This window comes from Ananas comosus, linkage group 17 (assembly GCF_001540865.1).
Source record: "Ananas comosus cultivar F153 linkage group 17, ASM154086v1, whole genome shotgun sequence".
NCBI lineage: Eukaryota > Viridiplantae > Streptophyta > Magnoliopsida > Poales > Bromeliaceae > Ananas > Ananas comosus.
In genome coordinates this window covers 3470226-3540735 of record NC_033637.1, presented here as the reverse complement: position 1 = coordinate 3540735, position 70510 = coordinate 3470226, and the positions used below count along the sequence as shown (strand labels likewise).

The following is a 70510-nucleotide window of genomic DNA, read 5'->3' as shown; positions in this document are numbered from 1 at the left end:
TAATAACAATAATAATAATTCAATCTGATAAAATGTGCGTTAAGGTTCGTGTTTTCCATCTGATCAATCTGCAAAATGTACCGCTGTTATATTATTTCGATTTTTCCATCTGATCACACCAATTCTTTAACAAAGAGGATTCCTACAACATGTTAGAACAGTGTAGAATTCAAATAATGGGCTAAGTACCGCCAAAAAGTGCTAATCAACATCTACGAAATTCGATACACTTCCATCAAATGAAGTGTTTCAGTCTGAATGTTCTGCCAGATTGTTTCAGAAAGCAGAATAACGGTAACATGCATATTATGAGTGCCGACTTCTAGTCCGCAAATGAATAGCTCTAGAGGCCATAGATCGGAGATTGGTGCTAGCAGCGTAGAGGGCACTCCGCTGCTCCTCGCGGCTGCTCCGGAAAGCTACCATGAACTCTTCCCTCTGCAGCCGATAAGCCAACGCGGCATCCTCCGATTGGCTCAGCGCCGCCCTTCTTCTGCCCACCCGATCCATTGTTTCAGAAACTTGGGTGTAGCTTCTCATGCTGCTGCTTCTGGTGCTGTTGCTGTTGCTTCGCTCTGAACTGTCGGAATAGGGTTTGGTGCTTCGATCAGAAGTGATTTTTGGGTCTGTGGAGCTCTTCCTCGCCGCGACTTCCTCAGGAAACAGGAGCTGAATTGTGTTCCAAAGAACTGTGTTCACTGTGCAAGATCTCCCATTGCTGTAAAACACACATAAAACGCGTACATTGACCTCGATTCTTACAAAACCCTTTCATATTGTTAACAAAGGAGCACTCTTTAAGGTGAGATTTTTTGTTTTTCTTTTGTACCTGATCAGTTGCCTACATTTAGGACACCTTTTTCCGCATTTAGCTGCAGCACACTTTAAGTACTTCATGCAGAAGCTGTTATTAAAAAGAAAAAAAGGAAAAAGGAATGTTTTTATTTCTCTAATACAGGCTTAAAACAGAACAAGTTGAAAACTTTGTGATTGAGCAAATAGTTGCAGTGACTATATCAAATCTTACTATCATTTTGTTAGATGTATGCCCTAGAAGCCAACCAGGCCAACATATGTATTCTTTGTAGGACATAAATTTGTATTGACTTTAAAATATTATGAATTAATTTGGTTTCTTATTTCCATTCATGTTGTGTATGTGTCCATGAGTCGTCCAAGAAATTAATAAGATGATGACATATATTCTCAAGAGTTGAGGATTTGAGACATGTGTCATTGGTGGTTAATTCCTAAATGCTCCCGATCAATGGATTATCACGGAGACGGTGATTGATCCGGTGAGATTGGTGCATAAGTCGCTTTCCTTTTTGGTATACGGGTCTCGAGTCGACAGTGTGGGAACACTGAAGCGAATATGCAGATGGTTGTTGGAGAACAAGGGTACCGAGCGTGACCAACACGAGAAGTCATTTGGATGTCTACTCACTCGTCAGTGACTTACTCAATGTTGCAGTAGTGCGACTGGTCCTTTGACCTGCGGTGCCTCGGCTATCTACAATGAGGTTACTGTAGTTTTACTATACATACACTTGGTCCCTAGCCATTCAGATCCTTGCGGTGCATGTTTGCTGTAGTAGGTTCATTGTAGGAATAGGGTGCGCACTTAGATGAAATCTATCTCCCTTGGTAGATAGGGGGTGTTAGTCTTATGTGATTTATGAGACCGAGTTTAGAAGACCTTGGCCAGGGCAGAATAAATAGCGGAAAAGGGTTTCCGATATTAGAAATTCGAGTCGAATAAATTTAACATATGACAGACGATGGGGTTTGACGAGTTATTCCATAACCTCCGTCTAGTCGGGACTCATAATAGAAGGACTGTATCACACGGTAACTGTACCAAGAGGTTCAGTATTCCATTCTACTGGAATCCCACTACATGCTGCTAGGCGTCACTGGTGGATTGTGAGACTCATGAGGATTATCTAGATGATCAATAATTCTTATTGGGCTGAGTTGGAATTGTTCCGATTCACTGAAAGGAGTTTCAATGATATTGTTGATAGTAATCAAAATATATCTCATTACCAGATAGAATAGAACCTATGGGGTCACACACATAAGAGGTTGTGATTGATCGGATAGCTAGATCGCATTGAATCGCTGGAGAACCTAATTGCCAATATGTTGATAATTTGACTAATTTGTAATTGTTACAAATTAGTGATATTAAAGAGTAAATGTTACAAGAGATGACTTACTAATAGTTAGTAAATTATAAGAGGACTTATATGCAAATGTTGCATTATTAATTTGATATGATCAAATTAATATAAAGTTCAAGTCGAATCAAATTAGAATTTGATCGATCTAACCAATTAAGGAAAGGATAAATTTAAATCTAGATTTGTATTTATCTTTAATAGTTATTATATTATTAAAAAGATGATTATATTACTCTATATAATAATACGGGAGTTTTTAGAAAACCCTAACTGTCATCTCTCTTCTCCTCTCTCTCCCATCTTCTAGCAAAAAAGACGTCCTTTGTAAGGGAGCTAGCACCCCGATGAGGAAATTGATCAAATTAAGAACCTCGTGTGGATACCTATAGAGGCTGGACACGTGTGCGGCTTCAAAGAACCCGATTCCACGATTATTAAATTGAGGTGAAGATTTATCCGCGAAAAAGGTAAAGATTCGATCATTTTTTTTTCCTTTAATCTTAAAGAACATGAGGGATCCTAATTGCGTGGTTTTTGAGATTGGATCTCGAGAGTTTTCAAAATCAAATTTGTTTGATTTTTTTTTCACTGCGTTTTTACCGTACGTAATTTTCTAACATATTTTACATCTGGTACTCATATACAAAATTTGCTATGGATTCGGAGGACTAAATTCAATAAAAATTGGTTTTTTACCTGTGCCCACAGGGAGTAGTGCTTGGTTCGAAGCAAATCTCCAAACAAATCTAGCAAACACTAAATTAAACTAGGACAAGGTCAATAAAACAATCCAAAATCGAGACAAGGAGAAACTAAAAAATGGCTTATTACGGCGCAAGAAAGCTCCTCTCTCAGCCGATCCATACACGGGAGCGCGTTGCTCGAGAGCTTCTCCGGTGAAGCCCCCTCTGCTAATGGCGGCTTCTTCTTCTTCTCCTCAGCAACAATAGTCCCCATTTCTTTTCTCGCATCGCCCGAGTCTGAATCAATCGAAACCCAAAAACCAAATTTGGAGAACCCAACGAGAATCAATTCAACATTTTTACATTTAGACAAGAACAAGATCGAACCTTTCTTATCACTCAGCTCGTCACCATCAAGAGAGAGAACCACGGGGGGGGGGGACCAAATTCGTGGACCGCCTTCGGGATCTTCATTTCCTGCGAGAACCGAAAGAGCCCATTAGAGATCCAAGGAGCACCGAGGAGGATGGATGGGACCAAATGGGTATTTGGAATTCGACGAGGACCGGTTGGAACTGGTGCTCGGAGGGGATTTGAGGTGGGGATTGGAGCGTCTCTTGTGCCAGAACTCTCGCACCGGGGTGTCCTCGACGACGAGGCTCGCGAGCAAGAGAGCTCCCTGTCTGCCACCACGAATGACGCACCTCGCACGGTTGATCTTATTTTGATTTTCCACCGTGGGATATTATTCATGATTCAGATTAGTATTTGAATATGTATGGGAATCAGGTATTGTGGATTCATGGCTTCCAATAAACGCAAGCGTCTATTGTTAATTACCCCTATAAAATGTTAGGGCACCTTCGATTAAGAGACCTTTGTAATGCTATAATTGAATAAAAGATGAATTTTATAACATAATTCGGTATGGCGATTGATTGAATTTGATTCTGAACCAAGATATCAGAGTATATGGTCGGATTGATTTGATTGGGCTTCATATGTTTATGGGCTCAATAATATTGTTCACCCTAAGGTGAAAGGTTGGTTAAATTCCCTATATATATATTGGAATTTAATCAGATTTGATTCGAATTAAACTCTAATTAAATGAATTAGAGTTTGATTTAGTTAATTGAACTTTGAATATATGTGATAAAGTCCAATGGGATTTGATTTAAGCTTTCATCCTAGATGTATATGTTAGGATTAGCTCAAATATTTTGGATTAGACTTTAATTTTATATCTTAAAGTCTAGTATAATTAAGCTCTATGCTTATATGTTCAAGCTTAATTAAGTTCACCATAAGGTCAAATATTAACTAAATCCTAATTATATATATTAGGATTAATCAAAATTTGATTTAAATTAAACTCTAAGTGTATGTATTAGAGTCTAATTTGGTTTCACATGAGGTGAATTTGGATTCACCATGAACTAATTATATATGTTAGGATTAGTCAAAATATAGCTTAAATTAAACTATATTAGAGTCCAATTTAATTTCATTTGGGTTCACTATAAGGCGAATTTATGTCCACCATGTGGCGAGATGCGGACCAAATCCTAATTATATGTGTTAGGATTAGCCGGAATTAAACTCTAAGTATATGTATTAGAGTTTAATCAATAGATGAATTTGGGTTTACCATAAGGTAAAATATCAACTGAATCCTAATTCTATAAGTTAGGATTAGTCAAGATTAAACTCTAAGTGTATGTATTAGAGTTTAATTTAATTTCATTTATCTGAACTCTAAGTAGATATATTAGAGTTCAATTGATTTGATTAGGTGAAACCTGGTATATGGTTTGATCAATTCTAATCAAACATTTTTAGAATTTGATCGAGTTTGACTGTATCAAAATTTGGCTCTAGTTATATATGCTAGAGAAGAGGTTTGATATGAGCTTGATTGGATTGGAATTAATTGGGTTGGGTTTAGGTTGGATTTGGTTTAGTTGTGTAGATTGGTTATTGGGTTCAGACTTGGGCTGAATTCATTTTGATGTGGATTCAGGCTCAATATGGGCCAAATCATTTTGGATATGGATTCGGGCTCAATATGGGCTCATTTTGGATTTGGACTGGGGCTTAATATAGGATTTGGATTTGGGTTTATTTTGGGTTTGGATTTAGGCTTTGGATTTGGGCTTGGGCCTAATATAGGATTATGTTGAGCTTGGGTTTTGAGGTGAGAACGGGCTTATTTCGTATGAGATTTAGAACTTGTTTCAGATAAAAAATACATCAATATATGGTTCAAAATCAAATTCATCAAAGATATGATGCGTTTTATTATTCGTCACATGCAATATCCAATGTAATTAAATCTCGATTCGATCTAATTCGACCAAATCGAAAGATTCAATCAAAGGGTTCGATTATTTTCGAACACTATTAAAAGAACAATCAAAAGAATATTAATCGGAAATCCGACCAATTTTCTTTCATTTCTTCATTGAAGGAGAATTAAGAGAATACACTTTTTTTTCTTTTTTTTTTTTAATCAGAGATGAATAAAATTTTTATCTCTTTTACAGTCGTGGGACAACTAAGGCGGGATAAAAAATCCCTTCCTTGCCTCCCTAACAATGGCAATGCTCTCTCATCTCTTTCTCTTTTGATAATATATTTTTTTTGCAAAGAGAAAAGCATCGCTCTTTCTCTCTTTTTTTTTATCATTGGAGAAGTAACATCTCTCTCTCTTTTTAGAAGAGAGCACCGCTCTCTCTCTTGATAATACTGCATTTTTATGAAGAGGAGAGCACCGCTCTTTCTCTTTTAATAACACATTTTTTTTTTAAAGAGAAGAGCACCGCTCTCTCTCTCTTTATGCAAATTGGACTCGCCGTTGAAGTATTTCGCCGAATGGTTGATGGGCGTGGCTTGAGCCACACAGTCTTTACGGTTGTGACGAGGTCGTCGGGCGTCAACTCCGGATAGATATCGCCGTCCCGCCAAGTTCACCGTAGATGCTCAAATAGCACCATCTTGCACAGGTGGATGGCGACGGTGTTCGGGGGGTTGACGATCGGTGCGGCTCGGCTTCGGAGCATGTCTCGGGGCGTTGGAACAAGATCGACGGCGGCGCAGCTAGACTGCTGAGCGGACCTCCCCGGGCTCGGCCTACGCTCGACGACGGTGCGGCCCGGCGGTGGCGCGATTCGGAGTAGACAAGGGAGGCCGAGCTCGACGATAATGAGACTCGGCCGAGGAGTGGGCCTCCTCAGGCTTGACATGAATGCGGCTCGGCTTACACTCAACACAGAGCGGACCTCCTCGGGCTTGGCAGCAGTGCGGCTCGGCCTTCGCTCGATGGTGGTGAGGCTCGGCCTGCGCTCGACGGCGGTGAGGCTCGATGAGGCATTTGGTCGAACAGGTGACAAGTGGAGGGAACGACGCAGTAATTTTGCTTCAGGATCTCCTTGTGATCGGAGAAGGCGACGTCGCGATCTCGGAGCAGACAGAGAAGGGGGAAGCAGCGATACATCGCCAAGTCCGACGGGAACTTGGGTAGCCTCGGGGCGGACAGCCTCGGAGCGGGCGGCTTCAACGTTGGCGGCTTTGGAGTGCGCGGCTTGGGAGCGATTGCGACAGCAGCTCTGGGTGGTGTTGGAGTCACCGCCGTCGCGGATAACTTCGGGACGAAGCGGACGGCCTCGGAGTCGAAGGTGAGCCAGCGCGCGGGGCGGTTTTGGAGTAATGCGGGCGGCCTCGAAGGTGACGCCTTGGGTTGTGGTCGACGAGGAGCGACGCGGGCGGCCTCGGAGTGCGCCTCGGTGCGGCGATTGGCGAGGAGCGACGCTTCGGGTCGTGGTCGGCGAGGAGCGATGAGGCGGTGCCGACGGCGCCGGATCTTGATGGGTGAAAACATACGCCCGCTGCGGCATATGTCGCTGAAGGCGCCCTGCCCGGCGTGGTGGGTGCCGGTTCTGGGATAGCTAGTCGTGGACGAAGCGCACCACGTCGGAGTGGATCGGAGTGCGGAGATGAGGGGGCACGCAACGGCCGCCATTGGAGAGGGAGTGAGAGCTCTAGGGCTTTCGGTTGCTGTTGCGCAAAGAGAAGGTAGAGAGGAGATAGAAGAGAGAGCTTATTTTTTTTTTTTTGATCGGGAAAGAGATGTTTTTTTTTTTTTACCTTTTCTTTTTTTTTTTCAATGGATCGAGTGGATCTTTTTCTTTTTTTTTGACTAGATTTTTTTTTTGAAATTCAAAAAGCTCTCCCTTCCCATTTTTTTGAGAGGTATTTATGGTGATTTGAGGGGGACGTGCTACGATTGTTTGAGGTGGTTGAGGAAACGTGCGTTATGGGTGCAGGTACGGATGGCTTCGGGGGTCGTGGGTATGAGGTTCGTGAGATGTAGGGTGGTTGTAACCGATTTGAGGGAAACGTGCGATGAGAATCCAGGATTGTGGAAGAGATTTTGTATGGTCACGATGGGATTGTGAAATAATGGATGGTTATGATGGAATCGTGGAGATATTGGGTGGTTACGATGGGATTGTGGGAATATTGCGGATTAGTCCTTTCCCTTTGCTCATATTACACCTTAGTCAATACAATAAAATATTATATGATTAAAGCGGAGCATTTTGTAAATACGTGAAAGGGAAAGGGCTAATATGCTATTTTTTAATACCCGTTCGTATCTACGAGAACGTCCCACTTTTCGTAATTTATACTCCCGGTGCATAAGATATTTTCAAAATTTAAATTTTATCCATGCACCTGATGCATGGATAATCTCATAAACCATCTCTATTTTTTATTTCTTTCTCTCTCCTTTTTTTTTCTTTTTTCCTCTTTTATTCCTCTCTCTTTTTTTTTATGCTTCAACACTCCCTCGTCCCACCCGGCCATGGCGGCTGCCGACCGGAACCCCGGGCTTAGGATGCTCTGCTTGATCATGGCGCAGGAGAGGTGGGAGGAGGAGGATGTTCTTGGCGAGGTGGTCTTGTTAGTGTTTTCCTTTGGTGCCACTGATCTCCTAAAAACATGTGAGGTTTAGGAAAGGAGATACTTTTGCTCTTTGGGGACGGGGAGAGTGTAACGGTCGAATTTTTTGAATTAGGGCCGTAGGTTTGTACATCCATAATTAGTCTTATGCTTAATATCTTAACCATCCACTTTCTTCACAAATCAAAAAATTAAAAATTAAAAATATATGACTTCATCTTGATTTGACTGTCCGATCGTTCAAAATTTTAAGAATAATAAATTACACGTTTGGTTCTCAAATTATGAGTCTGGTGATAATATAGTCTTTAAATTTTAATTTATTATAATTTTTATCTCTAACTTTCAAAATTATTATAATCATATCCCACAATTCAATTTATTTGACGCATCGTTGATGTAAAATGATGTGATATTTTAATTATTTGTGCACTATTAATTACCTTACTACTATATAACCTATATGATTTATCAGATTTGATTGCAACAATTCTAAAAGTTTGAATAAAAAATTACAACAAAAGTAAAGCGTGAGAACGAAAGTGTCGTTAGTCTTTTAGTTTGAGGACCAAACGTTCCAATGTGCCATTACCCTAAATAATTTTAGTATTTTATATTTGTTTGATTTAAATCGTCGGATCACTCGCTCAATACAATTTAAGCTAAATTATTTGTTTTAATAAAATTATAAGGCCAATTTGCATAAAAAATTCACTTATTTTGGACTTTTGCAAAATCGGGCCAGCTTTTTCGTTTTTGCAGATTCGGTCCGCTTTTTCAGCAAACTGACCAAAATATCCTTATACTTTTTTCTCTTTCCTCTTTCTCTCTACTCTTCGTTTCTCTCGTTCTTTTTTCTTTCTCTTCCCAGAGAGCGGCGGAGACGGAGCAGAAGCGCCTTTATACTTTTTTCTCTCTCCTCTTTTTTCTCTCGTTCTTTTTTTTTCTTTCTCTTCCCAGAGAGTTGCAGAAACAGAGCGGAGGCGGCCTGCTTCGATTTTGTCCGGCGTATTCTTACTCTCACCTGCACACCCCCATCTTCCTCGCCTCCGATCCCGCCGAGACCGTACCGCGACTCTTTTTTTTTTAATCTCTCCGACTCTTCTACACTGTCTCCGACGACGACGCCTCTCTTGCCCTTCTCTGCCCTTCTCGTTCTCTCCCTCTCCCTCCTCCTCTGTCGCCTCCGACAACGATGCATCTTCGCCGGCGCCGACGCGGACACCGTGGAGGTCATTGCGATGCTGCAGCCTCAGAGCAGGGGTCCTTAGTGATGTCGTCGCCGGCGTTGTGACCGTTGGCAGAGAGGGGTGACCAAAAAAATAATAAAAGAAGAAAGAAAAAAAAATAAAGTTAAAAATTTATGAAAAAAGAAGGATAAAGATGAAATTTCATCGTTAACTGCAAAAAAAAATTATAAGTTGTATTACTTAAAATATAAACTGCAGCTTTAAGATGAAAATTACACTCTTTAAACGAAAATTACATTTTTTGGGAGATATTTACACTGTTTTTTCTCTTATTGTACTCTTTCAGATATAAACTGCATCCATTAAGATGAAAGTTACACTCTTAAATGAAAGTTGCACTGTTTCTTCTCTTATTGCATCATTTCTCCTCTTGTTGTACTATTTCTCCTATTGTTAGAGGAGAAATAGTGCAATAAGAGAAAAAATAGTGTAACAAGAGGAGAAACAGTATAAATATCTTTTAAGGGGTGCAGTTTAAGATAAAAAATAGTGTAACAGGATGAGAAATGGTGCAACAAGAGGAGAAACAGTGCAACAAGAGGAGAAACAGTATAACTATCTCTTAAAGGGGTGCAGTTTAAGATAAAAAATAGTGTAACAAGAGGAGAAATGGTGCAACAACAGAAGAAACAGAGCAACTTTCGTTTAAAGAGTGTAACTTTCATCTTAATGGATGCAGTTTAATCTGAAAGAGTGCAATAAGAAGAGAAACAGTATAAATATCTCTCAAAGAGTGTAATTTTCGTTTAAAGAGTGTAATTTTCATCTTAAAGCTGCAGTTTACATCTTAAGTAGTGCAACTTATAATTTTTTTTGCAGTTAACGATGCAATTTAATCTTCATCATTCTTTTTATATAATTTTTTATCTTTATTTTTTTATGTTTTTTCTATAATTTTTTTTTTGTCACCCTCTCTGCCAACAGCCACAGCGCCGGCGACGACGCCGCTAAGGACCCCTCGCGCCGAAGCTGCAGCGCCGCAGTGACCTCCACGGTGTCGGCGTCGACGCCGGCGAAAATGCATCGTCGTCGGAGGCGACAGAGAATGAGGGAGAGGGAGAGATGAGAAGGGCGGGGAAGGGCGAGAGGCGTCGTCGTCGGAGACGGTGGAAAAGAGTCGGAAAAAGAAAAGAAAAGAAAAAAAAAAAAAAAAAAAAGTCGCGGCGCGGCTTTAACGGGGTCGGAGGCGAGGAAGGTTGGGGGTGCGTGGGGGAGGGCAAGGGCGAAGGCGAGAGCATGAGGGTGAGAGGCGAGGCGGACCGTTTCCGCCTCCTCCTCTGCCTTCGTTACTTTTTTTAGCGAGAAAAAAAAAAAGAACGAGAGAAACGAAGAGGAGAGAGAAAGAGGAAAAAGAAAAAGTAATAAGGGTATTTTGGTCAGTTTGCTGAAAAAACGGACCGAATCTGCAAAAACGAAAAAGGTGGCCCAATTTTGCAAAAGCCCAAAATAAGTGAATTTTTTATGCAAATTGGCCAAATTATAACTACATGAATTGTATAATATATACCAATTAAGCTTATAATGATAAACGACATATTCAAATGTTGAAGTTAAAAAAATTATAAACAGCTCAAATCAAATAAATTAAAAAATTATATAGCAAAATTAAAATTATTAAATATTAGATTGTCAGATTAAAATGTGTGATAGTTGAGATTAATTCTATGCATTTTTACCTTAAGAAGAATATTTTTCTAGTTGTTGGCGTTCTTCCTATCCCACTTATAATTGAAATTGGGTAAATTTTTAATATAGTTTTTCCTTTGACATAATTATAGGAGTTGATTTTAGGAATAAAATTTGAGAGCTTGAATTTGCAAGATGATGAACTTGAAAGTTTTTTTTTGAGAGAGAGAAAGGTAGGCTTGCTATCTACTTCATTCATAGCAACTATGAAGTGAGCTGCAGAAATGAGGCAACTGATTTCAAAAAAAAAAGAAAAAGAAAAAATAGATGGAAACCCCCACTACAACAGAATTAGGTTATAGGGACACATGTTTGGGACACTTTTGAGTAAGTGTCCCATTTATGCTAAAACTTAAAAAAACATCTACTTATGCCTAAATATAAAGCCCAATCCAACTAAAAATAAAAGATTACTCTACTCAACCAATCACATCCAGTCCATTTGACCCGATTACAAACAGAAAAGAAAAAAAAAAAGAAAAATCAATTACCATCTTTTCTTCTCTCTTCACTCAATCCACTAAAATTCTAGACGAAGAGCCTTTCCCGTCGTCCTCCTCCGCCACCGCAGCCAACGAGATAGAGTTTCGGCGGTTGCTAAATGCTTAAATAAGTGTTGGTAAATTAGCAACACTCTTTTAGGTTATAGCGACACTCTTTAACTGTCACTATATACCTAGCGACCCCACATATAGCAACATTTTTTAAAAGTGTCGGTAATTTTAGCTAGCAGCACTTTTTTGACATATACCTATATTTAAAAGTGTCGCTATACACCGTTTTTGTTGTAGTGCCCCAACAAAAAAAATCTGCCAGAATACAACAATCAATCAAAGATAAGTGATGGTTATCCACACAAAAATCCTCCAATTGCTTCGCCAGCAATCTGGCCCTATAGATCACTGCCAACAACTCAGTATTGATTCTTCCGAAAATTATTTATTCCTTTCTGTTCATGTAATCTACCAATAAGCTACAAGTAAAGGTGTGTTCGTCGCCCTTTTTCTGTTACGATCTCCACATGTTGCCCTCTCCCGAACTTCACCGACATCTTCACGAAGGGCCCATATTCCATATCCCCTTCGTCAACCATCACCATAAGATATCTTTTTTGGATGGATTGTTTGTTGTAGGGAATCTTTTCTTGGATAATACACTCCAAGGTTAAAAGCTCTAGTAATACAAATAGAGGAGTTGAATGTTATTGTGCTGATGCAGAATAACATTGCAATCAGCCACCAGGCCAGCAATTGTCCAACTCATTGCACCGAAGTAATCACACTAATAACTTCTTCTTCTTTTTTTGAATCACTGTTAATGGTAGTTTAACAACAGAAAAGAAAAGTGACAGTGCTTATAGCGTGTAGAATTGCATAGGTCTTCTCCTCAGCAATAAAATTTGTCCAAATAATCTCCACAGTATCAAACAAAATGCTTATATCGTATTTACCTGCAGCCCAATTAAATGGCATCTACCCAGTATGGAAAATCATTCTTTTTTTAAATTTTCTGCTTGTTTACTTTTAAGGAAACTAGTTTTTTTGAAAAATATTTTTTTATATTTTTTGTAAAAAAATTTTGAAAAATGAAAATATTACAATTTTATAAAATTTTAAGTTTTTTTAAAAAGCCCCTACTTAGAAGTACGTTCTTCCTCTCATGCACCTGGCAGAAATTTCCAACCCCTGACTTCTTCCGCATGCTTGTTTGCGTGACGATTAAGCATTTCCGTAGAACTAAGCCTTTTTGATGGTTTAATTTAATGACTTATAAAGCCAATGTTACGTACAGTTACATAGGACAAATAATTAAATTAATTAGAAAATAAAAGAATAAACTGGGTTTGGTTGGTTTTCAAGTGTGACAATTCTGGTAATTTTTTTTCCCCAAGGAGAAAAGTTCTATATGTGGAAATTGTAATTTAATTTGTTCGTCTTAGATAAGGATATATGTATATCTTTCCTCAAAAGAAAATTCCAAAGTTCTGTACATGTAATTACTATATATATTTGGACACGTTAGGTAATTTCTTCGTTTCAAAGGTTAACTAATTGGACTGGCAAACTAGTTATCGTAGAATATTTAAGTTTAAATTTCCATTCAATAGCATAAATTTTAGAGTTAATTTCATACAGTTTTTTATAAATATATTAAATAGTAAATATATTCCTACAAAGTTTAGATTTTAATATTTATTTTTACAAAAGCCTAGTAATATCCATATTCGTTCCTCTGTTTTATTACCGTTAAAGCACGTACTATTTATATTTTGATAAAAGATAAGTGAAATGACATTTTTTACTATAACAAATATGTCCTTTTAAAAGTCTAAACTATTAGAATTATACAATAATATCCTCCCAAAAATTTCTCATGGTCATTTTTTTCTTTTCTGCCATCACAAATAATTAAAAAAGGGTAAAAAGATCAATTTATCTCATTCACAAATCAAGATTAAGTATTTTATCTATGATTAACTATATACGGATCGTAACAGCATGAAGATGTTTAAAAACGTTAAGGTTTTTATAAAGAGAAATATAAAAAGTTGTACTTTATAGAAATATATCTGCTATTCAATATATTTATATGAAACTATACTCAATTAACCTTAAATTTTAATTCTGTGTTTCATTTTTTTTTCTGTCAATATGCGTGATATAATTCATCCGATTTATATCATGGTGCACGTGAATAGAAATTATTTTTGTAGATTAATTTTTTGGTACCCGTTTGCAGGTGGCGGAACCGCTACATAAGTTATATTATTATTACAAATTGAGGTGGAACACTGGAACCTTCTTACCCCTCTCTCTCTCTCTCTCTCTCTCTCTCTCTCTCTCTCATTTGTACGTAGCTCGATCACAGATGCTTCTTCATGTACCAGGCCTCTCTCTCTCTCTCCCATTTGTACGTAGCTCAATCATAGATGCTTCTTCATGTACCAGGCTTTGTTAGCTGTAACCTTCTCTCTCTCTCTCTCTCTCTCTCTCTCTCTCTCTCTCCCATTTGTACGTAGCTCAATCATGATGCTTCTTCATGTACCAGGCTTTGTTAGCTGTAACCTTCTCTCTCTCTCTCTCTCTCTCTCTCTCTCTCTCTCTCTCTCTCTCCCATTTGTACGTAGCTCAATCAAAGACGCTTCTTCATGTACCAGGCTTTGTTAGCTGTAACCTTTTCTCTCTCTCTCTCTCTCTCCCATTTGCACGTAGCTCAATCATAGACGCTTCTTTATGTACCAGGCTTTGTTAGCTGTAACCTTTGACAATATATTTTGAAGGAAACTATGCATACGTTACTGGGAGCCAATAATAATAATCTAGCTAGTACACTAATGTTGTATTTTGGTTACACGGCACCATTTTCTTAGTTGTGTATTGGTATTGTTTTCATTTCAACAATAACCCTATAATCTCCTGGTTATAAAAGAACTCTCACCTCATACCAAAACCCCAGTAACCAAAACAAGTATCATCTCCTCTTCTACCTCTGCAAGGAAATGGCTGCAACTACTGGAAGTTCTTCTCTCGCTGTTCGCACCGCGGTGCTCTTCATGGCGGTACTGCTGATGAGCACGTCTGTTTGTGGCGGAGGTGGCGGACATAATGGAGGTGGCGGAGGTGGCGGACAAGGTGGAGGTGGCGGAGGTGGCGGAGGTGCCGGACAAGGTGGAAATGGCGGAGGTGGCGGAGGTGGCGCAGGTGGAAACGGTGGCTCCTCCGCCTTCTGTGAGATCCCGTCAACCGCTTCCGCCCTCTTCGTGGGGCTCGCGCTCGTAATTTCACTCTTCTACTAGGTTGAAGAGAACAGGCCTACTGTTAGTTACCTTCCTGTTGTTGTTTGCTTATTGTTTCCATTCCATGTATTTCTCCGGCTTGTTTTGGATTACTGTTTCATTGGTTGGTTGGTGATTATCTTTATTGGTAATTCTTATAGTTAGCATGTGAGATCGATGTTATTTCTCTTTCTTCTTATATATACAGTTGTACGTGTATTAAAATGAACTCTTTTGGGTATCTTCAAAGCTGATATCTAAGCAGCACATAGAGTAGAACTAGATAATTTTACTGCCTTAGAAGAGATGGAGATGAAAAGAGCAAGAAGAAAACAAGAAGAAAAGGCAAAGTGACATCAACGGGCATGATTTTGAAAGCAAGCATATTAGGTTTACTAAATTAGGTCAAATTTATTTAATTTTGATAAATCTAGTTATCAATATCAAAATAGATTATCAAAACTAAATCTGTTAATATCATCATTTAAAGAAAAAGAGAACTTGGATTATCATGGATATTTATATAGAATGGTTCGTGCATTTAATGGCACAACATGTGCCAAAGAACTTGACTGTCATTAACACAAGTTAAAGCAGATCAATACATCCTCTCCCTGTATCTCCCTCCCTCTCGCTCTCTCTCTCTCTCTTACTGCGTCAAACACAGCTCTGCGCTCTCTCTTACTGCGTCAAATGTAGCTCTGCGCAGTTGAACGTACCAATGATCAGTAACCGTAGCCTTCGTCGTGCAATAACTTAACTTCAGGGAGGAAGGTTCCAGCTCTTTTCCCAATGCCTAAAATGGTTTGAAAAAACCGGTACCGTCTAATCTACAATATCTAATACGAGAACTCATGTCCGCGAGAAGATATATACTTCTTGACCCATATAGCAATATCCTCGGCACAGGCCTGAGCTTGCGGCGTCTTGAGCAGGATATCAAGTGTTGCAAACTCATGGACTGCGTCCTTGTATTCAAGGACCGGTGCATCAACATTCACCTTCCGGAGCTCCTCGGAGTAAGCGATTGCGCGGTCCTTCATCCAGTCGTGCTCCGCGACCACAGTCAAAGTCGGGGGCATACAATTCAATGGCGGGCCCCTTCCAGGTACTAAAGGGTTTGCGGCAGGATGGTCTAAGCTGAACTCTTCCTCAGGTAAGAAGAGTTTCCAGGCAAGCAGGCACGTCGGCTTGTCGTAGAAGTAGGAGTTTGCTTGCTGTATTTCGGATTGAGTTGGGACATTGCCAATGAAGAATGGGTACATTAGAACCTGCGCGACCACTTTGACGGGGTCTAATAGCTTCCCAGCCTCGACTGCCTTTCGGGCCACATAATCTGCGATGTTTGCTCCACAACTTGCGCCGAGGAGAACACACCTGTTACAGCATAGTAGGAAGGAAATTTAGAATAGGGAGCACTTCGTAGGAGGGAAAATAATAACCAGTGAATTAATCAACTTCATGAAATTTGAAGAGCAACATTGAAGGATCAATTTCAAAACATGCCAGATTATAGCAAAAGAATGACCAACAGCATGAATAGTTATTACAAGAAGAGGTAAGAAAAGCATTTGCACAGGGGTTAAAAAAACGATATTTTCTTCAGGAAGAAGTTAATTACCATTGGCACAGCATAAAAAGGATAATGTATAACATGAGTACCAAAATTAAGTTAGCCATGTAGTGTTAAGTGTCTAACATATCAATCATCTAATGTGCCATCTATTAGCAATTGGTTTGATATTCGTACACTTATTATAGTGCTTAGAAAGATTTTTCAAAAAATTTCGATAATACAGAAATGTTCACGCTCTTCTCTGGTTCTTCTAGGACTGCATAGTAATACCTTGTTTTAATGTTTAGAGTTTATCTATTCACTGCATGGATTAGACCTCACTTGTGTGTTGCTTTAAAACAAAGATTCAAGCAGAGAATATTTAGTCAAAAGATATAAATCTTCAATCACGTTAAAGAACTAGATATAAGTTTGTGTATTGTCTTTAAAATTGCCAGTGCATGTTAGTTGGCATGCTATTTGGCATATATGGCACAGAAGCAACTTAAAGGTATATATCAAAGTGCATACCAGTGAAAAAGTTGCCTCATCCGTGTCTATCAAGTTATATCAACCTAAACTCGATCACTGTCTATGCTCTAGTATTAAGGAGGCCACTAGCTAAATTATCTCTCCTGATGAATCTAAGATGTTCACCATGTCATACTTGAAATCAAATGATGCTTTATGATAATAGCACAAGAAGAATGAAATCAATGTGCATATCAGTGAAAAAGTTGACTTAGTCCATGCAGTGCTATCTATCTCTAAATATATATATATATATATATATATATATATATTATATCTAAAGTTGTGTGTATAATCCAACGAAAAACCAACACATTATAATATCAAAACATAAACAGTGGAAAAACTAGAGCAATGGGGGCCCTACAATCCAAATGGGATTGTAATCCAAGTGTCAATTTTCATTCACTAGTCTTGTCAAGTTTTATTATTTTAATACTAATACTATAAATAAATAAATAAATAAATATTAAGAAAAATAGCGTTTGAATGAAAATTGGATTGTTCCCGAGGATAAGAAAAATATTAAGAAGTTTTATATAGAAAATGGAGGTGTTGATGGGGATAACCGAGAACTACTGTTCTCGGGTAAAAAATTAGCGTTTGGGTATAAAGGAGGGGATAAGGGCCTATTCCTATCCCTATTCCCTAACCAAACGGTGCCTAAAGGAAGCATAGGATTCTTGAATTAAGAGCTGTAATCGTACAAACCTTTTTTAAGTCTCTCATAAAAATAATAATAAAAATGTATAAGACTTGTCGTAGTAAGTCGCCGTCCGTTTTTGATCTAACTACTTAGAAATTTTAATTTTACTATCTAAACTTTTAATTTTTTGATTTGCGTCAATTACAAATTCTTTTACTTTAAAATATAAATTTATTATTTATCTTTACCAATTTAGTTAGCTATTTTATACAATTACATAACTATAAATTTATTTTTTTACCAACCGTCCCTAAAACAAGTGACAAAGGGTTTGATGGTTGGTACTCGAGGTCCCAAGTTCGAATCCCAGTTGATTCACAATTCCAGCTAAGTTTATTTCTAAATAAAATAAATGAAGCGGATAGCGTGCTATCTATCTTTCAAAAAAAAAATCATCAAATTATTTAAATAAAATAAATTGAAAGATTAGATATTAAAATTTTTATTTTAAAAATTTTCCTAGTAGAATCAAAATAATATATAATTTTGATAAATTTTATACAGTCTTATCTAAATAACATTTTAAAAAATTTGTAGGAAAAATCGGCCCTCTCAGTATAATTAGCTAAGAACTTTTAATGGTTGACATTCGAGATTTTTAAGTTGAAAATATAGTTACTTTATATTTTTATCTGAGTTTATTTTTAGTAATCACCCATCGGTGCTCTTAAAAAGAAGGATAAACTTCAAATACTCCCACGTGGTTTCACACTTTCTCACTTTAGTACCATGTGGTTTAAAGTGTATTAAATTAGCTCTTATAGTTTCGCACTTTCTTACTTTAGTACTTTATAGTTCAAAATGTATCAAGTTAATTAGTGCCATGTGGTTTCATTTTTCTCTTTTTATTATTTATTTCACTGATTTTTCGTTAAATCAGTGACAAAATTAAAATTAAAGAATACTAAAGTAAATATTCGATAAACCTACGTAGGATATCTGAAGTTTTTTTGTATATAATTTAACGAAATATTAACGAAGGAAAAAAAAATCAGTGACAAAATTAAAACTAAAAGGTACTAAAGTAAAGGATAAATTGCATTATTACCCCCTGAACTTTTGGCGAAGTTTCACTTTACCCCTTGAACTTCTAAAATGAACATCTAACCCCCTAAATTCTAATATTTCGTTTATATTACCCCTTCCGTCAGTTTTCCATCAAGCTCCGTTAACCGGAAACTGACGGAAGGGGTAAAACGAATAAAATATTAAAGTTTAGGGTGTTAGATGTCTATGTTAGGAGTCTGGGGGGTTAAGTGAAACTTGCAAAAAGTTCAGGAAGTAACAATACAATTTACCCCAATTTTTACTATAAATTATTTTTATATTTTTATATTAAAAATTTCTAATTGACTGAAATGAAGTATAAAAATTTTATTTAAGTGTATTTTATAGAATAATGCTTCTAAAGATAAAAGGGACAAACGAGTACTACAGAAAATTAACTGAGAATTAAATTATCTATATCCGAGTGAGGACACCTATTGTAAATTAACCATATTAGCGAGTATACCAAAATAGTAGAGTGTTCGAGTATCGTAGATAGTTAGTATCTATCTTTTTTTATCTTTAAGTCATTCTAATTCATTTCTTTCACTTTTATTTTATTACAATAAAATGTAGGATAAATTATGGTATGATTTATTTTAGGATAAAAAATATATATGAATTTAAAATCAAGTATGATCACTAACTTGAGGATTAGTAGTCAATCCATAAGTAACATATTATAATAAAATAATTTATAGTCAAGAGTCCCCTACGGAGTAAAGTGCACTACTACTTCTTGAACTTTTGGCGAGTTTCACTTAACCCCCAAACTCCTAAAATAGATATCTAATACGTTAAACTCTAATATTTCATTCGTTTTATACCTTTCGTTAATTTCCGATTAACGGAGTTTGACGGAAAACTGACGGAAGGGGTAATATGAACGAAATATTAGAGTTTAGGGGGTTAGATGTCCATTTTAGGAGTTCGAGGGATAAAGTGAAATTTCGCCAAAAGTTCAGAGGGTAATAGTGCAATTTACCCACATGTGGTTTCAAGTTTAAAATGTATTAAGTTAGTGCCATGTGGTTTTATTTTTTTCTTTTTATTATTTATTTCACTAATTTTTCGTTAAATCAGTGACAAAGTTAAAATTAAAGGGTACTAAAGTAAATATTCGATAAACCTACGTAGGATATCTAAAGTTTTTTGTATATAATTTAACGAAATATTAACGAAGGAAAAAAAAATCAGTGACAAAATTAAAACTAAAAGATACTAAAATAAATATTCGATAAATCTAGTTAGGTAGGGTGCGTATCTGAAGTTTTTTGTATATAATTTAACGAAATATTAAGAGAGGAGCCGAATAAAAGAGAAAAATGAAACTACAGGGTATCTGAAGTTTTTGTATATAATTTAACGAAATATTAACAAAGGAGCTGGAGAAAAGAGAAAAATGAAACTACAGTGTACTGAATTGATGCACTTTAAATCACAGGATACTAAAGTAAAAAAATATAAAATCATAAGTTATTAATTTAATACACTTTAAATTATAAAATAATAAAATAAAAAAGTACGAAATCACGTGATGATATTTTGGAGTTTCTCCCATCCTGAAAAAAAAAAAAAAATCTACACTAGTATTCATTTCCGAAAGACGTACGTACATGCACATCATACAGTGCTCGCACTTCCCAGTTAATCAACGCTTTCGCGGCGCTGCTGCATACGCGAATCAGAGGAGCCCGTGTCGACACGCCCACCACTTCCATTGCTGCTTCTTCTCACTCCCTTTCCAAGGAAAAAGAGAGAGCGAAAGAGCTCGCTCTCTCTCTCGTTTCCTCTCTCTCTCTCACTAGAGCCTTTCCTTCTTTGTTTCCAATCTCTTATCCGGTCCGAATTTATTCCATGCACCGCGGTCTATGCACCAGGGCTCAATCCAGACTATTTTATACCATATAAGAGATGAACTGTAAAAATATGTTCAGATTTTTTTTTGGGCCCTTTAAACAGGAAGGCTTCGTTTTGTTCGGATATAAGCAAGAACTAGCTATTATAGGGATAGATATAAGAAAAATAATGAGTAGTTATATATAAAAAATGAAGGTTTTGACGAGGATAATTATACCAGCTTATTTCAGATAGTCGAAAACTACTATTTCAGATAAAAAATTTGCGTTTGGGTATAAAAGGGATAAGGAGAGGGATATCCTCTTATTCCTAATCCAAACAGTGCCGAAGTGTTTGGCTGCCGAGGTTTCAAAACAGATTTTATTACGAAATCATCGTCTAATTGTGAGTAGTTTAATATAATTTTTAATAAGTACATATATGAATGTCGTGGATAGTACAGAAAAGCTAAATTTGTATATTAGAATTAAAAAAAAATTAATAGTGTTGTATATAATGAAACAGCAATGCTACCTATATATTCTAAAAAGATTGTAAATTTTATATTAATTCTCCATCTAAAAATCAATATTTTGCTTTTATCTTTTTAACTATTTTTTTTTATAAACTATTAAAAAATTTAAAAAATCACGAATCTTGGGACAAAGTGGTGTAGGATATACACCACTTTTTAGAACATATAGCTAGCATTTCTCAATTTTATGTAGTGCACGAATACGAAGGTGTGCATAAACCGATAAACACCTTTTTTTTCTTTAGTAAAAAAGAAAAAGAGATAGTGATTCATAATGGACCAGGGCCGGACAGTAGTTTCTAATATGTCCTGCAACACTAAAATGATAATAACAATAATAATGATAATTCAATTCGATAAAATGTGTGTTTAGATTCGTGTTTTCCATCTGATCAATCTGCAAAATGTACCGCTGTAATATTATTTCGATTTTTCCATCTGATCACACCAATGCTTTAACAAAGAGGATTCCTACAACATGTTAGAACAGTGAAGAATTCAAATATTGGGCTAAGTACCGCCAAAAAGTGCTAATCAACATCTACGAAATTCGATACAATTCCATCAAATGAAGTGTTTTAGTCTGAATGTTCTGCCAAATTGTTTCAGAAAGCGGAATAACGGTAACATGCATATTATGAGTGCCGACTTCTAGTCCGCAAATGAATAGCTCTAGAGGCCATAGATCGGAGATTGGCGCTAGCAGCGTAGAGGGCACTCCGCTGCTCCTCGCGGCTGCTCCGGAAAGCTACCATGAACTCTTCCCTCTGCAACCGATAAGCCAACGCGGCATCCTCCGATTGGCGGCTCGGCGCCGCCCTTCTTCTGCCCACCCGATCCATTGTTTCAGAAACTTGGGTGTAGCTTCTCATGCTGCTGCTTCTGGTGATGTCGCTGTTGCTTCGCTCTGAACCTTCGGAAGAGGGTTCGGTGCTTTGATCAGAAGTGATTTTTGGGTCTGTGGAGCTCTTCCTCGCCCCGACTTCCTCCGGAAACAGGAGCTGAATTGTGTTCCAAAGAACTGTGTTCACTGTGCAAGATCTCCCATTGCTGTAAAACACACATAAAATGAATACATTGAACTCGATTCTTACAAAACCCTTTCATATTGTTAACAAAGGAGCACTCTTTAAGGTGAGATTTTTTGTTTTTCTTTTTACCTGATCAGTTGCCTGCATTTAGGACACCTTTTTCCGCATTTAGCTGCAGCACACTTTAAGCACTTCATGCAGAAGCTGTTATTAAAAAGAAAAAAGGAAAAAGGATGTTTTCAATTCGCTAATAGAGGCTAAAACAGAACAAGTTGAAAACTTTGCGATTGAGCAAATAGTTGCAGTGATTATATCAAATCTTACTATCATTTTACATCCAGTAATCATATACAAAATNTGTTTGGAGATTTGCTTCGAACCAAGCACTACTCCCTGTGGGCACAGGTAAAAAACCAATTTTTATTGAATTTAGTCCTTCAAATCCATAGAAAACTTTGCGATTGAGCAAATAGTTGCAGTGATTATATCAAATCTTACTATCATTTTACATCCAGTAATCATATACAAAATTTTCTATGGATTTGAAGGACTAAATTCAATAAAAATTGGTTTTTTACCTGTGCCCACAGGGAGTAGTGCTTGGTTCGAAGCAAATCTCCAAACAAATCTAGCAAACACTAAATTAAATTAGGACAAGGTCAATAGAACAATCCAAAATCGAGACAAGGAGAAACTAAAAAATGGCTTATTACGGCGCAAGAAAGCTCCTCTCTCAGCCGATCCATACACGGGAGCGCGTTGCTCGAGAGCTTCTCCGGTGAAGCCCCCTCTGCTAATGGCGGCTTCTTCTTCTTCTCCTCAGCAGCAATAGTCCCCATTTCTTTTCTCGCATCACCCGAGTCTGAATCAATCGAAACCCAAAAATCAAATTTGGAGAACCCAACGAGAATCAATTCAACATTTTTACATTTAGACAAGAACAAGATCGAACCTTTCTTATCACTTAGCTCGTCATCATCAAGAGAGAGAACCACGGGGGGGACCAAATTCGTGGACCGCCTTCGGGATCTTCGTTTCCTGCGAGAACCGAAAGAGCCCATTAGAGATCGAAGGAGCACCGAGGAGGATGGATGGGACGAAATGGGTATTTGGAAGTCGACGAGGACCGGTTGGAACTGGTGCTCGGAGGGGATTTGAGGTGGGGATTGGAGCGTCTCTTGTGACGGGACTCTCGCACCGGGGTGTCCTCGACGACGAGGCTCGCGAGCAAGAGAGCTTCCTCGTCCCACCCGGCCATGGCGGCCACCGACCGGAACCCCGGGCTTAGGACGCTCTGCTTGATCATGGCGCCGGAGAGGTGGGAGGAGGAGGAGGAGGAGGAGGATGTTCTTGGTGAGGTGGTCTTGTTAGTGTTTTCCTTCGGTGCCATTGATCTCCTAAAAACATGTGAGGTTTAGGAAAGGAGATACTTTTGCTCTTTGGGGACGGGGAGAGTGTAACGGTCGAATTTTTTGAATTGGGGGCGTAGGTTTGTACAGCCATAATTAGTTTTAGGTTAAATTATAGAAAACCTCCCTGTAATAACCCGCTTTTTCACTTTTCTTCCCTGACATTTCAAAACCTACATTTTGCCCCCCTGTAAAATGAAAAATGTTTACAGGAGGTTACGGTGTGTAAAATGACCATTTTGCCCCTCGCCATTGTTGTCTTCTTCCCTATCCTCCTCAGCCGCCCCTTCATTCTGCCGTGATTCCCACCTCAATCGGTCGCGATTTCTCTCCATTTTCTTCTCCACCTGCTCCCCTTCTCCTCCTGCACCCTCGCCATCCTCGATTTCGGCGACAGTAGGAAAAATCGAGGTGGGTGACAGTAGAAGAAGGGGAAAGAAGGCGAAGGCGAGGCGGCGGAGGACGACGAAGGGGATGTGGGTGAGGGCGTGGCAGTGGAGGACGGCGAGGCAGCTAGGCGGCGAGGCGGCAAGGAGGCGGCGAGGTGGCGAGCCGGAGGGAGGCGAAGCAACATGGAGATGGCGGAGGGGTATTTTCGGCATAAAAATATATTTTTTAACGGAACCCTAACGGTAGGGGGTGAAGTGAACATTTTTTATTTTACAGGAGGGCAAAGTGTAGGTTTTTAAATGTCAGGGAGGGAAAGTGAAAAAGCGGGTTATTATAAGGGGGTTTTCTGTAATTTAGCCTTAGTTTTATGCTAAATATCTTAACCATCCACTTTCTTAACAAATCAAAAAATTTAAAAAAAAAATTGTATGACTTTTTCTTGATTTGACTATCCAATCGTTCAAAATTTTAAGAATGATAAATTGCAAGTTTGATTCTCAAATTATGAGTTAGGTGATACTATAGTCTTTAAATTTTAATTTATTATAATTTTTACCTCTAACTTTCAGAGTTATTATAACCATATTTCATATCCCACAATTTAATTTATTTGACACATCGTTGATGTAAAAATGACGTGGTGTTTTAATTATTATTATTTGTGCACCATTAATTACTGTACTGCTATATAACCTAAATAGTTTATCAGATTTGATTGCTACGGAAATGAGGCAACTAATTTCGAAAAAAAGAAAAAGAAAAAGAAAAAATAGTTGGAAACCGTCTACAAAAAAATCTGCCAGATTATAACAATCAATCTAAGATAAGTGATGATTGTCCACACAAATATCCTCCTATTGCTTCGCCAGCAATCTACCCTTATTGACCACTGCCAGCGGCTTACCATTGATCCCTCCGAAAATTATATTGTTCCTTTCTGCCCATGTAATCCATAAGCAAGCTACAACTAAAGATGTGTTCGTCACCCTTTTTCTATTACGATCTCCACGCGTTGCCCTCTCCCAAACTTCACCAACATCTTCACCAAGGGCCCATTCCATATCCCCTTCGTCAACCATCACCATAAGATATCTTTTTTGGATGGATTGTTCGTTGTAAGGGATCTTTTCTTAGATAATACGCTCGAAGGTTAAAAGCTCTTGTAATACAAATAGAGGAGGTGAATGTTATTGTGCTGATGCAGAATAACATTGCAATCAGCCACCAGGCCAGCAATTGTCCAACTCATTGCACCCAAGTAATCACAATAATAACTGTTTTTTTTTGTTTTTTTTTTTGAATCACTGTTAATGGTAGTTCAACAACAGAAAAGGAAAGTGACAATGTTTATAGCGTGTAGAATTGCATAGATCTTCTCCTCAGCAATAAAATTTGTCCAAATAATCTCTGCAGTATCAAACACAATGCTAATATCATATTTACCTGCAGCTCAAATGTCATCTACGCAGCATCGAAAATCATTCCCTTTTTTTTTTTTTTTTTTTTTTTTNCTTGTTTACTTTTAAAGAAACTAACTTTTTGAAAAATATTTTTTTATATTTTTTGTAAAAGAAAAATTGAAAAATAAAAATACTAGATTTCTATAAAATTTTAAATTTTTTTAAATTTCCAACCTTTGACTTCTTCCGCATGCTTGTTTGCGTGACGATTAAGCATTTCCGTAGAACTAAGCCTTTTTGATGGTTTAATTTAATGACTTACAAAAGTCAATGTTACAGTTACATAGGACAAATAATTAAATTAATTAGAAAATGAAAGAATAAACTGGGTTTGATTGGTTGACAAGTGTAACAATTCTGGTATTTTTTTTTTTACCCAAGGAGAAAAGTTCTATATGTGGAAATTGTAATTTAATTTGTTCGTCTATGATAAGGATGTATATCTTTCCTCAAAAGAAAATTCCAAAGTTCTGTACATGTAATTAGATATATATTTGGACACGTTACGTAAATTTCCCCGTTTTAAAGGTTAACTAATTGGACTAGCAAACCAGCTAGTTAGTTATCGTAGAATATTTAAGTTTAAATTTCTTAGAATCCTTAAGTTTAAATTTCCGTATTCGTCATTCAATAGCACAAATTTTAGAGTTAATTTCATACAATTTTTTGTAAATATATCAAATAGTAAATATATTTCTACAAAGTTTAATTTTTTATATTTATTTTTACAAAAGTCTAGTAATATCCGCATTCGCTTCTCTGATTTGTTACCGTTAAAGCATTATTTATATTTCGATAAAAGATAAGTGCAATGGCACTTTTACTATCACAAATATGTCCTTTCAGAAACGTAATTTACTGCTAGAATTATATAGTAATATCCTCCCAAAAATCTCCGGTGGTCATTTTTTTTTTCTACCTTCACAAATAATTAAAAAAAGAATAAAAATGTTAATTTATCTCATTAACTAATCAAAATTAAGTATTTTATTTATGGTTAACTGTATAAAGATCGTAACAGCATGAAGATATTTAAAATCGTTAAGACTTTTGTAGGAATAAATATAAAAAGTTAAATTTTATAGAAACATATCTGCTATTTAATATATTTACAGAAAACAATATACAATTAACCTTAAATTAAAATTCTGTGTTTCATCTTCTTTTGATATAATTCATCCGATTTATATTGTGCACGTGAATAAAAATTATTTTGTATTAGATTTATTTTTTGGTACCAGTTTGCAGGTGGCGGAACCGCCACGTAAGTTATATTATTATTACAAATTGAGGTGGAACCTTCTAACCTCTCTCTCTCTCTCTCTCCCATTTGTAGCTCAATCATAGAAGCTTCTTTATATACCAGGCTTTGTTAGGTGTAACCTTTGACAATATATTTTGAAGGGAACTATGCATACGTTACGTACTGGGCGGCTACCTCGTTGTTTTCTTCTGGTCGTCGCCTATTTCGTGTTGAATAAAGCCAATAATAATAATCTAGCACACTAATGTTGTATTTTGGTTACATGGCACCATTTTCTTAGTTGTGTATTGGTATTGTTTTCTTCTTCTTCTTTTTTTTTTTTTTGGGTTTTTGAATAAGACATTTCAACAATAACCCTATACCTTGACCAATTCAATCATCTCCAGGTTATAAACTGCAGAGCAGAGAACTCTCACCTCATACCAAAACCCCAGTAACCAAAGCAAGTATCATCTCCTCTGCTACCTCTTCAAGGAAATGGCTGCAACTACTGCAAGTTCTTCTCTCGCCGTTCGCACCGCGGTGCTCTTCATGGCGGTATTGCTGATGAGCGCGTCTGCAATGGCTGCGGACGGCCCCACACCCCCGCCAACTGCTGGTGGCGGAGGTGGCGGAGGTGGCGGAGGTAGCTCCTCCGCCTTCCGCGAGATCCCGTCAACCGCTTCCGCCCTCTTCGCCGGGCTCGCGTTCCTAATTTCACTCTTCTACTAGGTTGAAGAGAAGAGGCCTACTGTTAGTTACCTTCCTGTTGTTGTTTGCTTATATATTGTTTCCCTTCCATGTATTTCTCCGGCTTGTTTCAGATTACTGTTTCATTGGTTGGTTGGTGATTATCTTTATTGGTAATTCTTATAGTTAGCAAGTGAGATGTTATTTCTTTCTCTTCTTATATATATAGTTGTGTATTAAAATGAACTCTTTTGGGTATCTTCAAAGCTGATATCTAAGCAGCACATAGAGTAGAACTAGATAATTTTACTGCCTTAGAAGAGACGGAGATGAAAAGAGCAAGAGGAAAACAAGAAGAAAGGGCAAAGTGATATCAACGGGCATGATTTTGAAAGCAAGCATATTAGGTTTACTAAATTAGGTCAAATTTATTTAATTTTGATAAATCCGCTTGTCAATATCAAAATAGATTATCAAAACCAAATCTGTTGATATCATCATTTAAAGAAAAAGAGAATTTGGATTATCATGGATATTTATTTATATAGAATGGTTCGTGCATTTAATGGCATAACACGTGCCAAAGAACTTGACTGTCATTAACACAAGTTAAAGCAGATCAATACATCCTCTCCCTGTATCTCCCTTCCTCTCGCTCTCTCTCTCTTACTGCATCAAATGCAGCTCTGCGCTCTCTCTTACTGCGTCAAATGTAGCTCTGCGTGGTTGAACGTACTAATGATCAGTAGCCGTAGCCTTCGTCGTGCAATAACTTAACTTCAGGGAGGAAGGTTCCAGCTCTTTTCCCAATACCTAAAATGGTTTGAAAAAACCCGTACCGTCTAATCTACAATATCTAATACGAGAACTCATGTCCGCGAGAAGATATATACTTCTTGACCCATATAGCAATATCCTCGGCACAGGCCTGAGCTTGCGGCGTCTTGAGCAGGATATCAAGTGTTGCAAACTCATGGACTGCGTCCTTGTATTCAAGGACCGGCGCATCAACATTCACCTTCCGGAGCTCCTCGGAGTAAGCGATTGCGCGGTCCTTCATCCAGTCGTGCTCCGCGACCACAGTCAAAGTCGGGGGCATACACTTCAATGGCGGGCCCCTTCCAGGTACTAAAGGGTTTGCGGCAGGATGGTCTAAGCTGAACTCTTCCTCAGGTAAGAAGAGTTTCCAGGCAAGCAGGCACGTCGGCTTGTCGTAGAAGTAGGAGTTTGCTAGCTTTATTTCCGATTGAGTTGGGACATTGCCAATGAAGAATGGGTACATTAGAACCTGCGCGACCACTTTGACGGGGTCTAATAGCTTCCCAGCCTCGACTGCCTTTCGGGCCACATAATCTGCGATGTTTGCTCCGCAACTTGCGCCGAGGAGAACACACCTGTTACAGCATAGTAGGAAGGAAATTTAGAATAGGGAGCACTTCGTAAGAGGGAAAATAATAACCAGTGAATTAATCAACTTCATGAAATTTGAAAAGCAACATTGAAGGATCAATTTCAAAACATGCCAGATTATAGCAAAAGAATAACCAACAGCATGAATAGGTTATTACAAAAAGAGGTAAGAAAAGCATTTGCACAGGGGTTAAAAAAACGATATTTTCTTCAGGAAGAAGTTACCATTGGTACAGCATAAAAAGGATAATGCATAACATGAGTACCAAAATTAAGCTAGCCATGTAGTGTTAGTGTCTAACATATCAATCATCTAATGTGCCATCTATTAGCAATTGGTTGATATTAGTACACTTAATATAGTGCTTCGAAAGATTTTTTTTTAAAATTTTTTGATAATACAGAAATGTTCACATTCTTCTCTGTTTCTTCTATGACGGCAGAGTTTAGTAATACCTTGTTTTAATGTTTAGAGTTTATCTACTCACTGCATGGATTAGACCTCACTTGTGTGTCGCTTTTAAACAAAGATTCAAGCAGAGAATATTTAGTCAAAAGTTATAAATCTTCAATCACATTAAAGAACTAGATATAAGCTTGTGTATTGCCTTTAGAATTGCCAGTGCATGTTAGTTGGCATGCTATTTGGCATATATGGCACAGAAGCAACTTAAGGTATATCAATGTGCATACCAGTGAAAAAGTTGCCTAATCGGTGTCTATCAAGTTACATCAACCTAAACTCGATCAGTGTCTATGCTCTAGTATTAAGGGGGCCACTAGCTGAATTATCTCTCCTAATGAATCTAAGATGTTCACCATGTCATACTTGAAATCAAATGATGCTTTATGATAATAGCACAAGAAGAATGAAATCAAAACGACTTTTCCTTAATGCAACCTGGCAAAATCCAAGAAGACATAAATTGAAGAGAAAGCTCAAACAAAGCATGATATTAGTTGAAGCAAGGTTAACACCATCATAAATTTGTTTTGCTTAAGGTGTTATATTCATTAAATTTCATTAGATATTGATGAAATGGTTTTAGTATATCATAGACGGTCATTGGCTAGATATTCCGAACAGAAGGAAAAGGAGGAGGTAGCAAAAATGTGTTTCTTTCTCCAAAATTGCACCATTGCCCGTTTCTTCTCATATTCCATGAGTTGATGATAGACCTCAAATATCATTTCTTTCTTGTACAAGCAAGGCCAAGTAGCTGACAGCATATTGAAGCGCGCGCGCGCTCTCTCTCTCTCTCTCTAGCTTCTGATCCAGTCAAAGTCAGGCGCGAGGCGCGGAGAGGCACAAGACTCTCCTGGAGCCTAGGCGCGAGGTGCACTGCGAGGCGCGTGCCTCAAGAAGGCGAGGCTCACATTTACTAAGTTTAGTTTAATTTGATGTTCTACATTAATAAATTCCAAATAACCATCAAAGAGTAAAGAAAACACATGCATATAGTTTAATTTGATGTTTTTGCTTATGCTGCAGCTGCTTCTTATTTTCTACTACCATTGCTGCTAGTTGCTTGTTCTGGCCACCGCTGGTTTGCTGCCGCTGCTAACACAGCTACTGTTGGATGCTCGACAGAGAGAGGATGTGGGAGAACAAGAGATGGAGAGGAGGGGGCGAGCGGCTGGTTTTTTAAGAGTTTTGTGGGTTTCTTTCAAGATTTTTTAAGTATCTTATCGGGTTTAAAGTATAAGATACAAATTCAAAATCCGACAACCCGAAAACTTACATTTTTTAAAAATTTCTTTTAAGATTTTTTAAATATCTTATCAGGTTAAAGTATAAGATGTAAATTCAAAATCCGACAACTTAAAAACTTGAATAAAAAATCCCTATAAACTTAAATATTGCAAGGCGCGCGCCTCAGGCACGCCTCGCGCCTCTTGAGGCACGCACCTCAGGCCGGAGGCGCGCGCCTCAGCAATAGTGCTGCTCCTCACTATTGCTGAGGCGCTGAGGCCTGCGCCTCGCGCCTAGGCGCGCGCCTCAGGCGCGCATTTTCAAACAGTGCTCAATGAGAAAATAAAACAAGAAAACAAAGAGGGCAACTCCACTTTATTTTCCTGGTTCTTCATGATGCTTCGTTTGGAAACATGCACAGATTAAATCAATAGATCGCCCAATCGATCAAACAAGCTAGCCTGGGAAATCGGCCAATGGAACAAAAGATTGTTCTTCTAACTCAATTTGATTTAGCAGTAATTTTGTGCTCCTTAATCCAAATTCTGACTTTCAGTTATTCATATTTCTATGCTTATTATCCTCATGATCATTAACATGATACAAATTGGCAACCTCCTAAATCTATGTATGCAGTTAATCCTTCAAAAAAACTTCATTGACTGCAATACTCGTCATTCGTACATGAAATCCCTATTTATAGTTTAATAATCCTACACAATATTCAATTTCAAGCAACTTTCAAAAGCACATACATACAAGATCACAGATATCTCACAAGACCATCATATTCAACACAGCTAAAACTCCATAGGATTATATTCTGCAAGTAGCAATAACTGGTTATACCTTTGAACCTGCGCAATCAACTAGCCACATATTTAAGTACAAAATGAACATAAGAAGACAATGAGAAGGCGTATTCTTAGCCCTCTTTCTTCAGCTATCCTTAAGCTATTAAAACTTACAGTACTAGACATTGTTCGGCGTGTCATAAGCATTCAGAGCTAATTTAACCAATTGCATCACCTAGTCCGGTACCAATGGGCATAAAATTTTGAGCACAAGCTTCCACCCCTTAATTCTCACCATAATCCTACAACATCACCATTTTTTTGTTTTTTTAGTTTGCAGTATTATTTTGCAATTCAAACAAACTACACATCTTTATCCTACGATGCAATAAAATGAAAGTGACCATGAATATTCTACAGATCAAACCACAATTGCGCGAGCAATGCTAAAGAACAGCAGGAGGGCAGAAAGGAACCTGGAGACATCGGCATGAGCCGCGAGCCACGGCTCCACCAACGAGGCCCCGAAGGCATCGACAATGTAGCGTTGCACACCGGCCTTCGCGGTCACGGCCCCAGCGCCGCCCCCGGCCCCGAGCCTGATGCTCCCCATCGACTTGCTGCATTCCGCCAGATTCGCCTGCTTCGCGAGCCAATTGAGCACCTTGAGCCCGTCCTCGAAAGCCGCGGGGTACCGGCACTCCGGCGCGAGCCGGTACCCGACCGCGATCACGATCGCCTCGCAATGCCGCGCGATCCGGCGGCAGAAGAGATCGTTCGCGGCCGAATCGGCGCTCCCGGAGACGAACGCGCCCCCGTGGAACTGGACCACCACGGGGAGCCGCCGCGCCGCCGCAGCGCGGCCCCGGCCCCCGCCCCCATCGAGGGCGGGGAGGTACCCGCGGTACGCGGCGGCGCCGAAGCTGGCGCGGCGTGACAGATCGGGGGCCGCAGCGGAGGGCGGCGGAGCGGGAAAGCTGTTGCGGCGGAGAGGGGGGTGCTGGTGGGGGGAGGGGGCGAAGAGGGAGGGATCGGGGAGGAAGATGCGGACGGAGAGGGAGGTGAGGGGGTCGATGTGGATGTCCTTGGTGGCGACGCCATCGGCGTCGGGGCGTGATGATACCCCGAAAGGGTTTCCTCCGGCGGCGGCGGCGCCTCCTCCTCCGCCGCCGCCGGAGGAGGAGCCGGAGCCGGGGAGGTGGTGGAGGCGGTGGCGGAGGAGGAGCTTGAAGAGGACGCTGTAGAGCTTGATCCCTACGCTGGGCATGGCGTCGTCGTCGTCGTCGTCGTCGTCGTCGGAAGAGGAGGGGGAGATAGGGTGGGAATCTGGGTGGAGTGAGGGAGGGGGAAAAGGGGTGGGGCCATGGGAGAGGGGAGGGGGAAGCACGGGATTGGGGGGGGGGGGGATGGGGAAGGCGCTTCTTTTTGTTGCTGTTGTTGGCGGTGGCGATGCTGATGGTGAGTGTGAGGGTGGTGGTGAGCGCGGTGTGCCAGCTTGTCCCTGCAGCGCTTTCTTATCTTCTTAATTTAATCTTTAATGATCTAATCTTCCTAATCTAATCTGACTAATAATGGTACCCTGCGAATTGATTAGTAGAATTTTTTTTTTCTCATTTTCTGGTAAAAGATTAGAAGTTTAAAGCTTAATTTCGTTGGGATTGCGGGGGAGAATATATCACATACATATTTTTGTTTAGTTTAAAATTAAAATATTATTGGGATTGTAATAATCTAATTTTATCATATTAGTTTTATAATTTTTTTTAAAAAATAAAAAAGTAACTCTTACATTAGATAAATTTCAATGTCCCGTCAATACCAAATATTATTTCGGCCCTTTTTGGAATGTTTTTGATGAGATGACTAGATGAGAGAGCATGTCCGTGATGGTACGAGATCCTATAAAAAAATATATATAAAAAAGCTAAGCATTGGTTTATTATTTTGCGATTCAAAACGTTGTGTCCTATTTTTTTTTATATATATATACTTTTTACAAGATTTGTCGCTAAAAATTAAATAAAATTTTATAATATTATAAATTACATGATTTTTGTTTAAATAAAATTTGTTTCTAAATTTTTATTAAGCTTGTAAAACCATTACAACAATGAAAGTAAATTATGACCTGTACAAGCAGAGAAGAGGAGGAAATAAGATTAAACACTATAGAGATCACTTCATATATAACATAAATTTTAAATTCAAAGTTTAGTTATTTTATATTTTCAATAAAATTTATTTTTTAAAAAATTAAACGAATAGCATGCTATCTTTCTCTCAAAATAAAAAAAAATATTGACGCGAAGCATTAAAAACCAAATAAAAATATAATATTTTAATATTTTTAATAATAATTTAAAAATAAAATAAATAAGAAAATACGATGAGGTATATCGATCATCTAGTCCGTAAAATAATAAGCTGTAAAAAAAATATTTTAAATCTTATTCCAAAAAAAGTAACTTCTATTATTACCATCCATATCCAAAATGAACCAAAATGTTATCGGTTAATCAATGTTTTCGAGCCCTTAAAATTAATGTAACTTTTAAACTTCAAATTTTTATCGGATTAAAATTTCAAATCATTCAAAAAGCCGTAGTATTCTGGGGTACATTCTAAGGTACACGTAGCAGTATAGCCCAGGTGCTTTAAAAAGTGTGGGTTGTTTGGTTTTTATTAATGATGATTAGTTGAATTAAGCAGCGCATTGAGTAGATCGATGGCGCATGTCGGTCAGATTGTGGGCCCCTATTCGCTGGTCGTACTGAGAGATTGTTGCACGAACCCTGTGCATCCGTACATCATATGTACCACACTAAATATTGGATTATTAATATTATCTAATTAATGGACGTGACGAGCAATATCTAAAAAACTTAAATAATATTTGAAATTTATTATTTGTTCATAGTCTTAAAAACTATATATCAGGAGTTAGCATTTTAAAATTTATTGTGTAATGTTATAGTATATTTTGAGATCATAGTACTGTAGGTTATGAAACCAATTTCACAGTAAGATGTTAGGTCGGATCAAAAGTGGGGAAAAAAAGAACTAAAAAAAAATCGATGCCAAAAATTTTTGAAAGAAAAAAAGATTGGTTCTTTCCCCTTTGGCCTCGTAGAGGAGTACCAAAGGAACACTAGCGGAAATTCTCCTAAACTCAGAGAAAACTCCATCGTTATTCTAATTTTATCAACTCAAACTGTGATAAGAAAATAGAATGCTCTGGATAAGATCTTACTCTCGAAAATTAGATCCGCCATGCAGAAGTAGAAGGAAAGAGAATCGCTATTTATATGTCGATTAAATAGCCGAGATGCTCCTAGTAATGCATTCACCGATTTGATCTACCTAGATCAATCCACCAGCTTGTACAGTTTGCCGGTGAATACATAAAAATAGGGGTTAATTTTATTTGTACCCTCACAAAATTATGAAATATCATAACTACCCTTTTAATTTTTTAAATTTCACAAATACCCCTCTAAATACAATATTTCTTTCATAAATATCCTCGCCATTACTTTTTGCTAACTTCTGTCGGCATAGCATTTTTTTATTTGATTTCAAAATATGAAATTACCATTTTACCCTTAATTTGTTCACTTTTTGTTTAAAAATCAAATTTTTTTCACTTATTTTTTTGATATTTATACTAAAACTATCAACTATAGGTCATTTAAATAAATCCTTGAAGTTTTTATTAATTTTCTTTTTTGAACAGAAACTTATTTAATTTTATATACTACGAAGTTATTAAAATTATTAAATTTGTTTGAATCATTAATGGATTAGATGAAATCTCTAATTTTATAATAAAAAATCATTCAATTTAAAGACTTTAATTAAAAAGTTAAATTTAGAAGGCTATTTCACAATGGGTTGTAATTGAGGGGGTCTCCATATATTCAAAAAAAAATTTGTGAGAGTGGTGATTAAATTAAAATAGAGGGTACAATTGGTATTTTGAAACTAATATAACAGATTGCTAGCAGTGAGGGTATTTTTGAAACTTTTCCATACTTTTGAAGGGCAAATATGAAATTTTAAAATTTTGAAGGGTATTCATGAAATTAGAGCTGCTTGGAAGGGTATTGAAGAAATTTTTCCTAAAAATAGGAGTATGATTACTATACTCTTACGAGTATAGAGCCCTTCATACTCATCGTTTACGATGATGGAGATTTTGAATCGACGATTCACTCCGTCAAATATGATATAGAGTATTTAAAATTTTTAAAAAATAAATTTCGTAATTTTTCAAAGTCACGATAAAATCCATCGATGGGTATAAATAAACAGTCGAAATAGAATGATATCCTAAACATAGATGATTGAATTCTTCAATTTAAGATCGGAGTTATTGATCTTTTATCTAAATAGTGAATAAAATTTCTATCAAAAATTTAACCGATTCTGATTGTTTTATATCGTTAAACTAGCAACTATTTTATACCGGTCGTTAAAAATTATCAATTTTGCGAGCTTTTGATCGTAAGATAAATAATGTCAAAAAATTATAAAATTTGATTTCTAAAAATTTTAAATGATCTAGATAACGTTTAACAGTATGGATCGTCGATTCAAAAACTCTATCATCGAAAATAATTTATGAGTACGAAGATGAACGTCGTCACAAGAGTATAGCAGCGGGACTCTAAAAATAGTTCACTAATAAATAGATGTACAAGTCATCAGGTGACAAAGTGAGAGAAGCATATCATCTACCAAAAGCCTTTGCTCCCTGTCTGGCTGTCTCCATTTGCAAGTCCCCAGTTGAAAAATAAAATATTTGTTCCAGTTAGACAGTGTTGGTCAATTCCTACTTGTATTTGTTGATTAATTGATAGGATGGAATCACCAACTACTTAATATCCATCTTATGTGAATGGAAAGTTAGTTGCTACAACTTCTTGCCATATCACTTATCCTGGAAAAATCTCTAAAAATATTTGTATTTAATTTTTTACTCTCGCTGAACTAATAAAATATATCTAATAAGAAACTATTTGGTTATATATAATTAAAACTAGGCTAAATTACAGAAAACTCCTCTGTCAAAACCTGCTTTTTCACTTTCCCTCCTTGTCATTTAAAAATCTACACCTTGCCTCCTTGTAAAATAAAAAATGTGCACTTCACCTCCTACCGTTAGGGTTCTGTTAGGTTTCCGTTATAATATTTATTTTTATGCCAAAAATACCCCTCCGCCCCTCTTTCTTGTTGCTTCGATGGCTTCCGGGACGGCGCCCTCGCCGGCCTCGCCCTCCTCCACGAGCTCAACCTCCTCTTCGACTGCCCCTCGACGCCATCTTCCTCAACTCCAACCGCCTCCGCCGCCGCCGGCCCATCCCCTCCAACCTCGGCGACTCCCCGGCCTCCATTGTCGTCATCGCCCACAACAAACTCGGCAGCTGCATCCCGCCCTCCATCGGCCGCATGGCCGACACCCTCAACGAGATCGTCCTCCTCGACGACGGCGTCGTCGCCTGCGTCCCGCCCGAGGTCGGCCTCCTCCGCCGCGGATGAGGAGGATGAGGGAGAAGACGAAAATGGCGAAGGACAAAATGGTCATTTTGTCACACCATACCCCCTTGTGAACATTTTTTATTTTATAAGGGAGCAAAGTATAGATTTTTAAATGACAGGAGGGGAAAGTGAAAAAGCAAGTTTTGACAGGAGGGTTTTCCGTAATTTAGCCACTGGAATTATAACTGCATATTGATGTAAGTATATTGTTTAGTTTGATATACTCGAATCAAACTGCTACAATTCGAATTGCAAATAGAGTGTAACTGTATCAATTGATACGGTAGACTTTTTTATGATAGAATTTTGACGGTGCGGTGTATTAATTGTACTTAAACAACGAGTAAACTGGTATGTTTCTGGAAACACGGAGCTTTCTTGCTTCCAAATCGTTTTCGATATTGGGATATTCGAATTGATGATCGGCTCCGTTAAACTTGATCTAAAGTATTTGAAGTACGTAAAAAATAAATTTTGTGATTTTTCGATATCATTTGCCTAGTGATTAAAGAGGCTCAAAATCAATAATTTTAATGGCCATGGTGTGCCATTTGCAAGTTTAGCGGTGTAGAAATATTCAAATCACATAAAATTTTGATAGAAAATTCTTTATACTATAGAAAACAAGATCAATATTTTTGATCTAAAATTTTAATGTCATATCATCATATTTTGTAAGATTTTTATTTTCAGTCGTTAATTTTAAGCCACTTCGATCACTAGGCAAATGATATCAAAAAATTGCAAAATTTATTCTCTAAATACTTAAAATACTGTAGATCAAATCTAACGGAGCTGATCGTCAATTCGAAAGTCCCAACATCGAAAACAACTTGGAAGCACGGAGCGCTCCGTGCTTCTAGAAGTATACCAGACGTACTCCTTAAACAACAGGTGCAGGCAATAACTTCTCTTTGAACATCTAGATTGATAGTTTGAACATCTAGCAAGCGTGATGGTGATGGCGTTACGGGGAGTACGCTACTGTGGATGAACATTTTTTTTTTTTTTAACTAATTAATTAATGAGGACACCTTACCAATAGACCAGGTTAAAAATAGACTTATTAGTAAATGCTTTTTAACATTTTTTTAGTTGGAATTTTGAGAATTAATTGAGGATTTTAAAATTAACATTGTTATTAGCTGCTAGCCTTAACAGTTAACGAAATCTGTATTTAGAATTTATGGTTAGATCTAACAAAATAATAGTTGAATTTATCTAAATCTTTAATAACCAATAAACTAACCTATGTTCAAAAAAATTAAAGTTTATTTGAAATAATCATAAATTAAAATTCGCCAGTAGTCTAGAACTACAGACCAAAATCCGAAACTCTTGTCTTTTTTCTTTTCTTTTTTTTTCGTTTACTAAGCATCTTCCTCTACGCGGAAAAGATGTTGCACGAGCCGAGCTAAACAAGCGCTTTGTCACGGACTTAGTAATTTTGCTCACAAAAATCCGTACTACGGATTTGGGTGGAACCGAAATTTTTCTAAGTTCCTGACGACTTAGACCAATTAGTAATAACCAAGCAATTGGCCTTTTGGGTTTACTAGGATTGGGCCTCAACAAGGCATAAAAACCCAAGCCCATCGATATTGGGCCGTTATTGGATCGGGCCCAAAGTGGGTATCGCATGAGCCCGGGCTAAAAAGCAAGTTTTTCTGGGCTGGACAAGCATGGGGAGGGAGAAGATAATGAGAATTTAATCATTTTAAAGATTAATAATCAATGATCGGAATATATATATATATATATATATATATATATATATATATATATATATATATATATATAATGAGGTTGAGGACGTAAAAATATATATTTTTTGGAGTAACCGTAATTAATATATCCATTGCGATATGTCCATCATAGTATCACTTAACAAAACAAACGAAAAACTTATCGTACAGTGATAAAAATTTTCCCATTCCCTAGAGTCCTCCAAAATATTGTTTATATAGGTTCTTAATATTTTTTTTTTTTTGAAAAAATTACACATTATGTTTTGAGTTGAATCTATAAATCAATCGGAATGCTCTATATTATGAGTACTAACAATATTTAACAACAAAATAATTAACCAATTATATTGTAGTGACCGGAAAGGATGATAGTTAAGATAATCCAAAGCATTTACTATTTTTTTACTTAGAGCAATACAACAATAAGCTCTCCAGAATATTATCTTTGTATATTATTAATTAATATGTTAATGCTCGTACTAAAAGAAAATTTTCTTTTTTGTAAACATGTTTTGAAAATGTTGTATAGATTTTTTTTTTTTACTGCAGTTCATGTTGTTAATTCAATTACTCAATTTTTAACTAAAAAACGACAACATATCGGCTGCTAGAGATAGAAAAATCAAATAAAACAAATAATCAATAAAAATGCAGCATTAGAATGTACTAGTACACCAAGTGTACACAATAGTTTCTCATAATTACAAAACATAAAATCAAGTAAATGAATATTTCTGTAGTAATCAAAATAAGAAGTATTTTTTTTTGAGAATAGGTAGCACGCTACCTGCTTCATTTATTGAATAGATAAATTTGACTACAGAGGTGAGGCAACAAGAACCTCAAGAAAAACAACACCCCAAAAAAAAAAAAAAAATTCATAGCAGATCTTTCCACGAAGTTAGGAGTGCCTTGAGCCTTTGAACGGCTAAATCAGGGTCAAACAGTAGGTTACAAAAAACATGATTGTTCCGGGCCTTCCAAATCGTCCATCAGTATGCGACCAATTCTGAAAGTCCATTCCTCCTAGCGCGCACCGTAGCTCCACCCATCTACTTATCCCAAACTACAAGCACGCCGTCACCTACTTCCTCCGCCCGAACGTCCTCGAGTCCCATCACTATGGTGTACTTGGTAAAAACGCATTGAGTGAATAGATGGTCCACTGACTCATCGTGGGCCCTGTAGAGCACACAGACTGTGTCTCTGGTCCACCCTCGCTTAACGAGGTTATCGGTAGTAAGTGCAAGTTAAATAGTTATTTCTGCATGATCTTTACTAACATTTTTACCGATCAATAATTAGTACAGATAATATCTTTGTACCAAAGCATTTTTCACCAGGCAAAACTTTCAATGTGAGACAAAAAATGAAGGAAATGCCAATGTCTGGGCAACAATCTTGCAGTGCCTGTCACTTTCATTAACTATTTGAGGAATCAACCAAAATTTCTGCTATTCTAGTGCTAACTCAGTGCAGCACAACTTCTTGTTATTAATTATGCATTTTGGGCCATCCTCATTCCTCAATAATAGAATCTTAAAAAGCTCGTAAATACTCATAATTAGAACTAGACTGAAATACTATCAATAGCACCAAGCTATTGGTGCTATTAATTTTTTATCCTTTGGATTGAAAAATGTGTGGTTAGGATGATGTAGACACTCTAGGGTTGAGTGAGTGGTTGATTGAATAATATAATTTAACGGATAAAAATAATCAAATGATTAAATCTAACGGTAGAAAACTCGATAGCATCAAATCCTTAATATAATCGATAGTATCCCAGGCGGACTCCTTATAATTATTCTAATCACAAAAAGAAGCTTCCTTTTCGTGAAGGGAGAAGAAGTTGGAGAGCTCATTTGGCTCTTCGGCTAGCTACGGAGTGAATAGTATGGTTCTTGTCTCTCGATGATAGAATCGCAACTAAGTTGGCAAAATCAAACGCTCGCGACAATCTTACTAGTTCGGATCTACTGTATACTTACAGAAATGGAATATAATATTTTTTTGAGATCGGGGCTTAGCGAAGAAGTAAGACTCCTTATCATTGCGAACAAAGACTCATGATTTATTGTTTTTAGAGAATCTAAAAAGCTAAGTGACTTTTAGTCTCTTGCCTATGGCTACTCGGTTTACTGATTATATTTATTCTTAGAAAATCTTTAAACTTTGGTTTTCACACGTTGTGATGTTTCCGGCTTCCACAGTAGTTCTTGAAAGGATCCAAAATTATGTCTTTATAAGTTTGTATCACTGTTAAAGACGGACAGGTGATGAATTTTATGATGCGCGTGAGATCGTGCTGTACTAATTCTGAATGTGGTTGAAACTCTCCGATCTAAGCTCTTTTCAGTTGAATGTTTTGTAGTCTAATTGCTTAATTTTCACTCAAAAAACAAATAACCAAGTTATTGAACGTGCTCTATGATCTAATGGCGCTCGAATTCGAAACACCAAAAATGAAACGCCCTCCGATCGTCGCATTCCATCGAGGCTAATAAACTTTTCTTGCATCATTCAATATCGGTGATCCGAAATTTAGACGCATTCACTTTTTCGTAGCCACATATATATATATATATATATATATATATATATATATATATATATATATATATAGAATTGAGCTTCTATNTTCATTCAACGGCCGAAAACTCAATAGTACCAAGAACTTGGTACTATTGATAGTATAGTAGCATAATTCTATATATATATTGAGAGAGAGAGAGAGAGAGAGAGTAGGACTAGTGTACGATTAGGATTATGGAGGTTTCAGTGCTTCAAATCTATTTTCGATGATAGAAATTTTAAATCGACGATCGGCTCCGTTAGTTTTGATCTAGCAAATTTGAAGTATGTAGAAAATAAATTTTGTAGATTTTCGATATTATTTACCTAGTGATCGAAATAACTAAATATGGATGGCTAAAAATAAAAATCTTATAAAAAATCATAATATAGTACTAAAAATTTCGATCAAAGATTTTGATCATGCTGTAGTTAGTACAAAATTTTTCTATCAAAATTTTATCCGATAGAAATAGCATACACATCAACCATTAAAAATAAATTGATTTTTAATTAACCCTTTTGATCAATAAATAAATTATATCAAAAAATCATAACATTTATTTTTTTGGTACTTCAAATACGTTAGATCAAATCTAGCGAAACCGATCGTCAATTCGAAAGTTCCATAATTAAAAATAGCACAAAATTAAGCACGAAAGCCACCGTACTCCTAATAGCACACTAACGCTACTCCATATATGATAAAAATCAAGTGAATGACATTATCCGAATTTCAATAACATAGTCACAAAAAATAATAATATTTGAATACCTATTTCTTGTGTTCTAAAATGATATTAATTAGCAAAATTTGTCAAGTGACTAAATCCAATATCTTAAACGTTTATATAAAATTAGTCGGATCAATTAAATTAAACTCGATCAGAAGGATTCAATATATATACATACATGTTTTCCAAATTAATTTGAAAAGATATCTAGCTATTATCTTTTTCAGGCACAAAGATGAAACTTTTTTTTTAGGTTATTATATTCATTTTCTATTTAGACTATTCCTTTGCACGTGATTCCTATTGATTCTGAGCACAATATTTATTCTAAAGCACAGTTGGGATAAGATATTATTTGCTGTGGACAGATCAATCAATGACCACTCGCCAATGTTCCTTGCACTGCACTCAGTGCTTTTTTTTTTTTTTTTTTTTTTTTAAGATATCACGTAACTCGCGTTATCTGTTTTGTTTATTTTATTTAAAAATAAACTTAGATAATAATTGAATCAACTAGAATTCGAACTTGAAACCTCGGGTACCAACCGTCAAACTCTTTGTCACTTTATTCTAGGGACAGTCGATCTCCGCGTTTAATGTTAGTGCAGTAACTGTATGGTCATATTTACGAGGCTATATTAAATGTTAGTGCAAGACTAGAGGATGATCAACATTTAAAAGGGTATTAAAAGCTAAAAGTTAATAATCCAAAGATAAGATAAAGGCTAAATTATTGAAACCTTATAGGTAAACTTTTTTTTTTTCCACTTTTTACTATAACTTTTAAAAATTATATTTTTTTTCCTCCAACATTTCAAATTATTCAATTTAACCTCCCTCCATCAAGTTTCATCATTGTTCCGTCTATTTCTTCTAATTTATACAGAAAATATTCTTCAAAATAACATATATATATTAAAAAATTATTTTTTTTATAAAGAAGTAATGATAATATGTCATTTTACTCTCTCTATTAACACCATACCTTTTTAAAAATATTTCTCAAATCTTAAAGGGCCAAAATGTATATTTTTAAAAATTAAAAAGAAAAGGTAAAAAGGTAACTATTTAGAGAAAAATTTTCTGTAATTTGGCCTAAGATAAAATTTAACGAGAAATGGTTTGGGTTTCCTATTTTTGAGTACATATAATTTTATCGATAAGTTTACATGCATATATGGAGGGATTAAAAAGTTTAGAATTGCACATGGGGTCTATTAATAATATTTGAAGTTTAGTAATTAATAATTAGTGTGTAATAATAATATTGTCACATAATCAATAGTATTATAAGATACACTTCAATACTTCATTGGGGAATGGGGGTACATGTAAGAGCGCTTAAATTTAATAACTTAAAATTTAAAATTTAAAATTTGAAGTAAATATTTGAGTTGCATTAAATTATTTTATTGTTATATGTTTAAATAAAAGGGTTTAAGTAAATTAGGTTATGAATCTTGATTGTAACCAATTTTAAAAAATTGAGCTAAAAATATAAAAGATTAAACTTTGAGAACCAAAATATATATTATACGTCTTATAGTTTGGGAATTTAGCCAAATAAAAAATAAATACGGAGACATCGTGCTCCTGAGTAGTAGGGACACAGATGGATCCGGGTTGGTGGAGCGCTCCTGCCTCGATTTGTCTCGAATGAGAGGATAAGTAGGAACAAAAAATATAAAAAAATATAATTCGTCATGAATTCGTTTCGATCTGTCAAGTAAATAAAATGAGAAACAAAATTTTTATTTTTTTAATCTGTGTTGAATGTTGATTCGTCAAAAATTCGCTAAAAATTCTCAATCCAAATAAGAATGTAAGTAAGAGCAAAAAAAAAATAAAATAAAAAATAATTCGTAAAAAATAAAATAAAAAATAGTCCGCACTCTCCCATCCTGATCCTGATCCGCACCCTTTGCGTCCCTGCCGAATATCACATCGGGAGGTGTTTTTTTTNTTTTTTTTTTTTTTTTTTAGTGACTTCCCGTGTCCCCGGCGTCCTCCCTCTCTGTCTCTCTCTCCATCGATCTGTGTACTCGCGCGAGCACGAAACAATGGACGAAAGTTTGGAGTTTGAGGCTGAGGTAGTGTCCATGGAGACTATCAAGCCGTCCACGCCCACCCCGCCGGAGCTCCGGAGCTACACGCTGGGGTGGGCCGACCAGCTCGCCCGCGTCTACCACCTCCCCGTCGCCTTCTTCTACCGGGGCTCCCCCCAAACACCTGCCGCCGAGCGCATCCGGGCCATGAAGTCCTCCTTGCCCCGCGCGCTCTCCCGCTTCTACCCGCTCGCGGGCGAGCTCGTCCTCAACACCCACGTCCGCTGCTGCGACGCGGGCGCCCGCTTCCTCGAGGCCCGCGCCGACGCCGACCTCGCCGACTTCCTCCGCGGCCTCCGCGGCCTCCACCACGTCGAGAAGCTCCTCCCCTGCGCGCGCTCCTGCTCCGCCGCCGGCGCCGAGGGCGCCCCCCTCCTCTCCGTCCAAGCCACCGCCTTCCGCTGCGGCGGCCTCGCCCTCGGCGTCTGCGCCTGCCACAAGATCCTCGACGGCCGCTCCCTCTTCCTCTTCCTCCAGTCCTGGGCCTCCGCCGCACCCGACCCCGTCTTCGACGGCGCCGCGCTCTTCCCGCCGAGCGAGGACGTCGTCCCGGAGGAGGACCAGGCGCGGCCCCCCGGCGCGCCGCCGCTCGTGCGCAAGGGCTTCGTGATCGCCGGGCCCGAGGTCGCGGCGCTCCGCTCGGGGCTCCCGAGCTCGACCACGCGAGTCCAGGCCGTGTGCGCGCTGCTGTGGCGCTGCGCGCTGCGCGCGCGCCCTCCGCCCGCGCGGGCCTCGGTGGCGTCGCTCCTGGTCGACACGCGCCCGCGCATGGCGCCCCCCGCGCCCAACGCCTCCTTCGGCAACCGCTGCTTCTCCGCGGGAGCCGCGGCCGCGAAGGCCACGGTGGAGCTCGTCCTGGCCCGGAGCGGCGCCGCGAGGGGCGTTCTCGAGGAGGAGCTCGGCCGGTCGGCGAAGATGATGAACGCCGACCACACCCGGAAGCTGCGCGCGCCGGACGGGCATTCGTCGGCCTACGCGCTGATCGTGGACGGGGTGATACGCAGCCGGGGGTTCGAGGGCTTCGACCATTACTTCTTCAGCTCCTGGCTGAGCCTCCCCTTGTACGAGGTCGACTTCGGGTGGGGGAGGCCGGCCTGGGTTGGGACCACCGCGCGGGTTCGAAACCTGTCGGTGCTCATGCCGCGGTCGCCGGAGGTGGACCCGAGAGGCGTGGAAGTGTGGGTGACGATGGAGGAGAGCGAGATGGCCGAGTTCGAGAAAGACGAGGAGCTCCTCCAGTTCGCGGCTCCCTTCAGAGTCGTCACTCCTCCTCCGGGACGAGCTTAGATGTATTGCTGAGTCTAAATTAATCTTTTGATTCCTGATCTGACGAAACATGTCTTGGTCGTTTTGGCGATTATGCATGTTTTGGTGATTGGCTGCTGCATGCATGTTGTTGCTGTTGAATAAGATTACGGTCTCCGTTCTTTATTCTTAATGCAATCGTTTAATCCGTTTTTTGTTTTTTCAAATAAGAGATCTACGTCTCGATTATTTGCTAGCTGTTCTACTTTGGGCACAAGAAACAACAGTACGTACAGTTGCCTTTGGTTCTGTATTATTTTCGCACTTACTTTAATTAACGCTGCAGTGAAAATTGATGCTGAAAAAGTAAAGGTCATTATTCACTTTTAAATTTTAAATATGACTGACGTGGTTTCACATTTTTTTCACTTTAGCACTATATAATTTAAAATATATCAAGTTAATATTCTGTATTTTTATTTTTATTTTTTCGTTAGTTTTTCTATTAATATTTCGATAAATTATGTACAAAAAATTTCAGGTATCCTATTTAAATTTATCGAACTTTGTCACTACTTTAACGAAAAAAATTAGAAAAATCAATAATAAAAAGATAAAAATAAAACTACGGGACATTAAATTAATACACTTTAAGTCAGTACTAAAGTGAGAAAATATAAAACCACATGAGTGGTATTTGAAAATTTTCTTTTAATTTATAATTTCTACAATCTGTTCAAAGATTGTAAGGTTTACGGATCTTTTTTTAGTTCTTTTAGTAAAAAGAAAATTAAAAATAAGGCAAGGTGGCAATTAAGCCGGGAAAACAAAAAGTTATTCAATGAGAAAAATTGTAAACTTACAATCCAAAATGATATTGCACCCATATGTGTTTTAAGCCTCCGAGAGGTACGGAATCCGCAATTTCAACTTAGATTACTGTTCAAGCCGGCCGGACAGAGGAGTTCCCTTGACAGCCAAACCTCCGAACTAATTCAGCTACGAGCGCACGAAATACATTCTTTAAATCTTTACATTTAGGACATGTTTGGTTCACCTATTTTAGACTATGAAATCGAAATGAAATTTATAAATTCTGATTGTTGCCGTTTGTTTTGTAGGAATCGGATTCCGATTTTCATTCCACTCCGGAATGAAAATGGCCAAATCCATTTATGATCCAATCTGACTTTAAATTTCAGATTGGTTCATTCCAAAATAAACTATTCAAAATTCTCTTTCATCAACACCTACCTCCTTTTCCTTCATCACTTTTTTTTTTTCTTAATCAAAACTCTCTTTAAAAAATTTTAAAATTTCATTTTGATTTCCATTCCAATAATGAATCAAGTATTTTTGGATGATTCGTCATTCTATTTACCATTTCAAAGCAATCCAATTTTAATTTTCATTTCTAATTCAATCATGAACCAAACATGCCCCTAAATTAATCAAACTTACCCAACACGCACAATATACGAGACACTCATAACTACTGCTACTGCTACTGCTACTGATACTGCTACTGCATCTGCTGCTGCTACGTACTTAAGAGTCAGCTAGCTAATAAAACCCGATTATGTATGGCCGCTTCGTCGATCTCATCACGCCTCCCGAACCGGAAGGGGCTCGGAGGAGGCGGCGACGAGGAACGAGGCGAGCTCCTCGTCGCGCTCGAACTCCTCCAGCTCCTTCTCCTCGAGCGCCACCCACGCCTCCACCGCCGTCGGATCCCCGACCGACGGCGCCGCGGGCATGAGCAGCATCAGGTTCTTCGCCTTCGTCCGCGAGTACCCGACCCACGCGGGCGTCCCCCACCCGAAGTCCACGTCGTACGCCGGGAGGTCGAGCCAGTCGCTGAGGAAGTAGAGGTCGAACCCAGTCGCTGCGCCCCCGCTCCCGCGCACCGCCTCCCCCACCAGCTGGTAGGCCGCGGCGTGACCCTCGGGCCCCTGCAGCCGCCGCACGAACTCCCCGCCCACCTTCTTCTCCGCCCTCCGGAGCTCCTCCTCCAACGCCCCGCTCGCGGACGCGTCGCCGCCCACCACCTTCGACACCTCCTCCGCCGTCGCGGCCGCGCCCGACATTACGCAGTGGTTGCCGAAGGCGTGGTGGGGCGCCGGGGGGTCCAGGCGCCCGCGCAGGTCCACCTGGGGCGAGCACACCGAGGCGCGCGCCGGCGCCCCCAGCCGCGCGCGCGCCCGGAGCGCGCAGCGCCACAGCAGCGCCCCCACGGCCTCGGCGCGCTCGGACGCGGGGGAGTCGCGCCGCGCCGCCGCGAGGATCTTGGACCCGTCGAGCAGGAACCTCTTCCGCGCGTTCCGAGGCGCGTGGGGGCCCTCCTCCCCGGCTTTCATCGGCGCGGCGCTCTCGTTCGGGGGGAGCCGCGCGGCGGCGCGGAAGTCGGGGGCCGGCGCGGCCCCGGAGCCGCTGGCCTCGGCGGCCCAGGCTCGGAAGAAGGCGAAGAGCGAGCGCGCGTCGGCGTGCGAGAGGCACGCGGCGACGGCGAGGCCGCCGCAGGCGAAGGCCGTGGCCTTGACCTTGAGGAGGCTCCCGCGGCCGTCGGCGCGGGTGAGGCACCCCGCGGTGCTGCAGGGGAGGAGGTCGAACATGAAGTCGAGGTCGGGGGTCGGCCGCGCGAGGAGCTCGGCGAGGCGGGCCTCGACCCGGGCCTCGAAGAAGTCGACGCCCTGGTCGGCGCAGTCGACGTGCGTGTCGCCGATCTGGCGCCCCGCGAGCGGGTAGAAGCGGGACAAGGTGTTCGAGAGGGAGCTCCTGAGGGTTTGAACGGCGTCGGAGGGGGGGAAGAGGAAGAAGAAGGTGACGGGGATGTGGTGGATGTAGGTGACCTGGTCGAGCCACGAGAGCTTGTAGGTGCGAAGGTCGGGAGGGGTCCGGGACGAGGGCTTCACGGTCTCCTCGGAGAGAACTCGGACGCTCCACATGGCGCAGCTGGTCACGCAATCAAGATTCAAGAAGTTGCAACAACACGCTAAGTTTAATTTGGGCACTCCTCGTCCTTTCCCTCCTCCTCCGTATAGATTTATATATATAATATATATATATATATATAACTCAAAACGCGAGAACTTCTTGTCGCATTGTAGCATTATCAAAGCTAATACGGAGACCTGCAGTTTTGAAATCTGAGGCGCAAACTGAGTCAGCGACTGGCACCATTACTATATGAATTTATTTTTTGATTTGGTACTCACTACTCTTAATCAACATCTAGGGTCCTTACCAAATGTACTAAACATTGAAGATATATAAAAACACCATCTTCTAACTGGAGTATTTGTGACAGGTCACTCCTAACATTTTATTTTATAATAATACAATTGATTATGATTAAATTCGTGATAATAATATAGTGTGAATTTGTCGCTTCTTACATTTCGTTTGGTACGAATATAATAATTGAGATAAGAGGTTATCCCGCCCTTTATATTCAAATGGAAAAAAAGATGAAATAGCTATTCTATACTTTTGTACTCAAAACCAATTTTCTTCTATCCTCGTGTTCTTCGCACCAGCATAATATAACTATCTTTTTTAGTTATGTACTTCCTGTTTCTCTTAAATATATTAATAAAAGACATTTTACAAAGCACTGGTAACCATCTCGTTTTTATAAATTAATTGATAATTAAGATAAAATATAAAAGATAAAATTTAAGTTGCCAGCCGAGATTGAACTCACAAGGTAATATAATAATTTAGTAAAAAAAAATTAAAATGAACCTGCAGGAAATGTGTTAGGCCCAAGACACATATTTATACTAAATAAGAAGAAATTAAATAAAATTATGAGTCTAATAAAAACTCGAAATCAGGATTTTTTATTCTGATATGATGTTAAATTATATAAAATAATTAGTTGTTATCAATAATTTAAGTATTTTTAATATTTATAATATTCAAGCATAAGCAAATATTAATAATAATTATCATTTCTCTCTATTTTAATTTTAATTTTAATTTTTTATCTTGACAATCTCTTCGTTTTTTTTGGGTTAATTTCATCCCACCCCTCTAAATTTCGTAAATATCATAAATACCCTATAAATTTTCTTATATTTCTAGTCAGATGGTGGCCTAACATAGGTTAAAATTTAAAATGTCGGTTTTACCCATAAGTTGACAAGCTTTCGAAAGTTATATTTATTACATAATTTTACTATTTAATCCCTAAATTTGTTCATTATTATTTGACATCAAAGCCAACATTGTTCACTGGTATCCTTTAATACTATTTAGCTCCTAAGTTTTGTTCATTAATTATTTTAGTTAGTTGTATTTAAAATTTTATTTAACTTAAATTGCGCTGTTAGCTGTTACTCATTATTTTTTTTTTTTAGTTTTAACATCTATAAAGTAATTAAAATTATTAAATTTATTGGAATCACCAATGGATTGATAAAATTTGTAATTTAATTGACAAAAATTAATCGAATTTCAAGGGACTAAATATTAAAATGACTTTGATAAAAAAAAAAATCAAATTCAGAGGGCTATTTCGCAATATATAATGGTTAAGAAAATCTCCATATATTAATTAACTTTAGATAATTTGTGAGGGCATTGTTGAAAGTGAATTGAAGGATGAATTTAGTACTTTGAATTTGTTATACTTAAACATAACAGAGTAATAGTTACGAAGGCATTTTTAAAATTTTCATGCTTTTTTAGGGCAAATATAATATTTTAAAATTTTAAGAGATATTTATAATACTAGAGCTAATTGGACGGTCAAATATAATATTTTAAAATTTAAAGGAATATTTATAATATTAGAGCTATTTCGACGGGCAAATATAATTTTTTTTTTAATTTCATATCTCTTCTTAACTATGTATATCATACACTTTTCTAAGTCTCGCGCATTCGTGTTGGATACGTGCGTGCGTGTCCGTATTGGACACGTGTCTGCTATGGACATTTCTTAAACGTGCGTTCGATGTTGATCCATAGCGCATACAACTAAAAAATATATATACATATTTTTATTTTATTTTTTCTTTGTATATATAGTGTAAGATGAAAATTATTTTATCTTTTTGATGATTACATATAATTATTTTTGACAATATAAATAAAATATATATAGTTGGTAATTTATTTTTTAAAAATATATAAACTATCAATAAAAATTTTACTAACTTCTATTAGTACAAGTAATATAATAATATTTTATTAAAAATAATATTTTATGTATAATAAAAATACATTAATATATTAATAATATTATATTTTATTTAATAATATTTATATCATGTTTATATTCTAATTTTTTAAAAGTCAACAAAGCACGATGTTCGAGTTGTGTCGTATTTAACGTGCTGATCTACACAGAGATCCGAGCTCGTTGCACGAATCTCATGCATGGGCATTTTTTAACGTTTTACGTCCTTCCCTATGGACAATGCCATGTGCTTCTTAAAAGTCATGGTCCCTATTTGCCTATTTGGTAGGGGTGGAAACGAGCCGAGCTCGAGCGAGCTTATCTCGGCTCAAGTTCGGCTTGAAATTAATTTCGAGCCGAAATTTAATAATGCAGGACGGGTCAAGTCTATCCTACATGTAAAATTTCTTAGATGTGGTAGACAAAAATTTTGCTAAGATAAAATTAAACGAGCAAAAATAATTTTTTTTTTTTTTTTTAAAGAAATGAACGTTCGGAAAGAAAATTAATAAAGTAAGAAAAGTTGATCAGATAGGCGATTGTACCATACGACATCCAGCGAATGCATGATTAAACTATTACGATTAGTCCAGATCATCCACAATCTATTTGCAACATCATCCTAATCATGCTTGTAAATACCGCGTAATCGAATTTCGCTCAACAAAAATAATCAAGTATCTTGCCAGATCAAAGAGACTAAAATTTTTCTGAAATTTAGGATAATAAAAAAAACAAGTCTACGAATTTTCCCGAGAGAAAAAAAAAGAAATCAAAACATGATATANAAATACTTATTTTGCCCGTAACTTAGGAGCTTTTGGAGGGCCGTATGTCTTAACAAAGATGGTTTTTGTATTAATTAGATATGAATGTTGAGATCAATATTACACTTCACATCAATATTAGATAGGTCAATTTCTTTTATGCCCCTGCAAAACTTACAAATATCATAAATACCCTTATAAATTTGATAACATCATAATTACCCCTTTAAATGTCTATTTTCTTTCAAAAATGTCCAAACCGTTTGTTCTCACTCACTCTATTACTTTTGCTTCAGGTAGGTTAAAATTAAATATAAGTTAAAGATTGAAATGTCTATTTTATCATTGATTATTATAAATGGGTTTCAAAATAAAAAAAATTTCAAAATCATCGATCCCTCACGTTTTAAATCTTCTTTGTTTACATAAAAATAAATATTTAATAATAGTATGAATAAATGTACTAACATTTAACTCATATCAGTTAAATATTTAACTGTAATACATTTTATTAATATTTTTTTATGACATGTATTGGATAAGTTAGTTTAGATAATTATGTTAGTTTAAATAGTCAAATTTGTTTTACGCAAAATTTGAATCATTTTTGAATTACAAACTGTTCAAGCTAATTATTTTAGATTATTTAAATATTATAGAATCTTTAACTCAATATTTTCAGATTAGTCTTAGATTTTCAGGTTTCTTTTACTTCAATTTATTTTAGAATATAAATAAAAGCTTGTTTACATGCTAGTTTATATCACTATTCTAATTGATTTTCTTAACTTGCATTATTTTTATAGTTGTATCAAATTTTTTTTGTTGCTTCTATCTAATCTTGTACATAATATTAGATCATTTTATTATTACTTCAAATTTGATAAGTAATTTAATACTACATAATTGATGATAAAGTTTTATAATTTTTCAATCAATTAATTCTTCACTCTCTCCCTTTATCAAGATTTAATAAGATAAAATACTAACTTTTTAGATTAGATTATACAAATTTTAAAGAAATCAGTATGAGAATCCAACTAAATGACTTACACAGATTTCATAAATAGGTCTAAATAAGTATATTAAAGATATTTTTTTAACTAAATATCTTTAACAATAAGTATGCATGTAGCTAGATCCTAATTATGAATTTTAAATTCAATGGGTATTTACAAAAGTTATAACTTATTAGTGAGAATTGGAACATTTGAAGGGGCAATTATGAAAAAGGCTAAAACTGGTATTTGCTTTGCCGTTGGTATATATTTTAACGGAAGTTACTTTAAATGGTAGTTTTAAAAGTTTGTTATATCTAGAGGAGCATTTAGGATATTTTAATTTTTATAGGGGCGTCTATGAAAATATATGCTTTTTGGCGGGCACACAGGAATTTTTTCCTATTTTATATTAATGCATAAGACGATAAAAAAAGAGTTACATCAGTTAAATCTTTTTATTCTTTTCTTTTTTACAATTGATTACACCATCACTAAGGACAAATTCAATTATTGAGTTTTGAAATTATTTGTAGTAAACAAAAAATTCAAAACAAATATTTATGACCGTAATAAATATCATCTTCTATTCATTTTGTATGAAACAAGCGTATTTTTAGGGACCAAGTATATACTTTATCAATATTTTTTAGTCCCTATCGACCGTCCTTAGCGCAAGTGGTAAAGAACTTAGTAGAACTTAGTAGAACCTAGTTGATTCACATTTCCAGCTAAGTTTATTTTTAAATAAAATAAATGAAATGAATAGCGTGCTATTTATGTCTCAAAAAATATTTTTTGGCCCTGAGAAATCAAGGGTTTGATTTCTTACTATATAAACATATAATTGGGATCTGAACCTTTGACTTTTCGATCGATTTTTTGCACAAAAACCACTGCCATTTTCTCGTTAATCACCATTTCGAAAGATGTATACAGACGAGGCTTCAAAGAGTTCAATGCCCATCTAGCAGGGTTAGGCAATTTTCCCCGCCTAGTTTAGCTCATTTTATCTCTACCACCCTATAACTCAAAAATTATATATAATTTTCATATAATTTTATTTTTGATTGTATCGAAAAAATTTACTATCAAATTGAATAATAAAGTAAAATTTTTTGATAACTAAAGAATAGTAAAGTGTAATTTTTTAAACCACACAATAACAAAAAAAAAAAGAGCTAAACTGTAAAATATTTAAGTATAAAATTTTTAAATTATAAAATAACAAAATAGAAATAAACTAAATGAGACAAATTAAAGTTTACTCTTAAATTTATACTTTCAAAAGCTAAACTTTTAAATTCCTCTCCTCTATTATATGTAAAAATGGCCTAGGTACAGCATTCAAAGCGCCAGCATTTTTCATCTTCTAATCGGTCTTATTTTCAACAAACCAATTTTTTAAAAAATATGGTATTATAATCTATTCTAAATCTCTTTATTTTGTAAAGTCGTGAATTTAATTCTCACCTTTAATATTTAATGAGTTTAAAAATTTTCATAATTAAATTGTGAGTTAGGTACTTAAATCTTCATCTTCTAGTTTATCTATTAATTTTAGGGGGTATGCTATCATGCACGTGAGCAAGGGTGTGTAGCACATTTATGTACTTACTAGTTAGGCTCTTACGGGAAGGGAAGTTTGAGTGGTCATCTCCCATTTTGAAGCAGCAACCACGCTAGCTCCCTACTGCTGCGGCTCTAGTACCAAAAATGAAGATCCCCACCGTCCAGATCGTGTCGCACGAGACCATCAAGCCCTCGTCCCCCACCCCTCCCCACCTCCGCTCCTACAAGCTCTGCTGGATCGACCAGCAGACCCCAGTCAAGCACCTCCCCGTCACCCTCTTCTACAGCTGCACTCGTCGGCCTCAAACCGCCACCGTCGAAGCCAAGATCGCCGCTCTGAAGGCCTCCTTGTCGGGAGCCTTGTCCCGGTACTACCCGCTCGCCGGCCGGCAGAAAGGCAGCTCCCTCGTCGACTGCGCCGACGACGGCGTCGACTTCTACGAAGCCCGCGCTGACGTCGAGCTCTCCGATGTGCTCGGCCGCGACGGCGCACCCGATGAAGAATCTGAGAGCAAGATCATGCCCTGCGCCAGGAGCTGCTGCGGATCCGACACCGGAGTTCTACTCTCCGTGCAGGTTTTAGTTAAAAACGTCAACAACGTACCCATACATGCATTATTAATTCTTAAGAAGAAGAAGAAGAAGAAGAAGAAGAAGAAAAGGTTAGTGCATGCGGGTTTTAATTATTATATATCTTATATGCATGTAATGTAACGCGCAGGTCACGGGATTCGAGTGCGGGGGGGTGGCGATCGGGGTGTGCCTGTCGCACAAGATCGCCGACGGGCGGTCGATGGGGTCGTTCCTTCGCTCCTGGGCGGCCGCGGCGACGAGCCCGACCCTTTGTTCGACGCCGCCGACGCCTTCCCGCCGAGCGACGACGCCGTGCCGCCGACGGAGCCCGAGGCTGGCCCCGGCGAGAAGAAGCCGCAGGTGGTGAAGCGGTTCCCTCTCGACCCGCGGAAGATCGCGGCTCTCCGCCCGGCCCCGGCCCCTGCCCCGGCCCCTGCCCCGACGCGCGTCCAGGCCGTGACCGCGCTGCTGTGGCGCGGCCTCATCCGCGCGCGCGCCCGGGCCGCCCGGGGCGGCGCGCCGCCGAAGGCGTCGGTGGCGTCGCTCATCGTCGACACGCGCGCGCGGACGGACCCGCCGGCGCCCGACCACGCCTTCGGCAACCGCTGCGTGCTGGCGGCGGCGGCGCTGGCGGCGGAGACGGCGGCGGGCGTGGCCGTGGGCGAGGGCGAGGGCTGCGGAGGCGCCGCGCTGGAGGAGGAGATCGGGAGCTCCGTGAAGAAGGTGGGAGGGGAGCACGCGAAGCGGCTGCAGGGGCCGAGCGGGCACACCTCGGCGTTCGCGCTGGTGGGGGAGGCGGTGCGGGGGTGCGGCGGCTTCAGGGGCTTCGACCTGCACGTGATCAGCAGCTGGCTCCGGCTGCCGGTGTACGAGGTCGACTTCGGGTGGGGGAAGCCGGCGTGGGTCGGCATCAACCGCAACGTCAGCAGGGACGGGGCCGTGCTGCTGCCCGCCCCATTCCATGCGATGGACGGCCGCGGGGTGGAGGCCTGGGTGTCGCTGAGCGAGGACGAGATGGCCGAGTTCGAGAAAGATGCAGAGCTCACTTCTTGCCTCCTGGCGGTCAATTCCTAAGCCGGAAGGCTCATTAATTAATTGAGCACCGAAATAAAGCATCAGTCGTCCTTCCATATCGCCTCTGGAACTTTTTTTTTTTTTTTTTTTTTTGTCTGAACTTGGAAGTTTGAGTAATTTCTATGATTGAATCGAAAGTGTGCGATTGATCTTGAATGGGAGGTTTGGAAAGTGCGGTGTGATTTGCCGTGTTCTGTTCTTGTTTCGTTTTCTCTGCTGGCTTGCTATTGTAGGCGTAAGGTGCTCTATCATCTATCAGTTGGTTTTTCTGATATACATAAAAGAACAACAATCTCAACTCTGCTTAAAAAGATGAGATCCTTGATATTGTTCTTTCACGGTTAAGCTTTACTTGTATGTTAAATAATGATGACACTAAACTGCCAATTTGTGTAAAAGAACTCGCTAAACTACTATATTCTGTTTGGTTCGATTATAAAGAAAAAAAAAAAATGAAGTGGTCTTGTATAATTTTCAGTTTCTCTCAAAACTCGAGTCAACACTAGCTAATTAAATCTACAGAAAAACCGAACCAAATCTCTGCATTTGACTATTCAATTAGCCAGTTCGGTTCTGTTAAAAAATATTATGATTAACATTTAATTAGCTGTGGGTGCTAAATACTGGATACATGCTATACAAAGCTATCATCAATAAGCAATATAGATGTTGCTCTCTTCTTTTTTTTTTTTACTTTTTTTTTTTTGAGAGATAGATAGCACGCTACCCGCTTCGTTTATTTCATTTAAAAATAAACTTATCTAGAAATATGAACCAACTAGAATTCGAACTTGGATCTTGGATACCAACCACCAAGTCTTTTGCCATTTGCTTTAGAAACGGTCGGTTAGATGTTGCTCTCTTGGCTCCGCACCTTGCACTTGAGTAAGATATAATAAATAGAGCAATGTTCAACCCCTGGATTTAAGGGTGTCAGATGTATATTCGTTCCAGCAGCGTTTTTCATAAATTAGTAAATCCTTAACCAGCTATGCTAGGGCTGAGTATAGTTGGTATTTCATCTCAACATGAGGTTGGGATCATGCTATGCTCATATTACATTTTTTTTTTTTTATGTATCTTTATTGAAAGATGATAATGTATATTTATTGAGTTATATGATGTCATACTTTTACAAATTTAAGTAATCATTTCATACCATTTCTTTTATTAATAAGATCTAAAGAATGAGTCATTTTAATTATTTGAGTGGAATATATTATTCATTTGCCAAACTCTTATATATTAATTCTACTCATTTATAATTTATTTAGTTACTAATAAAGCTTAGGATGGCTAACGCTGAAAAAAAGAAAATAATTCTTTCTTAATAAGTTATGAAATAACTCGAAATGAGAATATTGCTGATACTTCATTTAATCAACCGGTATATTAAATTTTATAAAATTAATATTAAAAAATAAAAACAACAACGATGTTAAATAATACCTAAGCAATATATTTTATAAAGACTCAAGCTGTTATATTATTTATTAATAAAAAAATAATATTTACTGTCAATTTTTTTTAGCCTTTGAATGACTAATTAAGGAGTTACTATTTGGTGGTGACACTATTATAAATTTAAAAAATAAAGAGTAAACAGTAAACAATATTTACCTACTATCTATAGCTCAACTCATTTTATAACTTGTTAATGGTGAATAATATATTTCTTCTATTAGAAGATAAAATAGCTAATAGAGCTCTATCGACTCACTATTACAACTCCAGAGGTGAACAAGGACTAGCAGAGGAAATTCTCATGGATAAAATGTGAATGAGACAGAAAACAATAAAGATAGAAAAAAAAGAAAGAAAAAAGAAAAACACCAAAACAATGATTCCCAACGAAAAAGAAACATTCCAAATCCACTTCACCGCCCCCGGGACTTCCCAGCTACAGAAAAAAAAATTATCGCCTACACTTAGTGCACCACATTGGTCCATTCACTGCCCCGTTTATGTGGTTCACCAAATGCACCCAATATTTCCTCACCATAGCATGCCTCAACATAGGACTAGAATTGATTTTACATACAATGATACTGCAACGTACGAAGAATAAAATGTAGCAAGCCAACAAAGACCAAACTTCGGCGAAAAAACAAAGCCGGAAAAATGCGCCGATGTTGAAAGTCATCTGAAAATAGTGGATTGAATTATTACAGATACAAATACAACAGCTGTGAATTTAAATACAAAAAAACGGTGAGCATTCTAGTGTGTTGATCATTCGCGAAAGTGCCTTCCCTAAGCAGTGAGATTTACGCATCATTTCACGTTGACTTAAAAGCTTGACTTTTGCTTCACACCAAAGCAGCGTCCATGTGAGGAATCTAAAGCTGGTGTAGCTAATATGTTCATACTGAATGGTGTTAACTTTCGAATTATGGGGCCACAAGTAATCATGGGCTTTTCCAGTGAAGTTGAGCTTCAGCTTGCTGTAAAACAAATCACATACCGTCTTGAAGTCTAATGCTCCATTAAAGCTGCATCGGTCTCCGATAATGGCGCTGCAAAATGGAAAAATCATAACTCCCACATTAACTCTTAGTTTTCCAGCAAATTTAGTGGTGCGCCATCAAGATGAATGATGATAAAAAGTGCCTCATAGTGGACTTTGTGTTTTTCTGGGATGGCTTTGTTGGGCAATCTGTCTTGTAATGGCTGAAGTATTCCTACCAGTATTAACAACTTAGTAGACTAAAACCACCATTCTAACATGCCCACACCCAACGTATACCAGAGCGCTAATTCTTTAATGACAAATCCTATAAGCTACTTACACGTCCCTACATCATCCAAAGTACTACATCATCCAAAGTAAGGCTATAGAGTTCGACATCTCTATGACGACAAGCACAGATAGCCATTTGGCTAGCAAAATGGTCGTAAAAAGGAAAGCTAACACGAATATCTGGATCTCAGAAGCAGAAGGCTCCAATTTGAAATTTCAGCTTGGTTGTAGGAACATGATGAAGAGATCTTAATAAAAGGCTGTTTCTAGTGCTTTTTGAACCAACTCTACTTAACAGCACTTCCATAAAAGTTCAGAAAAGACCAGACAGGCCGTGCAGGCATACCTCCATTCAGATTTTCAAAACAAAATTATTCGCTGCTTTTGTTCTCAATAAAGAATTTATTTTGTCAAAAATGATCAGCTGATATTCTAAACGGATCCATGATAACTTGAGATAGTGTAGAAAAAACATACCCAGCAAGTCCTCATATGTATCTTGGAAGAAAGATGAATCCAGCAGCAAAGGAGGTGAAAATACTTGATCCAAAGCATCGTCAGCATCAGGAAACAAACTCTGTTCATTACCAGTGCCTGGACGAATTAGGCTTGCTCGGTTTCCGTCATATCCATCAAATCCGTTCAACTTATGGGTTGAACTCGATAGGACACCAGTATTTAAGTGGAAATCTTTTGTACTCTTTGGGACACGGATTTCAGGTGGAGAAAAAACCAATCTTTGTTTTCTCCTATTTGGCATGGCCTCTACTTCTTTCATAGAAGTAACTGATGAGAGTGGGATGAAGAAGTGTTCAGACCCATCATCACTACTCTTGTCTTGTGAACATTCTGAGTTGCTCAACGGCCTTACTAGGGCAGCTTCACGAACAGAACGTCTAATGTCATAAGCGTAAGAACCATCACTATCTGTAAAAGGAACAGAAAATGCCTTGTCATTCAATTCATTGGGGAAAGTTTATTTTGCATAGGAAAAAGTTTTTCAGAAGGGGGCATTTCTTCTTATGTACAAGTAGTATGTATGGAATTAAGTTATCAAAAGGGCAAAAACAAAAATGTAGATTTCGTAGAGATACATACATATATACATCTCTCTCTTTCTCTCTCTCTCTCTCCATATATATATATATATATATATATAGAATTATGCTACTATACTGCCAATAGTACCAAACCCTTGGTACTATTGAGTTTTCGGCCGTTGGATGAAAGGATGTGCGGTTAGAATGATAGTGGTTCCCGGTTAAATTGATAGTGGTTTTCTAGGATTGAGTGGGTGGTTAGTTATATAGTATAATCTAACGGGTGGAAATGATCAAAGGGTAGATTTAACGGTAGAAAACTCAATAGTACCAAGGGCTTGGTACTATCGATAGTATAGTAGCCAGACTCTATATATATATTTTGTTTTTTGTTGGGGAGTCTGTTAATGCTTCTTCCAAATTTGAACACACATCTCCAAGTATGGCTTCAACGAAGAAATGAAGGAGATTACTAACCAAGTGCTTCACCGCTTATATGATCATTCACCGAAGGCTGTGAAAGTGACTTCCCTGTGTGCATCTTTTCCTGATCGCATTGAGTAGCCATAGCAGTCCGCTTTGGTGTATGTGTGCCTTTTCCCAATGAATTAGGAGTCAGACTGAATAAATGAGGGAGCTTCAGTGCCGGGCTGGAGGCAGCTTTGTCAATCTGGATAGAAGAGAGCCTAGTAGTCACCTCAGCAAGTTCATCACTACTATTTTCCTGCTTAGAGGAAATAAATCAGCCATCACATAAATAAATGTGGAAAGAGGAGTCTTTTTATTAGCCAAAGGAACTCGTGGCTAATCTACATGAAACAGTTTCTATACATAAATGAAAATATCAGTGGAGTTCTCACTAGTGGCCTTCCGATGCTCTGAGACTGCACAGAAGGTCTCGCATCCAACTCATCTATTGTGCTTGCAGATATTATGTTTACTTCTTCAGTGAGTTCTGATATTGACTTCTGCATTGCCGGAATGGCTTCCTTTAGTTGACTAATAAGTCCCTGAATTGATTAAACTTGAGGTCAGAAAATAGCCAACATATTAAAAAATACAGCATAAAATTTCCAGATTTTAATCCAAGGAAACAAACTTACAGATATATCAAAAAATTCTCTATAGTACTAGCAAATGTAGATACTAAGCTTTTGTAAGCTCTACTAAGAGTAAATCATCTGACGGTCAGAGCCAATATCAAGTAGCAAATTTTCTACTCAAAACACAACAGACAGACGGCATACTTGAGCATGAATTTCTTGCATGGTAAAGTCAAATAACATGCCGATAGCTATACCAGTACATTTGCCCACCCACACCCAGACACACCGCCAATCCCCACTACCACCAGCTAAAACTTTAAGCTTACTGTTCACTTAAAAGGTTACTGGATTTTCCAATTGACGCATAAAGCATTCTCCCTTTAAACAATAATTTGAATTGATTATCTCTTTATTATAAGTGTATTGTCCTCTAAATTAATCAAATGCGGCCCAATAAACAAGAAAATTATGACTTAATGATTATATTTTATTAATCATACAACACAATTCTTTTCATAATAAAGGAGAAGATCAAAACCTTACTTTCGATCGACATATTAAAATAGCCCTGAATATTCCACAAGAATCTTTAGTTGATTAATATAGGGAAAAAAAAGCCTGCAATCACTGGAAGAAAATCTCATCAAAGGGTACCAAATATATCAACTGTGACGGGCAAAGCATGCTTTCTTTACAGGACTAAAGAACCTCTCCCTAAAACAAGCCTTGAAGATATTTATTCCATCAGGTAGCAACAAAATGTGTCTATTTTATTTTGGTTTCTTTTTACCCCTTCTCCCACATAAATAGTTGCTCAAATTTTGCAGCTGATTAATCTATCAAAAACCTTGGGTCTCATTTGGTATCATGTTCGTTTTTTGTTTTTCAAATAAAATTTTGTATATGAAAAGGTGTAAGAGTGGTCAATGGATTTCTTACAATCCTTTCATCCACGGTGTTTATTTGACAACCAAAGATAAAAACTTGGAAACAATTTTTTTTTTGCTTTCAAATTTTTTTTTTGAACAAGTTGTCATTTATTATTTATTTGGATGCATTGTAAGTTAACCAACTATAATAAGAAAAGAAAATTCTTTCCTCCAACACATCAAATTATATGGGATTGTCTTAGGTTTCACAAAATGAGCACAGAGAACCTGCAATTAAGTATAGACTGACCACCATTACAGTTCAAAAAGCCTTAAGCCTACAGACCTTGGGTTAAGTGGTCAACAGCAGTGCATAAAGTCAATTCTCACATTGCCGAATTTACCTAATTAGTCCATGATGCACAGCAGACAGCAGAATGATTCTTTTAAAAGATAAGTGGGGTTCACGTTTCACTATTTTTATGTACTTTTTGGCGTACTTTCTCATGCCTATATAATGATCTTAATTTGCATAGTATATATTCGACAGTTACCGAACAAATTATAATCCATCAATGGCGTAAACAAACTGTAAACAAACTATAAACAAACTGTAAATAAAGCAGATCAGCATGAAAGTTATATCACCTGTATGCTAACTAAATGTTGGCGATGTTCTGCAAGTGTTGCAGCCAATGACTCAGCATGGCCGCTGGTATCACTGTCAGATACACTACGAAGTAATTCTGGGCCCTCCCCATCATTAGCTTTGGCCTATACAAGCAACACTTACTAACGGTTAGACAGGCAAGAATATTCAAAGGCAGGCTTGTAGAGAAGTTCGATAAGGCATCACATAAAATAATAAGCATGTGTACACAATTTATGCCGACTAAATTGTAGCAGTATTCCTTAAATAACACTGCTTCAACAAACAAATACACTGGTAAATGTTGTGAAAGGACATGCAAAGATTAGGAAAAAGAAAGGCTACTTGTGTTTTCTAATGGCATAGCAAAAACAGAATATCAGCAAATGCTTCTTCCAAATGTAAGTCGTAGTGAAATAGGTTAAATAAATTTGCAACTAATCTGTCAACCTCGCAGTAGCAATTAGGGCTTGGTTAGTTTCAATGATACCAGGTGACTGGTTCTGGGTTAATACACAGACTAGTCTCTTTGAAAAATATACAGCCTGCCGGGTTGGGCATTGGATTAATGATTGGTTCACTGGCGGATTGGGCATTGGATTAATGATTGGTTCACTGGTTGGCTACTGCATTCTGAGGATTACTTCAATTATTAGGCTAAATTTAGCCCAAACATAGATTGTTGATCAATTGTACTCTGTTCTGAATTGCACTCCCTACTGACATCTATCTATACAATACATGAAAGGAGAGCCTAAAGAGGCTCTCCCCGGGTTTTGGGGGCCCGGTGGGCCCCACCTTTTTTTTTTTTCACTCTCTCTCACTCTCTCGCTCTCTCTCACTCTTTTACTTCTTTTTTTATTTTTTTCTCTCAACACTCTCACTCCCTCTCTCTTTCTTATTTTTTTTATTTTTTTTCTTAACATCTTTTTTTTTATTTTTGCTTATATCAAGTGTAAAATTTTATCGCATAGATCAATTTTATTTTTTAATAGTCAATATAACAAATAAATATAAAATTTTATCGCATGAATCAATACTATTTTTTAATAGTTAAGATAACAAATTCGTATGGTTTTTGCCCTTATTTTTTTAGTCCTTCCTATAATTTATTCTTCTATTTTTATTGCAGAAATAGTTACTTATTCTTCAGTTACATTTTTTTTTAATATAATTCCTTGACATTTTTTTACTTTATTTATTTATTTATTTTTACAAAATCATCCCGCCGCAACGCGCGGGTCCTTCACTAGTTTACCATGATTCTAAGGATATCCCATGCCTCAGTAACTCTACCATTAAGAATCATGTCAAATAGAACTTTAGCATGCCAAGAACAAAATGATATACCAATTTCTGCAAAACCAATAGCTAATCTGCAACCTAAATTTCACCTACCAAATGGAGCGATTGTTTGTGAATACGTTGTAATGCATGAGTCCAACGTCGGAGAATTTCAGCTACATCAACAGTTGGATGAACCCTTCCGCCCCTATCATCTGCCCTAGAGAGAGTCTCATTCTTCCCTTGGAATGGAGGAGAATTTATTTGCTCTCTTTGGTCCATGGTTGGAGTCATTTCACCAGTGCGAACTGATAATACATCTGAATATGGAACATGTGAACTTAGATCCATGGCAGCAAGCAATGATGATCCAGATATGCGGTACCTAATAAAATCAAATGAGCTTAAGTATATAGTCCAAGAAAGAAAATATGATTACAGATAGAAAAAGGAAATGGTGATACTCACCTATGGTCACGGTGGGCTATCAAGTCCTCAATAGGACCAGAAGCTAGAATTTCATGTTGACCTGAAAGACAGAATTAGTGAATACAGTGAAGTGAAAGTAAAGATCACACAAAACAGCTGAAATGTCTTTGTTTGTCTGACAGCCAAATAAAGATATAAAATATTACGGTGCAGCAAATAAACAGCAGTTGTGAAGCATAACTTATATTTATGCATCAAGAGGAACAAATTTCAAGCTTTCCAAACAAATGTGATTACTAAGCCGTAATTCTCCATGTTTTAAGTAATACATTTTGACATATCAAAGTTTCATCATCACCTAGTAATGGTGAATAATTTATCATCAATATACTCGCAAAAAAATAAAATTACATCTGATGAATACAAGAATCTCCTCACCATTCAGCTTGCAAAATCTTAAAAGAACTTGTATTTCTCAGCTTAAGGACTGAAATGCCTAGCAGAATAGATTCATATACCATATAATGCAGCGACCAAAAGAGAATAAGCTAATGCCGAAATAGTGAAAAAAAAAAGAAGTTAAAATGTAAAAGTACTTACTTTTGCGAGCTAATAATGATTCCCATAGGCGAGTTGCCTTAGACACCATATGGGTATTTTGTCCAGAAGAGCTAGATAAACGATCATCCCACAATTCGCCTTCCAACTTAGCTTTGTTTCTCATATCCTGAAGCTTTTCTAGCTCTTGCTGAAGATAGGCCTAAGTTTGCAGTCGGATAAACGGCATATAAATGAATTAATCTGGCCTAAAGAGGAAATTCCTACATATCATCCAAAGGGACTGTAAGAAGTTACCGTCTACCTCTTCAGCACAAAGACCCCGAAACTCAGCTGTCATTTCATGGGCTAAGTTCGACCAGGTAGTTTGCCTCTGAACAGCAATGCTTGCATTCTTTAGAAACTTCCGTCTCTCAAGAGCTATCCGTGCCTGTTGAACAGAATGATTATTTAAAGGTAAGAAAGTCACCACATAAAGCTCTAAAAGATGATTTTCCACATGCCAATTCGCAAAATTAAGATTTAATAGCTTGAAAGACCAATGATCCCACAGTTCTTAGCACAACCATTCTCCTCCTAAAAAATAATCTTCTTTATCAAGTTACCTTTGATACCCTATTGAATACAACTGCCTGCTATGTAATTATATGGAGGATACATGATACGTTGACCACTGTATGTATGAGCTTGTGAATCTCATGAGACCAATTCACATCAAATTCACACTCTTTCGGTAGCGCAACTGGTTCTAGGAATGACAAGCTCAAATTTTAGAATAACAAAATAAAATAAAGGATCTTCTGATTACCTTAGTCACAGGAAGTAATGCAGCCGCATGTAGATAAGAAACATCTGTTAAAGGAGGAGGAAGTGGATTTGATGCCACATCAGCTGCAAATGTTCTTTTATGAACCTCTCTTAGAGCATGCACAGAAAGCTGCCATAGAAGCTCAACAAATCTGTACCAAATATTTAAATACATGCATTGGTGGTTATAAAGTAGTAAGTACCAAAAAAGAAAATATAAACACGTACAGAGAAAATGAAAAAGGAGTATATATATCTGAAGCACTGATTGTGCTAAAGAAGATAAGCATGTGTTGATACATAATGAGATAAAAATCTAGTTAATGCAAAGAAGAAATCAAAGCAATTAATATACACCAGAAGAATTGCAATTGCTATATAGCTAGAAATCAAAGCATTGCTTGATTGACAACTCTGCAAAAGATCTTTCCTCAATAATGTACAATACAATGCAAACAAAAGCATGAACTTTTAATATCTTGAAGCAATTGCTTCGCTACTTATTGGGTCTTAGACAACAACACAAAACACACAAAAAACAAAACAAAATAGGCGACTACCACAGATTTCTTCTAGTCAATAAACCCACTTGCATGCAACTATATAAGCATATCAATTGGCACATCCCAGTAATGTACAAGCCATGCACATCCAACTTTTTTGCAAATTGTAAACATAGGTCCAACCAAGGAGCACCTAGGCTCTAAGGTTTATCCTAGTTAGGCTAGTATGCATTTGTTATGCTTCTTGACCTACACAAAATGCAAGCACTCAAGGTGAGTGCCCTACCAATCTCCTCTATTTCCTGTGCATTAGGTAGATGTGTACAGATATTACACATTCTGCAGACAGGCAAGTGTGAGACCCTTGTTGGTGGACTAGTCGACTAGATTATGCAATTAGTTCTCCCTACCAGCTCATAAAGATGATCTTCGTTTTGCTAGCTCTCAGTTTTTAATCTGCAGGTTTTGTTCTATGCAAGTCAGTCTTAATCCCACACAAAGTTTCTATTATAAAGGGCTTTCACATAGGGCACTGCCATCATATCCAAGCCTCAAATTTCATTTGAGTACGCCAATTTCGAAATTATTTACAAGAATTTATAAGCCCGTCATACACAAAAGTGAGATGGCATAAGGTAAGGATCCAAGCATAGGACCGATAGCTCCCAACGTTACTTTTCATTTAGATAATCAAATTTCTAGGCACCCAATCATTTGCCAATCATCGATCTCAATGTTAACCATCAAAATCATGGTAGTGACCAACAAGCTATCATTGTAATTAGAAGGTAAGTACCAAACTCCAACCCAAAAATCAGGGGAAAAGAAGGGGAAAAAAGATGTGGTTGAGCCACATTTTGATCACCCCAAAACTGATCTCTGATTACCTTCTACTCCTTTCCTCTCAGCATATATCTCTCTCAGAAAGCACAGTAGCTTCATTAATCTCAACTCCGACATACATCCTCATTATTCCTTTTTTTTATTTCTTCTAGTTGAAATTTGTTTCGTAAGTAATTAAGGAGGTTTACCTTTTCTAACTACATATACCATATGTTATGCGTTTATTTTACATAGATGGACAAATACCCTGAGGTCACTTAGTGGTTTGCATCCTGTACATCCTCACAATATTGTTCAAGATCGTCAAACTGAGAAAAGAGAAATGCATGCAGGGGGAGGCGTTACTTGTGTGGTTCCAGCGGTGGTGGGTAATTTACCGGGGGTGAGGATTTAAGGCTTCTTTTTTCCAAGAAATGTGGAAACCAATGAGAGAACAGCTCAAACGTGGATACTGATAATTTTAGTAGCCAACATTTTAATTTATATTGCTATCTACATCTTATCTCAAACACTATATCATCAAGTAGAATTACTCTGAAAAACAAGAGCATATGATACTGCAAAGTATCACACCAGCATTAACATTGTCACCTTCACACGTGCATCAGAAAGACTTAAGGACATGTTAACACTTGAGAATTCCAAGAACTGTATACACTCGAAGAAATTCAGCTCCTATAACTCTATGTCTCGGAGGAATTAAAACAAGAAGTGATATGTAAAATCCTGCATAAATAACTTTAGTCCTAGACAAGACAATTACACTCTTAACTAGATCAGCATAAAAGTTGGTCCAAATATTTCAAAGAATTTACAGAGAAATACAAGGGAAGACCAACTCTAGAAAAGGAATCTGGCCTAGAAATCAGATTATGATGCAGAAGGAAATGTGGTGGAAACAAGAACACTTACCTCGGCCCGCAACAAGTCGCAAGCGATGAAACCCTAGAGTTGCTCCTCGGCAACGCCCCTTGTGACTCCAGCTCACTTATAATCCCTTGTACAATCTTCTCATCAAGCAAAAGCACAAATCACCAAAATGTGGAACAAAACAAACAGCTAAAGAACAAGAAACTCTCAATGATATCAGAGACAACAAGAATCACCTTTCGGAAGTCCCGCGACTGCGCCGAATCGAAGATCGGCCACACCTTGTCGAAATCCTACGGATCAAGAACACGCCCGACCAAATGAGCACGAATCAAAGAAATCGAACACAAAACACACACTGATCTGATCGCGAATTCGACAAAAAAGAACCTTAGCGGATTGGACGGGGCCTCTGAGGGCGGAGAGGAGGAAGTAGAGGAGCTGCTCCCCCATCCGCGGGTTCGAGTGGCGGAAATGGCCGACCCTAGGGCTCCCTCCTCCGCCGCCGCCGCCTCCGCCGCCGCCCATGCCGATGATCGCCGGATCGAGCCCTAAGAGGAGGCAATTGGTGTACATGGCGCTCTCGAGCTCCGCCTCCCTCTCCTTTTCCCTCTCAGTCGCCATGATCTCGACGAGAACTACTCCCCCTCCTCCTCCTCCGATCGATTTCGCTCCCCGTAACTCCGTTTAGATCTCGCGAACTCGAACTCGCTTTTGTGCGGGGTATGTGGATGATGGTGTTGGGTGCTTTTTCGGGGGTGTTATTGTGGTTTTTTCGAACGATTTATGCGCTCCCCTGGGGTTTCCAAGAAGTTATTACGTGCACCCGGTGTACCATATGACTATGCACCGCATCAAATTTTTCACAATTAATGTTTTTAAAAATTTCGAAACCAATTAATATCTACTTAGTTTTATTTAAAATGCCTACGAATAAAAAAAAAAAATTACAAAACTTAAAAAGTTTTTAAATTTTTTAATATCGTTTGTATGTTCAATTTAGAGGCATCTACTGCAGTTTTCTAGGGTGGTGTACAAGATACGGATATACACCTGGTGCAGGAAATAATTTATCCTGGTTTTTTGGGTCGGATGTGGGTCCCCCATAGCCGGGTGAGCGGAGCGGATTGGCCTGGATTTGAAATCGGCTGGAATGGGAGGGGAGATTGGAGCGGGTGTGGGCACTGAGCCCGGTAAAGTTACCGCACACAGCAATAGAGGCTTTTGGTGTGGGAGTAAAATGTATGCGTAGTCCTCGTAATATACAAATATTGCGACTGGGTCCTCGTAATTTTTAGTTACAACTTGTACTCTTTCCATTTGAACGCTACGTACGTGAAGCATATAAAGCCAAATGGCGTAAGCGAGAAGGCTCAGGATACATGGAAAGATTATTAATTGTAGCTTGAGTGACGCATTTAGATTCCCTTGCTCTAGAGAATCTTAATTAATTTCTATCACAATAAAAAAACTCTCTAAGCCATCTAAACTTTGGAGCAAGTTTCAGTTCACGCCACTCAAATAATAATAATAATAATAATAATTTCTATATCAACGTTATCTATGTTTATGGTGGATTAAATTCTTGATCTAGAAATTAATAATTTAAAAATATTTAAAAAGTACAGAGACTAAGTTACAATACACGAATAGAATAGTATGGAGATTATCTCGACGAGGACGAGGAGGACGGAGAGGGCGAGGACGGTGAGTAAGACTTGTTGTTGAAGGAGAGGGAGTAGTAGTAGTAGTAGTTGGTTTGGTGAGTAGTTACTAGTCGTTTTGTTAGTGTAGCTTTAAAGCATTGGGTAGTAATACGCAAGCCCAACACTCTTTAAAATGCCCCCATGGTTTGGGCTATAAATAGAGAAAGAAATTGAGCCTGTATTGGGTGTGGATTCTTTGAGTTCATTGGACCCACTCCTTTGCCTTGAAAATAGTTTTTTTTCAGATTGAAATAATTTTTCAGTGGAACTGAAGTTCAAATAAAATTTCTAAAAAAAATTAATAAAAATAAGGGTCTATAATTATTGATTTGTTTGATCATAAAAATAAGGGTCGAGGATTAAAATCCTTATTTAGATCCGAACCATATATAAAGCTAAGAAATATAAATTCCGAGTAATCTATATCTATACCTCTATAATAACTATATATAATTTTTCATGGTAAAATTCAACGTAGATGCACCACCTTCATTTGAGGATGGTGGGACTCACTATTTATTTTAATTTTTTTCTATTAATTTTTATCTTAATAAAAAAAAAATTTCTCTCTCACAGTCACATTTTTCAACTCTCTTCCTTTTTCTTTTCTTTTTTCTTTCATCTCTTTTCTTTTTTTGTTTATCTCTCAAACCGGTAGCGGCATGTCTCCCTCTCCCCTCACCTCACGGTCCTCACCTATACAGTAGTTTTAGATCTCTCCACCTATGATTTTAAGTTTCTTTTTTCTCTCCCACTTTTCCTCTCGCGCGCCGCCGGAACCCTTCCGCTTCCATCCGCTGCTCCTCATGCATTCTCGATAAAGACAGCATACGATATCATTACCGGTTATCCCATTTGGCCATTTTCAACAATCATGAAATATATATATTTTCATACTTTTATTTCTCTCATAAATTTTTATTTTTTTCTATTATCTATCCGTTGTATCATGGGGATTACCTCACTAGTTTTAATTGTTCAATCCAAATGAAATTATCCACGAACTAAGTTTGGCCAAAACCGACCGTCCCTAGAGCAAGTGGCAAAGGGTTTGGTGGTTGGTATTCGAGACCCAAGTTCGAATCCTAGTTGATTCACATTTTCAGCTAAGTTTATTTCTAAATAAAATAAAACGAAGCGGATAACGTGCTACTTATCTCTCAAAAAAAAAAAAAGTTCGGCCAAAGGATAACGGGTTAAGAAAGCAAGCACTCAATATGGTATCATGTTTGTCCTAAAATCCAATACATAATTTTCTTAGGATTCGAAGGACTAATATGCTAGAAAAAATACTCTGTTTCTTTAATGTTGGCAGAGTGCAACATATTTAATTAGCAGCCAAAAACTTTCAACATCTTTTTTGGCAAATTTGCAAAAACTCAATATCTTGCAAACTATTTTTTTTTTTCATCTTTCTTGTCTTTTTGGTGTGTGCTTTGCAGGGCGAATTTTTTTTTTTTGATTAAACAAGAACATACCCTATTTTAGAGTACAAAAGAGGTGGAAGGCATCACCTTTGGAGTGCATGAAAGCATACAAAACAAAGCTTAAAAGGGAGAAAAAACACAAGCGATGCAAAACAAAACAAAGGGATGAGGAGACAGCAGCAGCGTCACGTCTCGAGCGTCGATTTCCACAGTCGCACCGTGCAAAGAACACTTCTTCCCAATACTTCGCTTCGGCAAAGGTGGTTATTGAAAATTCTCCTGTTCCGCTCGTTCCATAGCTCCCAGCAACCCGCCGCGAAATAGAGGTCAAAGTTGGCTCTAGCTTGTCCAGATAAAATCATTCTTACATTGATCCAGCGCTCCGCTAGCTTCCCATGGGAGCATGTTGTCAGTTTTCGCACAGACAGTGGGTGTGTTATAGCAGCGAGGTCCAGAGGGATCTTGCATAGAGGCAGTGGAAAAGAATATGGTCCAAAGTTTCCGCCGCGAAAAACTTCATCATTTGACACACACAAATTTTTCACTCTAATAACAATAAAGTTGTGGGATTTTTGACATATTCGATATGCATGACACTGTAGTCGACAATTATAAAAGTTGGTCCAAACAAACAAGCTCAAGAAAATAATACGCATGCCACACGTCCCAAGATGTTTCATGTGGTTATTTTTAAGGCTTTTTTTCTAAATGCGGATGCAAACACATAACACTTAACCAAAGTAATTAG

General features: G+C 37.9%; 9 protein-coding genes and 1 long non-coding RNA gene across 10 annotated transcripts in view; 4 read left to right on the top strand and 6 right to left on the bottom strand.

Annotated features, from left to right (window-relative positions):
- LOC109723118 (E3 ubiquitin-protein ligase RNF168-like) overlaps window positions 1-3589 on the bottom strand; it is a 3843-nt gene extending 254 nt beyond the window's left edge. The window contains exons 1-6 of the mRNA XM_020251339.1: window positions 3436-3589; window positions 3257-3346; window positions 3018-3166; window positions 2883-2932; window positions 830-904; window positions 1-718 (exon numbers count right to left, since the gene is read on the bottom strand). The exon at window positions 1-718 is cut by the window's left edge and continues 254 nt beyond it. Of these exons, the coding sequence (XP_020106928.1) occupies window positions 307-718; window positions 830-904; window positions 2883-2932; window positions 3018-3143 (663 nt within the window). The 5' untranslated portion in view covers window positions 3144-3166; window positions 3257-3346; window positions 3436-3589 and the 3' untranslated portion in view covers window positions 1-306. The remainder of the gene's footprint in view (window positions 719-829; window positions 905-2882; window positions 2933-3017; window positions 3167-3256; window positions 3347-3435) is intronic.
- On the bottom strand, window positions 15345-16651 carry LOC109723356 (probable carboxylesterase 11). The gene is made up of 2 exons (XM_020251692.1): window positions 16632-16651; window positions 15345-15922 (listed from the first exon to the last, which is right to left on the bottom strand). Exons 1-2 carry the CDS (start codon window positions 16649-16651, stop codon window positions 15385-15387), a joined length of 558 nt encoding a protein of 185 aa, XP_020107281.1. The 3' UTR covers window positions 15345-15384.
- Window positions 21202-23179, bottom strand: LOC109723355 (LON peptidase N-terminal domain and RING finger protein 3-like). The gene is made up of 6 exons (XM_020251691.1): window positions 22917-23179; window positions 22742-22827; window positions 22503-22651; window positions 22368-22417; window positions 21919-21993; window positions 21202-21808 (listed from the first exon to the last, which is right to left on the bottom strand). Exons 1-6 carry the CDS (start codon window positions 23177-23179, stop codon window positions 21394-21396), a joined length of 1038 nt encoding a protein of 345 aa, XP_020107280.1. The 3' UTR covers window positions 21202-21393.
- Window positions 26460-27227, top strand: LOC109723119. Its single transcript, XR_002219622.1, has 2 exons — window positions 26460-26602; window positions 26699-27227. It is a non-coding gene; the product is annotated as an uncharacterized LOC109723119 (long non-coding RNA).
- Window positions 27499-32242, bottom strand: LOC109723117 (probable carboxylesterase 11). Its single transcript, XM_020251338.1, has 2 exons — window positions 31355-32242; window positions 27499-28375 (listed from the first exon to the last, which is right to left on the bottom strand). The coding sequence occupies exons 1-2, from the start codon at window positions 32143-32145 to the stop codon at window positions 27838-27840; spliced, it is 1329 nt and encodes a 442-aa protein (XP_020106927.1). The 5' UTR covers window positions 32146-32242; the 3' UTR covers window positions 27499-27837.
- On the top strand, window positions 43377-45131 carry LOC109722778 (vinorine synthase-like). Its single transcript, XM_020250915.1, has one exon. It carries the CDS (start codon window positions 43533-43535, stop codon window positions 44862-44864), a length of 1332 nt encoding a protein of 443 aa, XP_020106504.1. The 5' UTR covers window positions 43377-43532; the 3' UTR covers window positions 44865-45131.
- On the bottom strand, window positions 46150-47953 carry LOC109722939 (vinorine synthase-like). The gene has a single exon (XM_020251118.1). It carries the CDS (start codon window positions 47930-47932, stop codon window positions 46427-46429), a length of 1506 nt encoding a protein of 501 aa, XP_020106707.1. The 5' UTR covers window positions 47933-47953; the 3' UTR covers window positions 46150-46426.
- LOC109722820 (vinorine synthase-like) lies at window positions 53143-54059 on the top strand. Its single transcript, XM_020250970.1, has one exon. It carries the CDS (start codon window positions 53489-53491, stop codon window positions 54056-54058), a length of 570 nt encoding a protein of 189 aa, XP_020106559.1. The 5' UTR covers window positions 53143-53488; the 3' UTR covers window position 54059.
- Window positions 54068-55067, top strand: LOC109723353 (BAHD acyltransferase At5g47980-like; the record flags this gene model as incomplete). The annotated part of the gene is made up of 1 exon (XM_020251690.1): window positions 54068-55067. A coding segment is annotated over one exon (924 nt), but the record flags the coding sequence as incomplete, so codon positions are not given.
- On the bottom strand, window positions 56740-67392 carry LOC109723234 (AUGMIN subunit 6). The gene is made up of 13 exons (XM_020251538.1): window positions 67020-67392; window positions 66866-66922; window positions 66672-66766; window positions 64415-64565; window positions 63911-64036; window positions 63649-63808; window positions 63088-63148; window positions 62734-63004; window positions 61335-61460; window positions 59632-59781; window positions 59249-59495; window positions 58209-58658; window positions 56740-57507 (listed from the first exon to the last, which is right to left on the bottom strand). The coding sequence occupies exons 1-13, from the start codon at window positions 67251-67253 to the stop codon at window positions 57467-57469; spliced, it is 2169 nt and encodes a 722-aa protein (XP_020107127.1). The 5' UTR covers window positions 67254-67392; the 3' UTR covers window positions 56740-57466.

Excerpts from the sequence above, each read along its gene's own strand:
- LOC109722939 (XM_020251118.1), bottom strand. The coding sequence starts at position 47,932 with ATGCTACAATGCGACAAGAAGTTCTCGCGTTTTGAGTTATATATATAT.
- LOC109723355 (XM_020251691.1), bottom strand. The coding sequence starts at position 23,179 with ATGGCACCGAAGGAAAACACTAACAAGACCACCTCACCAAGAACATCC. Across the intron at positions 22,652-22,741 it reads CGAGCTAAGTGATAAGAAAG|ACTCGGGTGATGCGAGAAAA; the intron begins GTTCGATCTTGT and ends CGATTGATTCAG. Across the intron at positions 22,418-22,502 it reads GAGAGGAGCTTTCTTGCGCC|ATTTGTTTGGAGATTTGCTT; the intron begins GTAATAAGCCAT and ends AGTGTTTGCTAG.
- LOC109722820 (XM_020250970.1), top strand. The coding sequence starts at position 53,489 with ATGAAGATCCCCACCGTCCAGATCGTGTCGCACGAGACCATCAAGCCC.
- LOC109723356 (XM_020251692.1), bottom strand. The coding sequence starts at position 16,651 with ATGAGGCAACTTTTTCACTG. Across the intron at positions 15,923-16,631 it reads ATGAGGCAACTTTTTCACTG|GTGTGTTCTCCTCGGCGCAA; the intron begins GTATGCACTTTG and ends ATGCTGTAACAG.
- LOC109723234 (XM_020251538.1), bottom strand. The coding sequence starts at position 67,253 with ATGGCGACTGAGAGGGAAAAGGAGAGGGAGGCGGAGCTCGAGAGCGCC. Across the intron at positions 59,496-59,631 it reads AGAGCATCGGAAGGCCACTA|GAAAATAGTAGTGATGAACT; the intron begins GTGAGAACTCCA and ends TCCTCTAAGCAG. Across the intron at positions 57,508-58,208 it reads TACATATGAGGACTTGCTGG|CGCCATTATCGGAGACCGAT; the intron begins GTATGTTTTTTC and ends TCCATTTTGCAG.
- LOC109722778 (XM_020250915.1), top strand. The coding sequence starts at position 43,533 with ATGGACGAAAGTTTGGAGTTTGAGGCTGAGGTAGTGTCCATGGAGACT.
- LOC109723117 (XM_020251338.1), bottom strand. The coding sequence starts at position 32,145 with ATGCCCAGCGTAGGGATCAAGCTCTACAGCGTCCTCTTCAAGCTCCTC. Across the intron at positions 28,376-31,354 it reads GCTCATGCCGATGTCTCCAG|GTGTGTTCTCCTCGGCGCAA; the intron begins GTTCCTTTCTGC and ends ATGCTGTAACAG.